Raw genomic sequence first — 72,089 nt, forward strand, 5'->3', positions numbered from 1 at the left:
TAGCAAAATTTTTTGCTTTTCCATATAGTTTCACCTAAGCTTTCCCATTTGGATAACTTCTGTTTCAAGGAGCAATCTTGAGTGCAAAATAGACACTTAAAAAAGTCCAACTGCTAAAATCAGTAACTCAAATTTAATTCAGGACATAACAATAGCAACTGGAGAGTACTTTAGCACAATGGAAAATCAGAATTCAAGGTGTTTTACTGAAGTTCTCACAATGTGGAGCCCTTATTGATTATTTAGCTCCAGAAGGAGGCCCCTTATCTAGGAGACACTTCTAGAAATGCACAAGTGTAGCTTAGAAACAGTCACTCCCTGACACCAGACCAGGAATTACTCGGGAAGTGGTGGTGGTGGTGGGGTGGCTTCCATCAGATTTACACAAAGATAGTCCTTACTAAATGAGAACTTGATAAGATTTTAAATTTTATTTTTACTCATCAGAAAACAGGAAAATCATACTCAATGCTACATAGTCGGGCCATAGGGGGAAAAATTATGAAATTCTACTTTCATATGAAAGTCACAACTTCTTTCATTAGGGATATCTGGTTGGTTCCAAAATTTCATTTGCACATACTCAGTACCCTACAACCATAAAAGGAGACTGAAGTTTTTTGCTTGAATATAACAAAGAAGTTTCTTAGTTGAATCTTTGAAACACATTTTTTTTCCTTATTATTTAGGGAGTCTTGATTCCTTTGCTGTTATTTTTGTTGCTGAAAATAATCATTTATTAGGCTATTACTATGGGTCTAATAGCAAGTTAAGCACATAATGCATATCTTTGCCCCCACAGTTTCTAATAGCCCTGTTAGGTAGTTATTTCTTTCATCAGATAAAGGAGTGAGGACAACTAACCAGTCAGTCTTGTTCTAGGCTAGCATGTGACTGTGACTGGCAGAACTGAAGTTTGAAACTAAGTCAGAGAGGCCCATGTATACTTGAAACAAAATTTGGATAATTTTTTAATGCCATGGCATTGGGCAAGTCATTGAAGAAATTTTGTCAACAAAGAAAGAAAAGAGAATATATCCCAGATATCTTCAAACTGCATCTGTGAGAATTATAACTCCCTGGGCTACAAACATCATGAAACCAATTGGCATATAATTCCATGAGAATCATGACTCTGAGTCTCAGAATCACTGCCACTAGCAGGATTTTAGGAAGAAGATGTCCTCCTTGATTAACCACAAGAATATCATGAAAAAAAATCTTCCTTCTGAAGACATTTCTCTCACTCGCTCGCTCGCTCTCGCTCTCTCACTGTCTGTAACTCTGACTTTCAAATAAATAAATAAAATATTTAAAAAACAAAAATCTTCCTTCTGCCTCCATTTCCAGAGCTGTAGGCAGCCACTCACTGCCTTTCTAGCTCTGCCTTCCAGCCACCTCAGCTGTTGCTTGGGCTTGCCAATCCCCTTCCTACCACAGGGTCTACATCCACAGTTCCCTGTGCTGTTAGATTTCCCTCCATCCTACACATCCCTAATATTCTGTCCTTCCCTCACATCCAGGTCCTTAGTTTGACTTCCCTTGAAAGCAGAGCCTGGGGCAAGGGCTTGGTGAACTTAGCTTATTTGGGAGATCACTACGCAAAGCAGTGGTGAGGGAGCAGAGAGCATGATTTCATTCTCATGTGGAATCTCAGTTGGTCTCACAGAGACAAAATAAAAGGGTGGTCACCTGAGGCTGGGATGATTAAAGGGAATGGCAAGATGTTTGTCAAAGGATACAAGGTTACAGTTCAATGGGAGAAATACAGTTCAAGGAATCTATTTTAAGGGTATGTGTGTGATCTTACAACTAAGATGTCACTTAAGACATCTGCATTACCTACAGGAAGTCCTGGGTTAAAATCTTGGCTCCCCTTCCAACTCCAGCTTCCTGCTAAGCCACACTTTGGAAGGCAGCAGGTGATGCCCCAAGTATTTGGGTCCCTAAACACTGCTCCCGCATACCCACCCAATGTGGGAGACCAAGACTGTGTTATCAGGTCCTGGCTTTGGCCTGGCCAAACCATAGCTGTTACAGGCATTTGGTTGAATTAACCAACAGATGAAAGAGTTCTCTCTCTGTCTTTCTCTTTCTTTTCCTTCCTTCCTTCTTTCCTCTTTCCATCTTTTCCTTCCCCTCCTTCCTCCTCCTTCCTTCCTTCCTTTCTTCCTCCTTTTTCTCTCTGCCTTTCAAATTAAATAAATTAAATTAATGTAAAGGATAAGAGCTCTATTTTATATAAATGATCATAGTTAATGATGAAATATTCATATTGCATTCTTGGAAACTATAAAGAGACTAAAATAATGTTTACTATGTGAGATGATACATTTGTTAACCAACAAATTTTAAGCATTCCACGATGAATATGTACTTCAAAACATGCTAAAACATACGATGTTATCTGACTTAATTTTTTAAAGTTACTGAAACTACAATAAAGGGGAAGCCAATATGAATTACCTCTGTGAGCAACTAGTTTTCTTTATGATTGGGACTCTTTGAGGAGCCTTGTAGAGTCATTCCAGAACTTTCTCCATGAAGGCTGGAAGCTTGGGTCTTTAATCCACTGACCAGGTCCTCATTTGGTTGAGGATTTCTCTCCGGAGCCTTACCTTCCTTGCCAAGCTAACTCAGCACTGGGAGAGAAAACCATTACGAGGCATGGGGACATCCCTGCCCCACACCAAAGTCAGAAGGGAGCAAGTGCACATTCAAGAACTCTTACACACAGCAGACTATTTCTCTCATCCATGAGTCATAGGTGTGATTACCTCCTCACTTCTTTATTCAGTTATCATCTGCCCTCACTAACTTGTGAGTGCTGCAAAGCTGAGATTGAAGATTCCTATTCATCAGTTCCCTTGTTATATGGAGCACATTTCCTCATGTACAATCAGAACACAGTAAGTGCTGCTAAGTGAAAAATGTAGTTGCTCTAGGCTTCCCTGTCAATCTTTCAACTGATAATAATTGTGAGAAGAACACGTCTCACTGTCTTGAGAACTCTTTTTTTTTTTTTTTTTTTTGACAGGCAGAGTGGACAGAGAGAGAGAGAGACAGAGAGAAAGGTCTTCCTTTGCCATTGGTTCACCTTCCAATGGCCGCCACGGCCGCCACGATGCAGCCAGCGCACCGCGCTGATCCGAAGCCAGGAGCCAGGTGCTTCTCCTGGTCTCCCATGGGGTGCAGGGCCCAAGCACTTGGGCCATCCTCCACTGCTTTCCCGGGCCACAGCAGAGAGCTGGATTGGAAGAGGAGCAACCGGGACAGAATCCGGCGCCCCGATGGGGACTAGAACCCAGTGTGCCAGCACCGCAGGCGGAGGATTAGCCTATTGAGCCGCAGCGCCGGCTGAACATTCTTTTGATTCCCAAAGTAGAATTATCTTGAAACAAACCTTTCTCTGTGAGTAAAGCTCAAATCTAACAGCCTCTGCCTTTTTCGTTCTCAAGTTAGTGGTTGCCAATCTACCAAGTATCTTGTGTCTGATTTGAGAGTGTCATCTCTTTACTGGTGGGATTCTGTTTACAAGTAGATGTTTGTAAACTCCTTAGTTGTCAATAATTGCTTCTACAGGAATCAGAATTGTCATTCTAAAAGTTACATCAGTTCTTTCCATAGCTTACTCTTTGAATTAAGAAGGAAACAAAAGACCCAAACAGGCCGGCGCCGTGGCTCACTAGGCTACTCCTCCGCCTAGCGGCGCTGGCACACCAGGTTCTAGTCCCGGTTGGGGCGCCGGATTCTGTCCCGGTTGCCCCTCTTCCAGGCCAGCTCTCTGCTGTGGCCAGGGAGTGCAGTGGAGGATGGCCCAGGTGCTTGGGCCCTGCACCCCATGGGAAACCAGGAAAAGCACCTGGCTCCTGGCTCCTGCCATCGGATCAGCGCGGTGCGCCGGCCGCAGCGCGCCAGCCGCGGCGGCCATTGGAGGGTGAACCAACGGCAAAGGAAGACCTTTCTCTCTGTCTCTCTCTCTCACTGTCCACTCTGCCTGTCAAAAAAAAAAAAAAAAAAAAGACCCAAACAATAATCCTGATTTGCACTGTCTTTGAATTTCCAGCACAATAATTAGGCATGGGAAACTCTTGCTATGTTCAACTCTCACAAGACATTTTGCCTCTGAAAACTAGGATAACTTGCCATCCTTCTCCTCACTGTGATTATCATCATCATCATCATCAACAAAAACAATAGTTGAAACTTTCGAGCTCTTACAAGTATGAAAGACTGTATCATTTCACTCCTACAGCAAGTTTATAAAATGGGTATCACTATTCTTTGAAAATGAGATTTAGGGGCTGGCACTAAGGTGTAGTGAGTTAAGCCACCACCTGCAACCCTGGCATCCCATATGGGCACTGGTTGGATTAGCGAATATTCCATTTCTAAACCAGCTCCTTGGTTTTATTTTACTTTTAATTTATTTTTAAGGAATACAAATTTCATAAGTACAACTTTTAGGAATATAGTTATTCTTCCCACCATATCAGCCCTCCCACTCACACTCCCAACCCTCTTCCTCCTCCCTCTCCCCTTGCTGGTACCATTCTCCACTAAGATTCATTTTCAATTAACTTTGTACACAGAAGACCAACTCTATACCCAGCTCCTTGTTAATACACCTGAGAAAGCAGCTGTAGATGGCCCAAGTGCTTGGATTCCTGTACCCACATGGGAGACCTGATGAGGTTCTGGCTTCTGGCTCTGATCTGGCCCAACTCTGGCCATTGCAACCATCTGAAGAGTGAATCAGCAGATGGAAGAGTCTCTTTCACACCCTTCTCTTATTATAACTCTACTTTTCAAATAAAATAATGCAATATTTCTTTAAAAAAGAAAGAAAATTAGATTTGGTTCAGGAGAGAATTAACTGTTCTGATGTCACTGAGTTAGCATGTGAAAGGGTTTGATTGCACTATCTTTCATCTTTGTATTCCCAGAGGCTAGTATAACCCCTAGCAGAGATCCTGTGATCCTCTGGTAGAAGAAAATGTATGCCAGGGTTTCACTACAACCTAGGCATACAGCAGAACTCAAACTGCCTATTCTCAAGGTCTGCCTATAAAAGCCTGCTTTATCTGTGCCTAGAGCCAGGCTGTGCTGTGCTCTGTCTCTGATGAGACAGAGTGGTAACTCAAGCTCTACATTATTGCAAATATGGACATAAGACATTTGACCTTAATGGAATAAAATGGAGGCGAGGAAATACAGGAGGAAAGATACACTGAAGCTCATTCATCTCCATTGTTACCGGGACCTACCTCCTCTAAAGACAGAGTTAATTTATTCATTTATTTATTTAACATTTGATTCATGTACTTTTTTATAGAAAACTTTTATTTAATAAGTATAAATTTCGAAAGTACAACTTTTAGATTATAGCGGTTCTTCCCCCCATAACCTTCCTCCCACCCACAAACCATCCCATTTCCTACTCCCTCTCTCATCCCATTCTTCATTAAGGTTCATTTTCAATTATCTTTATATACAGAAGATCAACTCTATACTAAGTAAAGATTTCAAGTTTGCACTCACACAGACACACAAAGTATAAAGTACTGTTTGAAGACTAGTTTTACCATTAATTCTCATAGTACAACACCTTAAGGATGGAGATCCTACATGGGGAGTAGGTGCATAGTGACTCCCGTTGTTGATTTAACAATTGACACTCTTATTTATGACATCAGTGATCACCGGAGGCTCTTGTCATGAGCTGCCAAAACTATGGAAGCCTCTTGAGTTCACAAACTCCAACCTTATTTAGACGAGGCCACAATCGAAGGGGAAATTCTCTCCTCCCTTCGGAGAAAAGTACCTCTTTCTTTGATGGCCCCTTATTTTCACCGGGGTCTCACTCACAGAGATCTTTCATTTAGGTCATTTTTTGCCACAGTAGGACAGAGTTTAAGATCTAGAAGAATGCATACAAAAGAGGGAGAAAATATTACTGATGCACTGGGGAACAGAATTAGGAAACAGCAGCTTAGTTGGCACATTCCTTTGGAAGAAGGTTAAAAAAAGTGAAGTCTGGGGCAATAGAACATTGGAGATTGTCTACTGTCATTTTTAATTGAATTTTTTAAACACATTCTAATTTCCTAGAAATGTTTTATAGGGTTTTTAACCTTTTCTCTTGGTCAATTCTTTTATGCAATTTGCTTTTCATATGTAGTTTTATGAAATAACTACACAAATTAACTTCTTTTTTAAGAAATTGCCTTTGATCTTGATTACATAATAGTTAGGTGGGTTGCTGGAAGAAGTTTAGAAGCACATACAAATCAGAAATGAAAAAAAATTCTGAAGTTATAGTGATTTTGTTCATCGGAAAGACCCTAGAGAGCTCCAAGTTTAAACTTAACTGAAGGCTATTATTATGAGCACTCTACAAGAATTGGTTTTTGTCCTATTCTATCTCTTTCTTCTTTCTCTCTCTTTTATTGACAGGCACATTTGTTCAAAGCTCTCCACAAAATGAAGTGGGTATTTTCAGTATAACACTCAGTCCTATCAGAGTAGATAATAACTTCTTGTTGGATGAATGGGCCAATTAGTAACAATAAAGGGTGGCAAACAAGACAATAAGAAGGGATAATTGGAAATCACTATATTTGATAGTTAATTATCCATTAAGTTTTGCAACACCAACTTCTGTGAATCACCTATTACATGTCAATCGCTGGCAGTGCTAAGGCTAGGATGACAACTAACATTAATGTAGATTTCAGTCATGTTCTAGGCACTTCATGTATATTAATTCTCTTAATCTCCATAGTATTGTGATATAAATATATTTACTTACCTCATTTTACAGATGAAGACACTGAGGCACAGAAAGGTTAGGAATTTTATCTAAGCCACAACAGCTAAGGAGTGGGAACCCAGGCACACTGGCTGCAGTGTAGGTGCACTTAACTACTTACTAGTCAGTATAGCCTCCATGAAAATGGAAAATACATGTTCTCCACTCTGAGGAAATTATATTCTATTGAGAAAGACAGAGCTAAATGCATGATTACAATAGCACATGGTAAGTACTGTGAACGTGGACAGCAGACGCTCTTACTGAAACATCAAGGAGGATGTGAGAGCCCATCTTGGAAAGTGGGTAAATGGTGAACAGGAGTTAACAGGCAGAAAGAGGAGAATGGCTGGTGTTTCGAGGATGGCAAACACATCTACACAAACAGTGAAGTACTACATCTGGAAGATTCAAGTCAGAAAAAGAATTCAGAAAAACTCCCATAAAGAGAAGGTATAGATGGTGCTGAAATGAAGCTGAGGAACTAAGTAGGTTCCAAATCATGAAGAATTTTGCAAATAAACCACGCTGAGGAGGTTGGGTGCTAAGCTGAAAGTTGCTCCCAGATGCGGAGAGATTTCTGATTCAATCAATCTTCATCGAGGCCTTGTAAGACTCGTTTAGAAAAGATCCCTTGGTAATGTGGAGAGCATGTTGTAAAAGGCTGACAGAGGGGTTGGACTGAGGTTATAAAAAGATAAAAAAGTGGGATTATAAAAAGGAGGTTTCCCGCAACAATCATGGGGTACATGGTGAGGGTTGATGTTGAAGGTTCTACTTACTTTTGGGTGATAGAGAAGTGATCATTTGATGATAAAAGTCCATGCTTCTCATGGATTCTCTCAATTACTTCTGATAAAAATTTTCTCAATAATGAAACTTATTTTGAATCACCATTTTCTTATAAATGGGTTAGGGGTTATATGTGCATGGTGATTGAATATTCAAAAGTCTAGACTTCGTTTATGTACTAAACACCTTTCATTAACTAAATGTAAACATTCTTGGAGGCCTTTCCTCTAATTAGTATGAAAAAGATTGAATGAAAATTCAAGATATAAAAGTAAAGAGATAATGGATTATAATATTCAGAATATATGATCAAATTCTCTACTTTTGGGAATGGAGCATGAACAATTCTGTTTCTGGAAAAGCGAATGGTGTCAGACCCTTCTGGTCAATTTATCCATCCTTGTACTTTTATTACTCTGAGTGTATGAGCTTCGATGACTTTATCCTTATGCCTAGAGGGCAGAAGTGAGCCCCTTTCTTGGCTGAATTTAGTATATGCAAAGCAAATGTTATGCATTTTGTTCTTCATGCTGTGTTGCTCTCAGGAAGATGGAGAAGTGTTATGACTGTTACATGAGAAAAGAATTTCTTAAAGTTTCCAAAATAGCAGTTTTTAAAATGTGGAAAAGGTTAATGTGAAAGGAAAAGAATTGTGTTCTGACAGTAAAGGCAATTTGGAAAGAAGTGTCTTGAGTAATAATCAGCTATTTTTATATCACAAATGAAATGAAGATGCCTATATGCTCAAAGAGGTGTAATTTATTCCTAAATGCCCAATCTATTACTCAAGTAAAAGTTGGGAGAGTCTGACACTGAGGCTCAGAATTCTCTCTATTTTATATTATTGCAGTGGCAACTTAGCCAATTAAGTCCTCATTGTCGTAGTGATTACATTCATTTGTTTTCCATAGTTATTCTGGAACAGTAATGCCTGATTTGTTCAATAAAGCCATACACCTAAGGAAACTTGTACAGTACTCTGAAACTATGTATGGAGATATATATATATATATATACACACATTATATATGAGCTATATATTAATTTGAAAAAGTCATAGAAAATGAAATCAAGATAAGCTTATTCTGGAGCAAAAATTTTTAAATCTGTGCATACAAAGAGACTTCACAAAGTTCATGGAAAATACACATTATAAAAAAGCTATACCTGGATTTCAAAAGTCTTTGCAAGAAAATGATCTTTTTTAAAATATACATTTCTTTATTTATTTGAAAGGCAGAGTGACAGAAAGATAAGGAAAGGCAGAGAGAGACAGAGAGAGAGGTCTTCCAAGCATTGTTTTATTCCCCAGATGGCACAACTAGCCTGGGTCACTCCAAAACTGGTCTCCCACATGGGTGGTAGAGGCCCACGTACCGCTGACTTATCAGATGCACTAACAGGGAGCTGGATTGGAAGAAGAGGCCAGAACTCAAAGTGACTCTCCAACATACGATGATGGTATCACCCAAAACAGCTTACCTCACTATGCCATAATTCTGGCCCCTAAACTTATCTTTTTAATTCCATTTTTCATGACCTATTTGAGGAACCCTCATTCACATATGTGCACATGTGCACACATGCATATACTTTGAACTAGTTGGTTAATGACAATTATGTAGGGAAAATTCTACGTTTTCCTGTGTTGAGTCACTTGCTATCTGCTCTAATGTAACATTTCTCATGACATTTACGTACTTGTTGTAAATGATGACTGACTTCAAATTTTGTGGTTTTTTTTTTTTTTTGGTAAAGCGTTTGTAATACAAATTTTAGCTCTGCTAATAATCTATTTCTATTTAAGGGAGAAATAAATGTGAGCTGCAGATCTAGGCAGGAAGTGCTTTCACTTCAGTTGTGGTCATTTTTTTCATCACAGGAAGCAAAGCAATTTTCCCACTTATCTTCCATATCTTTGAATACTTTTGTAATTTTCATAGAAGGTATATTTGAAGACTTGGTATTTTCGAGTGACTCTCTTCATATGTGTTCTCCTAAGTTGTAATTCCTTTTATATCTAGTATTTTGGAGAGTTGATATTGCCACAGACTGGGAATAAACAAGAACCAAGACCAGTTCTTACGAAAACTGAATTCAGCTGCCAGCTCATTTTTTGAGAGGGGGTTAAAGGAAATAGATTCTGATGATAACAACTGAGGAATCATGCAGAAGATGAGACATAAAAGTTAAATTTCTTCTAAAGGGCATGAGGTGAATCACTAAGCAATACAACTTGAGCTCATATTCCTTAATGAGAGCATTGGGTTATCACTATACTGATTAGTTCATTAAGCTGAGTCATAATCAGAAGGTTTTGTAAGACTTTCTTCTCAAAATCTTTAAAACAATTGCTTCTAGGACCATATCATGGACTCCTTCCCATGTAGCAGATAGAAACAGTCTGCAAATGCAAGCAACTCAATGCTTGCTTTAACCCAAAAGTGGGATTCCAGTGGAATGAAATTCAGTAAGATTGTTCACCCGGGACTTTCACCTGCAGTATGTGTGGTCAAGGGTTTAAGCCCATACTGATCACAGCTCCTAAGTAGACACCAGGACTGGTCCAAACAGAAGTTCAGCTGGGCCCAGAACCCACAGTGGATTTTAGCAGGGGAGCAAATTAAGCCATCAGTTAGCAAACTGACACATAATGACGGTGTGCACTGCTTCCATAGATGTCCAAAGATCTCAGTGGGCAGCCCACTGTGTCTCTGTGGTAGTTCTGAGATGCCTGATGAAGCCACACCTCAACCCTTTTCTCTAACAGTTCAGCACGGTCCTTTCCCAGAATAATCTCGAGATATGCTAAGGGAGGCACTGACCTCCTTTTGGAATCCCACAAAGGGCTAATTCACTATTTTTTCCTTTTGAACCGATTTCTAAGCAGGAAGCAAATGGTGTAACCAAAAGTTTGTAAATAAGGACTATCTCTGATTTTTCATTATTAAAACTCATCTACTCACTGATTTTCACTTTTGCTTATCTTCATGTTTTAGAGATAAATGCAAACTTGAGATTTTTTTTAAAGATTTTGACATAGCCTAGTTCTTAGCTCTTAATTAGGTTACCAGAACTCTATTCTATACTACATAATACCTGCTTCACATATTTTCAGTTTGCTCCTCTTGATAGAAAGTAGAAAAATGTGCTTCAGTATGACCTGCATTAAAGAATACAATAACAATCTTATTTTTATAAAAGGTCTAAATATTTTCAAAACATCTCTGTGAATACTGATTCAAATGAGCTTCACTCCTCACTTCTTGAAAATAAAACATTAAATTATATCTTTATTGTGACGATAAAATTATAATTACCACATCAAGATGTTAAGAAACGGGGGCTGGGACCAGCACTGTGGCTTGGCAGGTAGAGCCACCGCCCTCTATGCCGGCATCCCATATGGGCACCAGTTTGAGTCCCAGCTGCTCTACTTCCAATACAGCTATCTGCTTTGGCCTGGGAAAGCAGTGGAGGATGGCCCAAGTCCTTGGGCCCCTGCACCCATGTGGAAGACCCGGAAGAAGCTCCTGGCTCCTGGCTTCAGATCGGCCCAGCTCCAGTGGTTGCAGTCATTTGGGGAGTAAACCAGCAGATGGAAGACCTCTCTCTCCCTCTCTCTTTCTCTCTCTCTCTCTCTCTCTCTCTCTCTGTAACTCTGCCTTTCAAATAAATAAATAATCTTAGAAAAGAGAGAGAGAAGAGGAGAGGAGAGGAGAGGAGAGGAGAGGAGAGGAGAGGAGAGGAGAGGAGAGAAGAGAAGAGAAGAGAAGAGAAGAGAAGAGAAGAGAAGAGAAGAGAAGAGAAGAGAAGAGAAGAGAAAGAAACGAAACAGGTGGCCGACATCGTGGTGGAATGGGTAAAGCTGTCATAAGCGATGCCAACATCCCATGTGGCCTCTGGTTCAAGTCCTAGCTGCTCCACTTCTGATCCAGCTCCCTGCTAATGGCCTGGGAAAGCAGGGGAAGATGGCCCAGGTGCTTGGGCCCATACCACATAGGAGCCCTGGATGATGAAGTTTCTGACTCCTGGCTTCGGCCTTGCTCAGCCCTGGCCATTGTGGCCATTTTGGAAGTAATACAACAAATGAAAGATCAGTCTTCCTCTCTCTCTCCCCCTCCCTCCCTCCCTCTCTCTGTGTAAGTCTGACTTTAAGATAAAATAAAATAATAAAATAAAGCACAATAAAATATGTTAAGAAACAGGCAATATAGAAAAAGGTCAACTGTAGCATCAACAATTCAAAATGTGGGGAGGAATAGAGCACAAATATTGAGTTCGTGTTTATTAGTGCTTATCTCTCTCTCTCTCTTTTTTTTTTTTTTTTTTTTGTCTCCCTATCTTCGGTGCAGGGGCCCAAGGATTTGGACCATCTTCTACTGCTTTCCAGGCCATGGCACGGAGCTGGATCAGAAGCAGAGCAGCCACAACTCAAACCAGCACCCATATGGGATGCTGGCACTGCAGATGGTGCTTTACCCACTACACCACAGCACGGGCCCCAGGATTTTTTTTCCTTAAAAGATAATGAAGTTCTGGTAGTTTTATGATGATTACTTGTTTTTTCTTTGTTTTTTTTCACAGGCATATACATATACAGTAAAATTAACATATACAGTAAATTTTAAAGTAATCACAGATTATTTAAACCAAAGTAGTATAACATTCTTAACCATTAGCTTGACAAAGCTATAAAACAAAGTTTTACAAAACTATATTTGCAGCAATACTGGTACACACAGACATTTCTTTTATCTACTGTAATGCAAATTTAAAATGTTATCTCAAAAACTAAAAAAACAAAGAGAGAAAGGGAGAAGCAAGGAGGGTAGGAGAGACCGGGAGGAGGAGGAAGGAAGGGAGGAAGGGAATATCATTATGTTCTTAGAATTATATCTATAAAGCATATTGAATCTGTTAAAAACTAAATAAAATTAAAATAAAAAATTTAAGACAATTTCTTTCTTTCTTTTTTTTTTTTCTTTTTTTACAGGCAGAGTGGACAAAGAGAGAGAGACAGAGAGAAATGTTTTCCTTTACCATTGGTTCACCCTCCAATGGCCGCTGCGGCCGGCACACCACGCTGATCCGATGGCAGGAGACAGGTACTTATCCTGATTTCCCATGGGGTGTAGGGCCCAAGGACTTGGACCATCCTCTACTGCACTCCCGGGCCACAGCAGAGAGCTGGCCTGGAAGAGGGGCAACCGGGACAGAATCCGGCTCCCCGACCAGGACTAGAACCTGGTGTGCTGGCGCCGCAAGGCAGAGGATTAGCCTATTGAGCAGCGGCGCTGGCCAACAATTTCTTAAAAGCATAGAAAACTGTAACCACTTGAAAGAGGAAGTTGTTTTCATCCTGTCAAGCTGTACTAGTACCAACAGCTGCTCAATCTTTGTTCTGGAAACCATGCTGGTTATTTAGCACCAATTGAGTGTCATAGAATTTCTATTTGCTCCATTTCTAAACTGAGTTTCTTTTCTTAACTGCTTTTGTTGACATGTCAGCAATTCAAGTTTTTCCTCTGTAATATTCTAAGACATATATTCTTTCTTTGAATATTAAAATTTATACACACTCTTCCTATATTTGATCTACTACTAGCTTTGTGTTTGTGACATTCTTTAATATTTCATAATATATTTTAATAGAGTTAACTTTCGAGTTACCATTGGTTGCAGATATTATCTATTTTGCTTAATATGTTATCTATAAAGGCAGGATTTTCATAGATTGTCATGATCTAGAACACCATGACTTTAAGTCAAGCTCATGGTTTCTCATTTTTTATAATATGACTAAAATGTTTAAAAATATAATTGTTTTAGGCCAAGAAGTTTCAAATATTTACTAGTAATGCAATCTCTTCCCTAGTATAAAGGAAGATCAATAATCTAATAGACAGAATGTAAATATACCACCCAGATTTTATAATGATAATATAGTATATAAAGGATGTCTATGCCCAAAATATGGCATATCCTTATTCAAACATAATAGTAATATTTTACAAAAGTAAAACATTATTCTGTTTTTGGATTGACAGTTACTTTCCCTTTGATCCTTCCAATAGATGTATAACTTGTCTCAGGTATAATTTTGTAATCTCTATTTACCATACTAACAATTGAATTTTAGAAATTTTTCTTAAAGTTTTAAGTTCTCTTTCAGTCGCATTTATACTTACCTTCTGAATATCCTTTTTAATTTTAGAATTATAATCTTCATTGTATATTATACATGATAAAATTTATATAATTTTCTCTTTAAAAATTATTTATTTATTTATTTGAGAGTCAGAGTTACAGAGAGGGAAAGACAGAGAGAAAGGGCTACCACCTGCTGGGTTCACTCCCCAAATGGCTACAACTACCAGAAGCGGGCCAATTCGAAGCAAGAAGCCAGGAGCTTACTCCAGACATCCCACGTGGATGCAAGACCCCAAGCACTTGGGCCATTTTCCACTGCATTCCCAGGCCACCAGCAGGGAGCTGGATCAGAAGTGAAGCAGCCAGGACTTGAACAGACGCCCATATGGGACATTGGTGCTGCAGGAGGAGGCATAATCTACTACACCACAGTGGCAGCCCCAAATTTTATGTAATTTTCAGGCCTTAGTATTTATATAGTCTTTAGCTGAGTTTTATATTATTATAATTGCATATTTATCCTTTAATTTTTAATTTAATTTTGCTTATGAGTTATGAATTTAATTATATATTCTTCACATCCAAGGGTCTGCCTGTGCATGAATGATAGCTGCAATTCAACACGAGATCCTTATTTTTAAGTAAATATTAGCCAAAGCAGAGTAGATTAGAGTATAAATCTGATAGTAAAACAGTCATACAAGGAAAGTCATAATGGATCTTCCAAAGCCACATTCTTATTGCTTTACCTTAAGAGACCACAGGAGGGAGGTTAATGGTTCTTCATGGAACCGAACTGACCTCTGTAGCTTGGGCGTCTATGATTCAGTTTCTGCTGTTGCTTGTGAAATAAGGCACTCTTCAGTATTACAAGCTATGCACATGGACAGTGTTCTCTGCTTGTGTTTATTCGTGTTTAGTATACAAGAGTTTGGCTGTGGTTGATTATTACGTAATTGCTTTTGTCATCTGTACATCACCCCGAACCTGTAACTTTACAGATAACTCCGAGAGACTGTGGGGAAGTCCCATCTTTATGATACTTCCATGCACTCCTGCAGTCTATGCTCGTGACGGAAGACTTCTCCACTAAAATGCACAGAAGGCCCCAGCTCAAGCAAAGCCGTAATTGTTGCCAAATCTGTTAGCTCACACTTTCCCTGAAAAGATAAATCACTGTTTTGACTTAAAGAGCATAACATCCTAGGTTTCACAAACTAAATAAAGATTCTGCTTTTATCATGAAATATTGAATTCAACTAAGAGGTACTCTATACCTCTTATAAAATCCTAAGAATTAACCATTTCAGTAGAAAATGTTTTAATCCAGTATTAATTTTAAAAAGCTTCTAAAACTGTGCTGATGCTTTCTTTTTTTTAGATTTATTCCTCTTATTTTTTGATTATTGAGCAGAGATCCTCAGGGCCAATTTTTCTATGATACAGACATGGGGCCCTGGGAGTCTACAACACCATAGGGGTGACTCAGTGCTTAGAAAAGAACTATACACAAAAGAGACACAATAAATGTTGCCTTGAGTGCTTATTTTCCATGAGATTCAGTCATCACTGCTTTTAGTCAGGAGAGCTTATATTTCTTTACTCATATTCCAAATGAAAGAGCAAAGTCAAGGGCAAGGACATTTTACTGAATTCCAGCATTGGGACTAGAGCTTTCATTCTGATGAATGGTCACTCAGTTAACTCTGAGTTTAGGTGGGGTGTCTTCTGGTCTCTTGTTTCGGATATTTTCTTTTATATGTAGCTGTAGTGGTGACAAGGTGCAATGCATTTTCTACTTGTTTGCAAAAAGAGTTAGGCAAAAGTTTTCTGCTCAGCACACACCCCTGTGGACTAATACATGCATACATGTGCAAATGCACTCAAACAGTTGCACATGCATGCCACCTATAAGAAGCAGGGCATACAGAGTTAGAGAAAAGAAAGGGAAAAAAAAGGCTTCTGCAGTGCTTTGATTTTTGATTTCTTAAATAGAACTGTAGTCTTTGCAAAAAGAGCCCTGCCCAAGGCTCAACAGAATGATAAGCCTTCGCTTTCCTTGTCTTGCTTACCTTTTACATCTTATTGTTATGAGGCTGTAAAAGGCCAGTTTCATCTCTCGGGGATCTTGTAGTCAATCCTTAATGTAATATACTTTATTTTAAATAAATAATGTATAGCCATGAAAAGTGATGTCCATCAAAATCAGAACCATTTCACCGACAGTTCTTTTTTCTACTTGATTCTAAGTTTCATGTTTTTAAATCTCAGAATTAGATGCCAGCCCAGCACACAGCAGTGATTAAAAAGGGTGGTAGATGCTTGATGCAATATTTTTTAAATCAATGAGATTAATTAGAAGATGCAGGATTTAACCCCCAAATCTCTCATTCTTTCCACTCCACCATCCTGTCTAAGGCAAGCAAGCCCAAAGAAGACTCTTAAATGTCATCTCTTCACAGAGACTTTTCCTGATATCCCCACCTACTGCAGCTGCCTCCTCCACCTTCCCTACCACCTATTGTCCTGTATCTCAACATATTGTCTCTTTTCTTTCCTGATGTTCATCAACTTGCTCCTTCTTTATTTTCTTCCATCTTACCCATCTTCCTTCCTCCTTCCCTTCCTTTCTTCCTTTTAACTCCTCCTGCTTCTTTCCTTCCTTCTCTGTGTCTCTCACTGTCCTTTTGTGACCTATCTCATTCACTATAACCATGGAGGTACTATGCTCTGGGGGTTGGGGAGCAGAGACTAATTCTCTTTAGAGGGGGGAAACTTTTTCCTGCCAAGAGCTATTTGTATATTTATAATATTTATAATTTATTCACAAATTATTAATTTGTGAAGCATAGAAAATTATCAACCTTGGGGCTGGCATTGTGGTGTAGCAGATAAAGCTGCTGCCTGCGACCCCGGCATCCCAAATGGTCTAAGTTTGAGTCCCGGCTGCTCTATTTCCAATCCAGCTGCCTGCTAATGTGCCTTGGAAAGCAGCAGAAGCTGGCCCAAATGTTTGGGCCCCTAAATCCACATGGGAGGGCCAGAAGAGCTGACTTCAGCGTGGCCCATCCCTGGCCATTGCAGCCATTTGAGGAGTGAATCAGTGGATGGAGATTCTCTCTCTCTCTCTCTTTCTCTCTTTCCCCTCTCTCTCAGTGTGTGTGTGTGTGTGTGTGTGTGTGTGTGTGTGTGTAATTCTGCCTTCCAAAGAAATAAATAAAACTTTAAAAAATTATCAACTTAAAAATTAGCCCGTTATAGATTTATTGAATTTTGAATCCTGCCTTGGATTGTCTTGTGAGAGCGAGAACAAATGATTCTGTGGGCTGCATATCATCTGTTGGCCAGAAATCCCCAAAATCTTGTTCTAACTCATTGTAGTTTCAATTAAAACAATACCCTTAGTGGCAATTTTCAGGTTAAGGTACTGGGATATGAATGCAATATTCCTGGAAGCAAAAGACAAATCAGACCTTGGAAAATACATGGTTCTTAGCCCCAGTAAAATAATTGCATGACTTCTTCCAGTAGAGCAGACAAGAAACACCACCTTAACATCATCTCATGTTGCCTTTCCCATTTCTTAGTGTAGTTCAGTGAGGTAGCCATCCATCTGCCTCCAGGCAAAATGCATGTGAGAGCACAAGCTGGTAAGGTACAATTAACTTTCTTCTACATGACTCACTAGCTCTGTCATCTTATGCAAAAATAATGTAAGTCACCCTAACACTAATGGAACAGTAAATTATTATATCCTGTAGATATAAACATACCCCAAGCAGACCCTCATTACTCTTTGGAACACTAAATGTTACTCCTTTCTATCCAAATCAGAGTTAATACTGCCGAAGGTCAAAAATCACTATTTTAGAAGTCCTTGGAGCACACACATTTACCTACCAAAGACATAATTTAGTGTCTTGAATAGCCAATTAATGTTGGATCAGGATTTCTCTTTCTTTTGTTTTTGACATGATTTGACACATTTGAATACTGCAAAAGGATTTCTACTAGGCCACATTTCCAGCTTCCTATTTAATTATCCCTTCTACACTAATGCAGCATTTGACTCTATAACCAGTAGCTTGAATCTCTGGAGAAGATTTTAACACAATGTTTGAAGAGTCTGTTGAGTCCACCTTTGAAGTTGTCTCCTCTAATTAGTAGAAACTTATTGCTGGTTTCAGGTACAGTCACTATGGAGATTGAATGTATTACACAGCAATTTCAGCTCATGGTCAGTAGTCATGGCAACACCAGAGAATAAATCTTAAAATAAGGAATAATCTCCAAGGGCAAGAGCTTGCATCTTGCTGCCAGATGTTTGCAGTTTCATTTTTGGAAATAAATATGCTATTTGGGTTTTGAAAAGCTTTAAAAATCTATTTTAAAGGATACAATGTTTTTTTTTTTTAAATCGAAGTAAAAAAAAAATATCATGTTTTCTAAATAGCACCATATGCTAAATTTCTTTACAGCATCTTGGATTTTTAAAAATGTTCTCACTTGGGAATTACATAGAATCTAATTCATTCACACAGTTGGTAAATATTTATTGAGCACTTAGTTTGTGTCAGACACCTTGCTAGATACTAGAAATTCAGAGATAATTTTTCTCTTAATGATGTAGAATATGGATGAGATATGGTTTTTATATACAGATTTAGGAAAATTTATATTAGTTATGTTTGTGACATGAATTAACAAGAATCAGAAATATTTAATTGGGAGACAAAATGAAGAGAAATAATTTTCATTGTTTTTCTGAAATAAATGCAGAACAGGAAGCACACTGTACATAAATATATTTTTAGTTTAAAACTGGCATTGAAATAGAAATTATATTTTACTATTAACTGGCATTATTCTCACATATTGGTACCTTTGTTCTGGGGTGGAAAAACATTGCACCACGCTTGTAGAATATTATCAAGCATCATGAAGACAGAGTCATTGAAGTGTGGATGCTTTTAGAAGCACAGAGAAATCTACATGACTCTCCCCTTCTTCTCTCTGTATCTTCTCTGTTGGGGATCCCATTCCCTTCCCTAACATCAAAATGAATCTATAAAATTGTTGAACAAATGAAACAACTAGTTCTACATCCCAGCGTTTGAGTCTTCTATTTCCAATTTCCTGCTGAGCGTTTGCATTTGGAATGTTGCCAGCACCCCAAACTCAGCAAGCCTAAAACTCGATTGACTTCAATATCAAAATAGTTCTCCCCTCTCTCCTCTGTTGTCTAAGAATGGCCCTATTATTCTCTCAGTATTATTCCTTTCTTACTCATATTTGTGATCACTCAACCATGCCACTCACTCTTCCTATCCATCTTTTTTTTCTCTGCACAATCACAACTGCAGTAAATATTCCTTATCCCTGAATTCCTACATATGAATTCCTGTCAAATCAATCTTCCACAGCAGAGTATCTTGGTTGAACCAAAGGGGAGACTGGATGTATGGAACTTGTAGGCTCCTGATTCATTTCCTTGACTAGGAATATGTTTATATGATGTCTTTGTTGGTACAGAGGTTGGCTTAAAAGAGAGAAAATGGGACATGGTTGGATACTTGACACAGGAAGACAAATGCAGAGGAGGAATCTTGGGTGACTAGGTGCTATGCTCATCCTTTAGTCTGAGAGATCAAGTCTTCCCTTTTTATAAGAGAGTAAAGGAAGGAAGAGCCTGCTGAGGCTCGTGGGGCTGGGGAAATGAAAGTTCCACACAAATTTAAGGAGAGGACAGTTTTCCCATAAAGATTTCTGAGTGTTCCCTAAGGAGCATCAGCAGAGAGTAGTTTAACCTGGTAGAGTAGTCATGGAGAACTGGGCAGAGCAGGTGCTTCCCTCCATGTCTTTTGAACAGCAGCCGTACACAAAGCCTGAAGGGAAAGACAGGAATGAGTTTGCTGCAAACTCTTGTCCCTCCAGAATTAACTAGCGCCGGCTGGTATACTTGCTTTTCTGAAGAAGTGATGGTAGAGGCCATATACTAAAAAATAAATATAAACAAGAGTGTAAATATTTTGATCAAAGGCTGGTGGTGCCGGAGGAATGTACTTATAAATTATTTTTCAAATCACTTCCAATTTTATATATACAGGATTGATCATCTCTAGAACAAAGTGCAAATTCTTATACAAAGAGTCTTTAAAACATCACAGAAAGTGTATATTATGAAAAAGTTACACATATATTTCAAAAGTTTTTGCACAAAAGTAAACTTATATTTTAATTCCATTTTTGCATAATGTATATCCTGGAAGGTAGCAGGTGATGGCTCAAGTGTTTGGGTCCCTGCTACCAATGCAGGAGACTAGGGTTGGGTTTCTTGTTCCAAGCCTCAACTGAGGCATTGCAGGTATTTGTAGAATGAACCAGCTGATAAGAGAGTTCCCTCTCTCTCTCTCTCTCTCTCTTTCTCTCCTTCAAATAAAATTTAAAAATTATTTTAAATGTGTCTTCAATATGCTAGACCCTGTGTAGAAAGTGGAGATACAAAATTAATAAATCAAGGCCGGCACCGCGGCTCACTAGGCTAATCCTCAGCCTTGCGGCACCGGCACACTGGGTTCTAGTCCCGGTCCGGGCACCAGATTCTGTCCCGGTTGCCCCTCTTCCAGGCCAGCTCTCTGCTGTGGCCCGGGAAGGCAGTGGAGGAAGGCCCAAGTGCTTGGGCCCTGCACCCCATGGGAGACCAGGAGAAGTACCTGGCTCCTGCCATCGGATCAGCACGGTGCACCGGCCGCAGTGCGCCGGCCACGGCGGCCATTGGAGGGTGAACCAATGGCAAAGGAAGACCTTTCTCTCTGTCTCTCTCTCTCACTGTCCACTCTGCCTGTCAAAAAAAATTAATAAATCAAAATCTTTTCCTTCAGCGAGTGCTCAAAAAAGTACAATGTGATTTAATGCTATAACTAGTACTCAAACAATACTTTACACTTCGTGTTTCTGTGTGGGTGCAAACTGTTGAAATATTTACTTAATATATAGTAAATTGATCTTCTGTATATAAAGATAATTGAAAATGAATTTTGATGTGAATGGAATGGGAGAGGGAGCAGCAGAAGATGGGAGGGTTGTGGATGGGAGGGAAGTTATGGAGGCGGGGAGGAAAGCCACTGTAATCCATAAGCTGTACTTCGGAAATTTATATTTATTAAATAAAAGTTAAAAAAAGAAAAAAAAGTAGAGAAGAGCTTTTCATATATTTGCACACAGTTTTGTACAGTTGAGCATTTGTACACTTTTTTAAGTTTCCTTAGGATCCCCTTTGCCCATGACCTCCATCTCCCGATTAATTATGCAAATGTGTCCCATACCTCACTGTCAACTTTAGTTGTACCTTGGCTATACATGTTTTCTGGCAACTCCAGCTGAGATGAACTTCTCCAGTTGCTGTCTGAAGGCTATAGTCAACAGTTAATAATCTACCATGTTGGAATTTCTTCCCTATAATTGTCTTTAAATGTGATTTAAATAGTTTATTTGCATTCTTTAACCAACAAGCCTTTAAATTTTCTTTAGTGATAGAATTGGTTCATAATGCCTTCTTTGAATAACTACAACTCCTTTATTTGAAAAAAGTGAGTTGGCCTGGTGACAAAATCTAGAAAAAGGCTATAGGTTTTACTTAAATCTTGTCAAGTGTTGGTTTCTAGATTTTCATGGAAATTTACTTTTTAGAGGCCAGTTCTATTTATAACTTCTATAATTTTCATCAATTATTTGATAAATAAATTCCATATTCAAAATTAGTCTTTCTTAGAGCACTTTATTCTGTTTTCTCAACTACAGCCTCTTTTTCACTGTGGATTTTTATATGTGTTCACTTTCCAGTGAACTCTGAACAACCTAAAGTTAATGAATGAGTTTTATATACATTTTACTCCCTAAGAAATCTTGCCAAGTGTTTTTTATTGCAAATCAAGTGAATAGTGTTTATTGAATTGAGTGATAGATGTACTAAGCAAAAATATTTACAACCAGGAACATTATAATTGAATTCAGAGTTAAAATTTCATGATGGTGTAGCAAACTCGATGACAATTATAAATTTTTATAATCAATGGCATACTTTTCACTCATACCTGTTTCTCCTTGTGAATCATTTAGCTTAAGTTTGCTAAATATTTGAAAATTAATTCAAAAAGGAAAATTATTCTGTACTTTTTAGAAAGGTTATTTATTTTGAAAGAATTGCAGAGAGGGCTCTTCCCTCCGCTGTTTCTCTCTCCAGATGGCTATAATTCCAATCCCTGGACCAGGCTGAAGCCAGGAGTTTCATACAGGTCTCTCACATGGGTGTTAGGATCCCAGACACTTGAGCCATCTCCTGCTGCCTTTTCCAGGCTACTAGCAGGAAGCTGGATTAGAAGTGGAACAGCCAGGGACTTGAACCAGTGGTCATATGAAATGCTAGTATCACAGATGATGGCTTTATCCGCTATGCCACACCTGTCTGTCTCTTATTACATGCTTTTAAAAACTATATATATGTATATAGTTATATATAAGCACACACACATATATATACTATATATAATAGTTATAGCAATTATACATACACATAGACTCATGCCTAAAGCAATGATACTTTCATGAATATGCTATTCAACTAACATTACTTGTAAGAGTCAAAATCAACTCTATTCTTCATTTTCACTTTGCACTTAAGTTTGTGACACGTCTTTTTTTTAAAGATTTTATATATTTATTTGAGAGGTGGAGTCACAGAGAGAGGGGAGACAGAGAGAAAGTTCCTCCATCCACTGGTTTACTCCCCAGATGGCCACAATGGCTAGAGCTGGGTCAATCCGAAGCCAAGAGCCAGGAGCTTCTTCTGGGTCTCCCACGTAGTGGTAGGAGCCCACACTTGGGCCGTCTTCCATTGCTTTCTCAGGCCATAAGTAGAGAGCTGGATGCGAAGAGGAGTAGCTGAGACTAGGACTGGGGCCTATATGAGACACTAATGTTGCAGGTGGAGTCTTAGCCCCCTATGCCACAGCACTGGCTCCATGACACAGGTTTTAAGTGCTTCTCATCTCATCTGAGGGAGTCCAGGTAAACCACAGACACCAAATGTCCCCATTCCTGAGCTCAAAAGTTAACAAGAATGGAACATTAGGCAAATTCTTAAAGGAAAATGATTACACAAAATAGCAAAAGTATAATATCAAAGAAAAGGATTTGACACAAAAGACAATCTTACCTGCTACATACTTGGATATAGAGCTTAACTGTTTCTTTCATGTGAAATGTGTTTCAGTAAGGAGTCTCATCTTTACCTTCATTAGAGGTCATGCTTACATAAGCTTGATAGTTTATGAAGCACTTTCAAGTGCATCAGCTCTTTTGCTATTCATAACAGTTTTTAAATGAGAAAGTAGAGCCCTTAGGATCTCGATGCCTTGTACAGTATCGGGCAATTATTGCCAAAGCTAATTTCAAGAAATTCTGATACTTTTCAAGTCAACAAAGAATTTCCATTTCCCAATGAATGATGAAAATCAATCTTCTCACTATCACAAGTCCTGAATAAATTTTCTAATTTAACTCATTAGAGTAAAAGCATCCAATTTTAGAAAAGCAATCTCCCACTTGGTAGTGGGACCTGTACTAAAAGATTTTCATTCACTTTGATACTTGGCACTTAATGTTCTTCTATCTTAACTTATGCATAGTTTTATTAACATCCTTTTTTTTCTTAAAGGGATTAAAAGACTAATACTATCTTTAATCCAAATATATGAAGAACTAACCTTTCAAAATCAACCACATAAAATGCCTATGTCTTTCTGCATGACCTTTTATGTTTGCACAGTAAGTCAACATATAAAGCACACCAACTTCCTCGTTAATGTTGCAAAGCTCTTGGCTTTTCCAAAGAAACTCCAATTCTCAAGCAAATGCCACCAAATCTTTTTAAAGTTAGCTATTTGGAGTGGTCTGGATAGCTTGGAGCATTTTTGTGTGTGTGATCATACTTCATAGGTTTGCCACTAATTTCATTCAATGCATAACATTTATTTTTGTTTTAATTGGGTTTATACATTGTTTCAGTAACATCTTATCAAGTGAAATGTTGACTCCAGTGCATATTGCAACTGGTGGAATTAAACTCACTGTGAGAGTTAAGAGACATAGCAAGATGTCAAGTCCAGGCCAAAATAAGCTCTAGGGTGCACTGAAACATATTAAGAAGAACAGCTCAGGCAGGAAATAATTAGGTTCAATATAGCACAGTGCTGAAGGGTCAGCCCAGGAATTGGTGTCATAACTGTGCAGGCTTTTTTTATAGGCAGCAAAAGATACTGTAAGTCTGTAATAGTGATTTCATCCATTGTTGCTGACTTGTTCAGTGTTGTTATGAATGCTATATCTCTTCTTATGAACCATTAAAATGCTTGTATTTAAATATGTAGTATACACAAACATTTTAGGAGAGGGAAAACCCTGGTAGAGAAATGGGACATTTTAATCTTTGCAATTTTAGAATGCAAAAGTATATTGTATTTCATTTAAAAGGCTGAAATTACTGGCTTAGACTAATGGATAAGCTTTGATCTATCTCTCCAGTGACAATATGTTACTATTCTAATTCCTAGATGAATTGCCGTCTTAATGTCAATTATATTCATGCTACGGCTTTTGTGATATGACTTTCAGTATCTGAGTTGTGGCAAAGAGTGCTAATTATGCCCCGATATACATTTTCTCTTTTTTTCTTGCAATAGTAGACCGGCTTGAGTTTTAGCTGAGAGCATAATTGCTCAAGACTGATGCCATAAAGACTCTCCAAAAAGGGCATGAAAAAACTATGCAAGAATTTCAAAATTTTTTACACCAAAATAAACTTATCTTTTAATTCCATTTTCCATGAACTTCATGAAATACTGTCATACATTTCCCAATCTCCCTTGCATCGTGATGTGTATACACGAAAAACACTAAGCCAATGGGACGTGGGTGATGATGTATGCAACTTCTGCTTAGCCTGAATTCCTCTTTCCTGTTTCCCACTGACTAGGGAATCACCATGACTGAAGAAAAGTTGAAAGCCCTGAATAAGGGTTGGAAGATCTGCCGCACTGGCCTTGAATCAATCCTGAATGCTGATGGAAGAAGTAAATGTCTATCCTATTTAAGTTGCTGGACAGCTATTAGAGCAATCCCATTTGGACCTTAAATAACACAGGGATGGAGAGTCTGTCATCAATCTGAAGAAATAAAAGTCTATGATACTGTCCTCATTAACCTATGGCCTAACCAACAAGCTCCCAATAGCATCAGACTCTCAAGGCTAGCAGAAACTCAATGAAATGCCAGAATTTACAAACCAGATTTTGGGAGACAAGAAGTAACATTTCCTCAAACAGGCATCTTTTGCTAAAATAATAAACCCTTAATTTTGAATTCTTCTATAATGCAAAAGTGAAAAATTTTTAGAATTAAAAAAATCTAATAAATGCTTATGTCATGTGCCATTCTTTTCTGAGTTTCCAAAAAATTATGTATTAACTCATAATGAAGCTTAGATTAAGCCACTTTCACTGCTTACTGAAAGCTGCATTGTAGGCTGACCTTCTAAAAAACCAAACTCACTATAGATTTGCTTAATAGAAATACATGAGTTAACGCATTTTTCATTCCGTGATACTACTCCTTACAGTTACAGCATTTACATTAAAGTATACAGTTGCATATGTGCATATCAAAGCACAAGGTTTTAGCACAATTCTTGAAATTTAAGTATTAAAGAATGAAAAAACTCCTACATACTCTTATTCATGAATGATTAATGACTATGGGTCATTGTTCATGTCTCTTTTTCTCTTTATCATGACAGCGAGAAGGATTTTTAATTTCCCTCATTGGATAATTGAAGTGTCAACGGCCCAGGCTCTTAGACTAGATATTCTTTTTACAGTTTACAATCCTTTTGATTTTCCAGGACAGAAAATGTGTTCTCAAGGTGCATCTCAGTTCACCACTTATTTACTAAGTGTCTTTCTGAAAGTTAATTGGTTAAGCCTTGTTTTCTTATTGGTGAAATGGAGGAGGTCATACTATTCACTTCTACTTTTTCAAATGTTCTCTGGTTTGTTCCACTCCTTTGTGTTCTCCATGGAGTGTTACTTCTAAACATGAAGTTGGGTGATTTCTGCTCTGATTAACCCTCTGCAGCTTGTCATCTCACTCTGGATAAGAGTTTTTCTAACAACAGCCTCAAAAGTCCAAAGGGACCTGGAACCCCTGTCTCTCATGTCTGCCCAGCTCTGTCTTGCTTTTCTTTGAACATGCCAAGAAAATGCTTGTCTCTTTTTTTTTACTTGCTACTTCCCCACCAGGAAAGCTCTTTCACTGAAAGGTGCTCTTTCAAAGTCTTGAAGTCTCTTTTCAATATCAATGTGTTTTTAAAAGCCTTTCCATTAACTACCTCTCATAAAAAATCAATATCATGGTGGGTGTTTAGCCTAGTAGATAAGACATTGGTTAAGATATCCATTCCCACAGCTGACTGCCTGGGTTGGAGTTCCAGCTCTGAGTCCTTACTCAGCTTCCTGACAATTCACTCTCAGAGGCAGTGGTGATGGCTCAAGAAATTGGGATCCTGCCACCTGGATGACATTATCAGCTCACAACGTGAGTCCAGCCCAGTCATTGCTATCATTTGGGAAGTGAACCTGAGCTCAGAATCTCTCTGTCTTATTCCCTCTCTTATCTTTCTGCCTTTTAATTAAATAAACAAAAATTTAAAAACATCAATACCATTCCCAACCCAAATATTACAAAAACAGAGTCCACATACCTAATGCCTTTGATGTAGAGTTTATCAGGCCCCAGTCTCCCCCTCTTTGCTTGCAGTCCCTGTCTTCACTGTGGTGATTACAAATTGACTCTTTACTATACATTAACTCACAAAGTTAAAGGAGTGGTATAAGGGTAAAGTTGGCTCTGCAGGACACTGGATTGCAAGGTTCATTATTATCATCTCTATGGCTAACAGACTACCATGGACTCTATTTTGAAGAACTTTTGCAGGAACTTAAATTCCAAATCCAACAAAGTAATAACCAATATATCCATAGATCCCAGGTGGGTCTGAGCCACTTCACTATCACAGTATTTTCAGAACATGCCAGCTCTGTTGCTGACTAGTCCAAGGAAGGCTACAAATGCTGTAGACCAACCAGAGGCCTGCACATGAACTGATCACACACTGCTCAACCTGCTCTTTAGTCTGTAAGATTCACCATTCTTTTTTTTTTTTTTTTTTTTTTTTTTGACAGGTAGAGTCATAGAGAGAGAAAGAAAGGTCTTCCTTCCACTGGCTCACTCCCCAAATGGCTGCTACGTCCGGCGCTGCACCAATCCGAAGCCAGGAGCCAGGTGCTTCCTCCTTGTCCTCAATGCAGGTGCAGGGGCCCAAGCACTTGGGCCATCCTCCACTGCCTTCCCAGGCCACAGCAGAGAGCTGGACTGGAAGAGGAACAACTGGATCTAGAACCCGGTGCCCATATGGGATGCCAGAGCCACAGGCGGAGGATTAACCAAGTGAACCACGGCGCCGGCCCCATGATTCACCATTCTTAATCTCTCAGAGAATCTGGGAATTGAGCGACAACTGCCTAATTCCTTGCTTTTCACCTTTCAAAATAAACTCCTACTTTCTTCTACCACCTGTGTGTCATTGACTAACTTGCTGCAGATGGGAAAGCAGACCCAGTTTGGGAATGTTCTGTAATATTATTATCCCCCTTTTCCTTCTTTATTTTTCTCTATAGTTTTATCACCACATGACATATATTTGGATTTTTTAAATTTCTTTTCTCCCTACCTTTATTCAGCCTCTACCAAAGAAAGTAAGCTCCAATATTAGCAAGGACTCATTTTGTTTATTGTCCTATCACCAACATTTAGAACAGTGTCTGCAGCACTGTAAGTACACAATAAACATTTGTTGAATGAATGTATTATCTGTTGATTAAATTGAAGCACATAAATTACTTAAGTCATGGAACAATGTAAGGGCTCCATAATGGTAGCTGTTATTTTATTTTCCTTCTATTATACTAACAGCTGCTCTCTTTCCTGGATTCTTTCTTATTTAACTATTAGAATAACTTCACAGAGATTTTTAATTATTTTTATAACTCAATTTGTCCCAACTATGTAAATTGGCAATAAAAAAGCATGACAGGGTACAATTACATTATAGTGTGCTTTTATGATTATATTTCTCCAAATAGAAAAGAATAAATTTTCTAAAAATTTCAAGGTGACATCTTGTCCATGAGATCAAATAAATGCAATATTTTAGGTTTAATCTTAGGAAGTAAGTACTCTAATTATTCTGTATAAGTAAACAGAAATATAATACCAAATTATAGTCACTAACACTTAATTTTAAAAAAGTAGAGCATAAGATTTTCACAAATACTTAAATTAGTCTTTTCAAAATCCATGCAAATAAATACAAGTTAGTTTTGTTTGTTAACACAGGTTACAATCTACTTTGAAGCTGAAGAAATGTCCTCAGATTCAAAAGAACAAGAGAAAGATTGCCTGGGGGAAGGAAAAGAGGAGATATTCAATTAACAATTCATTGAATAAATATAATTCACTGATTTTCAACTGGGGGAATAATGCTGTCCACTCCGCCCTGGGGGATATTTGGCAATGCCTAGAAACAGTTTTGGTAAATACTGGCATCTAGTAGAGGCCAAGGGTGAAGGATATGGGATGCTACTAAACTTCCTGTTATACACAGAACAACCCCCTCACAACAAAGAATGATTCCATCCCAAATGTCAGTGATGTTGAGACTGGGGAGCCTGAGCAGGCCTCTGAGCAGACCATTTGAACGATGTTTAGTCCATTTTTACCATAGTGTCTGTTCTGATGATCCCGCGCCTGATCAGTTGACTCCAAGTCGCCCAATGACTTGCTGATAAAATGAGACTGAGACCAGTCAGCACTCATCTCACTATGATGCTGCTTCACACGGTGTGACTGGAGCTCATGTGTTTCGTTTGTAGGAAGGCAGTGACTTGTCATCTACTTCACATAGGAAGGACAGAACCTTGAGAAAGAGACTCGTGTCTGTAATAATTTGCTCTCTGGTCTTCTACTCTACCGCTGTGCACTATGAGCAAAGTGGAAGTAAATGAATACGCTTCACTTCTCTCAGCTGCAGCAAAGTCAGGAGGTCTGCTCCTCAGCTTTCTAGCTACTTACTGCTTAAATGACTTTTGGGGCTTTAATTGTGCGAAGTGTATTTCAATACTGCAATGTGTATTCTTTCCTTGATTTTGACAGGCTGTGAAAATGAGATTTAATGTCCTTGTGTAGTTTCATTTTCCGAGTAACTCCTTAGCGTAGAATTATATTTCATACTTGTTAAGGGGTGAATGAGAATCCACTTGCTGATTAGGCTCTCAAATCTGTCAAGAACACTTTGATTCCATCAGCAGTTGCTCTTCAGGTCTGTTCAATTTGTAAGAACTGAATCCTCCTCTAAATTAAAATTGGAAATAAAATTTAATGCCCAATTCTTTGTCACCTTGTTCAAAGTACATTTCAGTATTTTATTATTAGTATCCTTACCTAAAGAATCTCACCAGTAACTCACTAGCTAAATAAATAAATAAATAGGATTTCAATAAAAGATTTGTGATGTGGGTTATTAGCAGGAAAACATGGTAAAGCACCTGAATCCATTCATATTTCTTAAATAAATTCACCATTTTAGTTTACTAAGTAAAAAAATTTTTTTTCCCTTTTCCAGTGAGGTTTTAGCCAGGCCTGAGGACAACATCCAACTCTCAGTAAAATACAGATTACCAAGTGCCCTTCCTACCTGCACTCATTCGTTCCCATTTCCACTGCCATCAACTCACTAATAGAAGCCTATTTCTACTCAACTGTGGTTTTATAACATCCCATTTCCACAGCCTGGCACTCAAGCCATTCTGCTTTAAACTCTAGACCAGTCTCTAGAAATAGCTGTTATACAAGGAACACCACGCTGCTGGCAGACATTCTTGGTGCTGATTCCTGCTCTCATACATGATACATTGCAGACCCTGCCATCATTGGGGAAATGTTTTTCTGGAGTCTCATCTAACATGGCAACAGCAATATTTCACACTTAAAAATATCTTGGGAAGCCCACAGTTCTCCAGGCAAGGGAATGCTTGTCCCTCTAGTCAGTCAGCTGTCCTAGTGCTTTAGCTCATCACCTTCTTCAGTGTGATCTCCCCGACTACAGCACATCTTGTTTTTGTGGTTACTTAATCAAATTTTCCTAAACTGTACTATGCAGATAGTGACGTCTTTATGCCTTGCTCACAAGGTACAAATGAATAGGTACAGTCTTGTATATAGTCATTTTTATTCTTTCTTTCCCAGCTTTATTGAAACATAATTGACAAAGAAAAGTCACATATATTTAAAATATAAGTTACGACTTTTGGCCGACGCCGTGGCTAACTAGGCTAATCCTCCACCTGCGGTGCCAACACCCTGGGTTCTAGTCCTGGTCGAGGCACCAGATTCTGTCGCGGTTGCTCCTCTTCCAGTCCAGCTCTCTGCTGTGGCCCAGGAGGGCAGAGGAGGAAGGCCCAAGTGCTTGGGTCCCTGCACCCGCATCGGAGACCGTGAGGAAGCACCTGGCTCCTGGCTTCAGACTGGCGCAGTGCCAGCCGTGGCGGACATTAGGGGAGTGAACCAACGGAAGGAAGACCTTTCTTTCTGTCTCTCTCTTTCGCTGTCTATTACTCTACCTGTCAAAAAAGATGTTTTTTGTATATATATATATATATATTTTATGAAATGATTACTATAGTTATAATATCCCACTTTGTTCCCTTTTGTGTTTGAGTGTATGTGTGTACGTGCATGACTGAGAACATTTTAGATCTCCTGTCTTATCAAATTTCAAATGTACAGTAATGTAATATTAGCTATGGTCACCATGACGTACATTAGATTTCCAGAATTTATTCCTCCTAACTGAAACGTTGTACTCTTTGACCAACATCTCCCCAAGCCCCAGTCCCTGTAACTACCATTCTGCTCTCTGCATCTATATTCAACTTTTAAAAATTCTGCAATATTTGTCTGTCTGTGTCCAGTTATATTTCACCTAGTGTAATATTCTCCAGTTTCACCCCTGTAGTAAAAGACAGGATGCACTTCTTTTTTAAGACTCAATAGTATTCCATTGCACAAATATGTGTGTACACACTTTCAAATTTGGGAGGCATTAATATAAGCCTTCATTGTATTTCCATTTTCCATGAACTTTTTGGAGCACCCCCAACATAGATATACAAAAGGTTTCCAAGAAGTTTGTGTAAAATGGAATTAATAGATAATGCAAATTGAATTTACAGAAGCCTCCTCATATTCATATATTAATATATAGATATATATCCATACCACATTTCCTTTTTCCATTTATCCACTGAAAGATATGAATACAACTTGGTTTGTTTCCATATCTTTGTTATTGTAAAACATAATATCTAAAACTGAAGACTGAAATGAGAAGAAAACAAAGGAGAAAAGCTTATTTACATTGGTCTAGGCATTGATTATTTTAAATATAGCTTCAAAAGCACAGGCAACAGAGGCAAAAACAAAAAAATTGGTTGAATCAAAGTAGAAAGCTTCTGTGCAAAAGGTAACAATCAACAAAATGAAGAGACAGTCTGTGGCATAGGAGAAAAATATTTACAAACCATACAGCTGATGGAGGATTAATAGTCCTACTATATAAGGAACTTGAACAACTCAGTAGCAAGAAAACAAAACACAATGTTAAAAAAAATCGAAGGACATAGGTTGACATTTCTCAAAATAAGAAACACAAATGACCAACAAGTATATGAAAAAAAGCTGACCCTCTCCAACCACAGGGAAATGTGAATCAGAATGACTAAGAAATCACCTCACATCTGTTAGGATTGCTTTAATCAAAGAGATAAAATATAAAAAGTGTTGGCATGGTGGTGGGAAAGGGGAAATTTTGTACAGTGTGTGAGAATGTCAATTAGTATCACTATTTTATAAAACTATAAGGAGATTCCTTAAAAATTAAAGATTGAACTGCCATAAGATCTAACAATCCCACTTCAGGGTATAATCAAAGGATATAAAATCAGTATGTCAAAGAGATATCTACACTCTCATTCTCATTCTTTAGTATGGGAAGTTTACAATATTATAATTATCATGTATATGGTACAAATATTTGAATGGAAAAGTTTCCCAGTAATAACTTTCATAACATTGTTATCTATTTTAAAACCATTCAGTTGGATTATAGAAATGTGTTATGATTATTTAAATATTCAAAAAATCAGCATACTCAATAAAAATAGGCTAACTCCTAGATGGAACAGAATTTTTCTTTCAACTCACCTCTCACATGAATTAAACTAAATATCCCTATGTCTACAAATAGATTGCTTTGGTGATAACAGTGTGAGCAGATTTTCTTTTAAAATATCTTCTTTCCTTGAAGATATAAAATCAGGATAAAACAGAATAAAATGAAAATTAAAAAAATTATTTCCTATCATCTTATTAAAATTTTATTTTTTTAAAAAAATAAAATATACAGAGAAAATTGTTTTTCTTTTCTTCCAGAGGACATAGTCCTCCAAAAGCTTCGGAGAAACAGTCCAGCCAGGAGTTTCTGTTTGTGAAATTGTGCCTGAATAAAGATGAAATAGGCTCATAACTTGTGTTTTCTTTAAAAGAAGAAAATTTGTTGTGTTATATCAGGAATTATACAGGAGGCTTTCAAACAGTTCATGAAAATATATATTATGAAAAAACTGCATTTTGAATTTTTTTGCATCATCAAAATAAGCTTACCTTTAAATTTTAATTTTCATGAATTTTTTGAAATACCCTCATATAGTTGGAATCGAATAATTTGTGGGAAAATGGTATTTGTTTAGATATTCAATTCCTGACATTCAATAATCAGTAAATATTTAGGGGGCAGTGGCAGAAATCTTTCTGCATTAGTGCCAGCACAAATATCTAACACATTGCCTCGTAGTCCTATGACCAGCTTCCAGCCCTTTTTCTACAGAGCTAGCAGGGTTTTCTTGGAGAAAAACCTTCTCTTCCTGATTCCAGACTACTCACCTTCTCTGTGGGTCCTCTAATTAGGGAGAAAAAAAACGTAAGTCTTCATGTATCATTGTCAAGAATATTGAATCTTTTTTTAAAAAAGATATATTTATTTATTTGAAAGAGAGAGAGAAAGAGAGAGAGAGGAGGAGGAGGATGAAGAGAGAGAGAGAGACTGAGAGAGAGAGAGAGAGAGAGAGAGAGAGAGTCTTTCTTTCATCTTCTGGCTCACTTTCCAAATGGTCGCAATGGCTGAGGATGGGCCAGGCTGAAGCCAGGAGCCAGGAGCTTCATCTGGACCTCCCACACAGGTGCAGGGGCCCAATCACCTGGGTCATCTTCCGCTGTTTCCCAGGCTCATTAGCAGGGAGTTGGATCAGAAGTGGAGCAGCTGGGACTCAAATCACCACCCATATTGGATGCAGGCATCACAAACTGGCCCTAAAAACACAATCTTTAATAAAGCTTCTGTGTTCTGACTTTTGCTAAACATAAAAGATGATTTTAGGAGACAGTTTGATAAAAATACTGACATGAATAATTGAAATACATGTTGTTTTATTGTGGTGGTTACTGTTTAACAGTAAAATGTGGCAAGAAGTTTCAGGGAAAAAAATACATAAAATTTTCAGACACTTTTTCTTAGATGTTAAGCTTTTCACTGACTTCACTTGACCTCACTTCAAGCATTTCTCTCTAACATTTATTTAAATGTTATTAACAGTTGTCTTTTCAAACTATTCTTAGCTGGATGCCTTTTTAAACTTCCCTACAAATATTGTGTCGTGTCTTTTTAATCACACAGTTACTGCATTGTTTCCTGACTGGATTTGGTGAAACTAGCAGGTCTCTGCTGTTCCATCTTAGAAGAATTCATTTCTTCTTTGCTATCAGTCTTGTCTGCATGCAGAGCATAGCCAGTACTGCTTTTTACATTATTTGATTTCATGGAAATGTCTATTTCCCAGAATAAAAGTGACCATGGTAACATGGAGATGCAAAAACAATGCCCAGGAGGTGGCAGCAATTTTCAGCATTTCAGTAGATTTTCACCCTTTAAAATACATTCTGTCCATGCCCTGGCTACTATTTAACCAGCTCATCAATTTAGTATTTCTCTAATGTACCTCTTACCACCTGCAAATTTCCATTTTTCCTTCTCATTGCCACTGGAGTCGAAGAAACCCACTTAGAGTCCCCTAGCAGGGGGCATATTTGTCTGTTCAGTCCAACAGGAAGTCCCAATCCAAGTGCTCACTGTGCAGACTTGCCAAATCTCCTAATCATTTCTTTTCTCTCTTATACTTCCATGTCTAGCTCTGTGACACATGATTTTGATTCTTTGAAATCAAAGAAAAACATTCTATGAAGTGATCATTATTCTTTCTATAGTGGAAATATTTAAGCAATTCTATGAGAAACAGTGACTTGATCAGCCCTTGTCCTGACTGTTGATGTACAATGTAATACTCTATCCATTTTAGTATTTTTTTGGTTCTACTTAATATTATTGGTTGAACTCTGCAATTAACACACAATTATTCTTAAGTGTTTAAATTTTAACTGAAAAGTTATCTCTGTTAAATATAACAGTGAGAATAAGAGAGGGAGGAGATGTACAATTTGGGACATGCTCAATCGGACTTGCCCCAAATGGTAGAGTTAGAAACATGTCAGGGGATTCCAATACAATCCCATCAAGGTGGCATGTACCAATGCCATCTCACTAGTCCAAGTGATCAATTTCAGTTCACAATTGATCACACTGATAAGTCTAAGAGTCAAAGGGATCACACAAACAAGACTAGTGTCTGCTAATACTAACTGATAGAATCAAAAAGGGAGAGAACGATCCATCATGGGAAGCAGGATACACAGCAGACTCATAGAATGGCAGATGTCCTAAACAGCACTCTGGCCTCAGAATCAGCCCTTAAGGCATTCAGATATGGCTGAAGAGCCCATGAGAGTATTTTAGGCATGGAAAGCCAGACACTTTGGAAAAAAAAGAAAACAAAAACAAAAACAAAAAAAACCTAAATGAAAGATCTCTGTGAGTGAGATCCCAGTGGAAAAACTGGCCATCAAAGAAGGAGGTACCTTTCTCTGAAGGGAGGAGAGAAATTCCAAGTTGACTATGATATTGTCTAAATAAGATAGGAATTGGTGAACACAAAAGGCTTCCATAACCTTGGCAACTCATGACAAGAACCTAGGGAGATTACTGACGCCATAAACAAGAGTGTCAATTTGTTAAGTCAACAACAGGAGTCACTGTGCTTTTACTCCTCATGTAGGATCTCTGTCCTTAATGTGTTGTTCAGTGTGAAGTAATGCTATAACTAGTACTGAAACAGTATTTTACACTTTGTGTTTCTGTGTGGGTGCAATCTGTTGAAATCTTTACTTAATATATACTAAATTGATCTTCTGTATATAAAGAGAATTGAAAATGAATCTTGATGTGAACGGAAGGGGAGAGGGATTGGGAGATGGGAGGGTTGTTGAGGAAAGTTATGGGGGGGGGGGGAAGCCATCGTAATCCATAAGCTGTACTTTGGAAATTTTTATTTATTAAATAAAAGTTTAAAAAAAGCAAAAAAAAAAAAGAAATTTAAGCAATTCTAAGTTTTTTATTAGATGCTACTGTTTTTTCTCAGAAGGACTAATATTTTCTATCTTAATCAAATTCATTTTTATCTTTTGTTACACAAGTTTTAATATTATATATAAACAAAGTTAATATATAGTTTTAATATTTCTGATATATATATATGTGTGTGTGTATGTGTCCATAGATGGATAGATGTGTATGTGTGTGTGTGTGTGTGTGTGTGAAAGAGAGAGAGAGAGACAAAGACAGACAGAGGGAGAGAGAGAGAGAAAGAGAGATTGTTTGCCATAGGACATGGTAGTAGCCACCTTTATGACAAAGAAAGTTTTGAAGAATTATTTAAGTGTGGTGGCTCATTATGAAAAAGGAAATATTCCTTTTTGATCTACCAGTAGCTGAAGATTCATTTTGTCAAATATTTGTTTCTTTAAAGAAAAATGAATCAGTTATTTGACAGCATAACTTTTTTAAGAAAACTCTTATTTAATAAATATAAATTTCGAAAGTACATCTCGCTCCCTCTCCCATTCCATTCACCTCAAGATTCATTTTCAATTATCTTTATATACAGAAGATCGATTTAGTATATATTAAGTAAAGATTTCAACAGATTGCACCCACCCAGACACATAAAGTATAAAATACTGTTTGAGTACTAGTTTTACTGTTAATTCTCATAGTATGATACATTAAGGATAGAGATCCTACATGGGGAACAAGTGCACAGTGACTCCCGTTGTTGATTTAACAATTGACACTCTTATTTATGACATCAGTGAACACCCATGGCGCTTGTCATGAGCTGCCAAGGCTATGGAAGCCTCTTGCGTTCACAAACTCCGACCTTATTTAGACAAGGTCATAGTCGAAGTGGAAGTTCTCTCCTCCCTTCCGAGAAAGGTACCTCCTTCTTTGATGGCTTGTTCTTTCCACTGGGCTCTCACTCACAGAGATCTTCCATTTAGGTCATTATTGACAGCATAACTTTTTTAACCTATTAATTTCATTCTGGAGCCATTTGTCTTAGTTCAGGCTTTTGTAACAAATTATCATAGACTTGGTGATTTAAACCACAATTATGTATTGTTCAAAGTTCTGGAGACTTGAAATTCCAAAATCAAAGTGCCAGCAGATCTGGCACTGAGAAGGGCTGGCTTCCTGTTTTGCAGGTAGTTGTCTTCTCATTGTATTTTTACGTGGAATGAGTAGGGGGTGCCCAATAAAGGGCACTAATTCCATTCACAAGGGCTCCAACCTTATATCCTGCTTACTTCCCAGTCACTGTCACCTAACATCAGTTATTAGGGGTTGGGGATTCAATGTATGACTTTTTTAAGAAATAATATTTATTTTATTTTTTTATATTTTTTTGACAGGCAGAGTGGACAGTGAGAGACAGAGAGATAGGTCTTCCTTTTCCATTGGTTCACCATGGATGTATGAATTTTTAAAGAACAAAAACATTCAATCGATAACACCTTGCTTTCTAAATATTTTCTGACGTTGAAAAGTCCTCTTTTTTCCCCCAAGGAAAGAATATCTTCTATATCTATCATGTATCTATATTTCATCTATTTATCTTTATAAATCATCTATCTATTGCTAAATCTCTCATCTCTTTCTCTGTGACAGAGATGAGAGAGAGAAAAAGAGAGAGAGAGAGAGGGAGAAAGGGAGAGAGAGAGAGAGGGAGGGAGGGAGTGAGAGAGAAAGAGAGAGAGAGAAAGCAAAGCAGAACCCAGATGGTCTGGCTGAATGGAGGGATATCACACACTCTCTGCTAGACTTCCATCTATCCTAGGCAACCACCTCTAAAAGTCCCGAGATATGACCAGTCCCAGGAGTCTACAGAACATGATTTGAAAGCTACCTTTTCCCAGCAGTCTTTAAGAATACTGAAGTAAATTGTAACAATAATTAACTGTCTCTCGACAATCAGGTCAAGGATTCTTGAGGACATTGCTTCTAAAAGTGAATATTTCTCTTCTATAGCTTTCATTTTAGCTGTACTATTAATTCTCCCCAATCAGGGAGAACATATGGTGTTTGTCTTTTGGGAACTTGGTCATTTCACTAAGTATGAGGTTTTCCAGCTTGCTCCATTTTGTTGCAAAGGACTCAATTTCATGCTTTTTTTTTTTTTTTTTTTTTTTTTTTTTTTTTTTTCTGCTGTGTAGTATTCCATAGGGTAAATATCCCACAATTTCTTTATCCAGTCTTCGGATGATGGACATTTAGGTTGCTTCCATGTCTTAACTATTGTGAATCGAGCTGCAATAAACATGGAGGTGCAGATAGTTCTTTTCTTTACTGATTTCATTTCCCTTGGGTAAATTCCCAGTAATGGAATGTCTGGGTCATACGGTAGGACTATATTCAGGTTTTTGAGGTATCTCCATACTGTTTTCCACAGTGGCTTTACCAGTTTACATTACTGTGCATATCATTTTTGTTTTGTTTTGTCGGTTGTTATTTTCCTCTGTTTTTTTTTTCTCTCTCATCTCTCTACTTCACACTATATGCTGAACTCTCCATGTGACACATAATTAATTATATGTATTTTAAAGCAATTGGAAAAAGATCCCAGTTAAAAACAAGGGAGGGAATTAGAGATGGAGGACATAGTCTAAAACTGTAAAACTGTATAGTTCTGCATACAGGCATATAGACTCACCTCTCAGGGTACAGCCTAAGAACTAATCATGGGGCTCCAAACATATAAGAATTGGTGGTATAGAAGAGTGGCAAGATGGCAGAATAGGAAGGGAGCACACTGATAGTCCGGGAAGAGACAGTTTAATAAAAGTAGAGATACTACAGGTTCAAGGAAGAATAGGGGAAGAAACAGCAGAGGAAATTCTTCCAGAACTAGTGATTCACAGTGGACCTGCGTGGAGAGCGTGGGAGCCCACAGTTCGGGACACCAGCGGCAGACTCAACACACCAGCGCTGTAACGCCAGGTGAGCCGAACCTCAATAGCCCGAGACACTGGCAGGCAAGCGGAAAGAGGAGACTAGAGGGAACGAGGCTTGAAAGCCTGTGGGGAAAAGTTCACCAGGCTAACTAGAAGAGAGAGGGAAAAAAAAAAAGTGACCGATACGGACACGAGTTTTTCTCTCTCCGCTCACCTCTCAAGGGCGAGCAAGACAAAGAGCAGGCACCATTTTGGACATACGTCAAAAGCAGGGTGACCTAAGGTCTGCACCGGCCCTGAGCCTAGCAGAAAAACTTGACTCTGGTGTGTGTGTGTGTGTGTGTGTGTGAAATAACAGGAGATTAGGACCTAGTGAATGTGTGGTGCTAATGAACTGAGATTGTGAAAAAAGAGACAGTGGGGGAGAGAACTCACAGAATTCACGTGAGTACTCTCCAGAGACACTACAATTCGGTAACCTTGGCAACCCAGAGGGAGACTGCAGGAGAATTTGAGCCCACACTGAGGGCAGTACAGATTCCCTGTGTGGTCCTTGGGAAAGAGCTTCCGATCTCTGGCTCCTGTGGGTATATCATTCGCCTGCTAACTACCTCCAATTCTGTTCAGCTATGGGGAATTACTTCCCTTTTGAATCAAAAAAAAAAAAGAAAGAAAGAGAGAGAGAGAGATTTACCATGCCTAACCTGGGAGTGTCACCTTTGGCACACCAAACAGAGCTCTCAGGCCCCACCCATCTCAAGCCTCTAAGGCTCCATCAAAGCAGACAGTCCATGTAATACAGTTATAGTATAACAAGAAAAAACACCACAGCAAAGAAACCAAAGAATGTCTCCAATATGCCAAACAAACGCAGAAACTGAGGTAACAAGAATAAGGAAGACACTATGACGCCCCCAAATGATAAAGACACCCCAATTCAAGATTATGAAGATGACGAGATAGAAGAAATGCAAGAAGCGGATATCAAAACATTGACAAGAACATTTAGAAGTTCTCAAAAACAAATTCTTGATCTACAGAAATCCTTAATGGACAAGATAGAAAATCTCTCGTGAAAATGAAATATTAAGGAGGAATCAAAATGCAATGAAACAACTAGTAGAACATGGAACTGTGATACTGATGAGAAATCATAATGAAATGAAGAATTCAATAGGTCAAATGACAAACACATTAGAGAGCCTTAAAAACAGAGTCAGTGAAACAGAAGAGAGAATATAGGACTTAGAAGACAGAGAACAGGAAAATATACAGTCACCAAAGAAGAGGAAATTAGAAATCTAAAAAATATTGTTGGGAATCTACAGGATACTATTAAAAAACCCAACATTGGGATTCTAGGACTTGCTGAAGGCATGGAGAGGGAGAAAGGATTAGAAGGCCTTTTTAGAGAGATACTAGCAGAAAATTTCTCAGGTTTGGAGAAGGACAGAGACATCCTAGTACAGGAAGCTCATAGAACCCCTAGTAAACATGACGAAAAGAGAGCCTCACCACAACACGATATAATTAAACTCACCACAGTGAAACATAAAGAAAAGATTCTAAAATGTGCAAGAGAGAAACATCAGATTACTCTCAGAGGATCTTCAATTAGACTCACAGAAGATTTCTCATCAGAAACTCTACAAGCTAGAAGGAATGGTGAGACATAGCCCAGAGAGAAAGAGAGAAAGAGAGAAAAACTGCCATCCCAGAATATTATATCCTGCAAAGCTCTCATTTGTGAATGAAGGTGAAATAAAGGCCTTTCACAACAAACAGAAATTGAAATAATTTTTTGCCACCCGTCGAGCCCTGCAAAAGATGCTTAAAGATGTGTTACACACAGAAACACGGCCATCAGTATGAAAGAAGGTAAAGGAAGGAAACCTCATAGCAAAAAATCACAGGGAATTCAAAGCATATATTATAACTTATCTTTGGCAAATGGCAGGGCAAATTTACTACTTATCAATAGTCACATTGAATGTTAATGGCCTGAACTGTCCAGTTAAGACACCGATTGGCTGATTGGGTTAAGGAACAAAACCCATCTATTTGCTGCTTACAAGAAACACATCTTTCCAACAAAGATCCATACAGACTGAAAGTGAAAGGCTGGAAAAAGATATACCATGCCAACAGAAATGAAAAAAGAGCAGGCGTAGCCATCTTAATATCGGACAACATAAACTTTACCACAAAAACTGTTAGGAGAGACAAAGAGGGGCACTATATAATGATTAAGGGATCAATTCAACAGGAAGATATAACAATTGTAAATGTATATGCACCTAATTACAGGGGACCAGTTTATTTAAAAGATTTGTTAAAGGACTTAAAGGGAGACTTAGACCCCAATACAATAGTACTGGGGTGTGGGGAGCAACCCGGACTGGACTAAGTTACTGGAATTAAGACTTATTCTATGCATCTGCTCTCCCACAATATGGCGCTGGGAGAAGGGAGAAACAGCTTCTACGCAGCTGCCTCCAGTTCAACCAATAAACTGTAGGACCTGCTCCTGATTGGAGGAGAGCAGCGTACTCGGCGTGTGGGTAGCAGAGCATGGATTGGTGGAGAGGACTATATAGGAGGAGAGAGACGGCATGGTGGTGTGGGTTGGTTGGAGAGTGCGTTGGAGAGTTCGCGGGGAAGTTCGTTACTTCGTTCTTTCTCACTTCTCTCTACTCATTCTTGCTTTGGGAGTTTGCTGTTTACTTATTCTTACTTTACTATAGAAAGGACTTGTAAAAAAAGGGAACAACAAGCATCCGGTCCGGTGCGGCTCCTCCGCGTGCGGAGGAGCAGCAAATGGTGCCATGACTCGGATAGGAAATTTAGGAGGGAAGAAACAGGAAGAAGTGGGAAATTACTGGAGAGAGAGACTAGCAAACAGCCTAGGGAAAAGCCGGATGAAAAAGGTGCCGGAAGAAGCTATTGAAAGCCTAGGCATAGACTCGGATACGGACTATGGGGGGAAGCTGGGAGAAATCTCTAAGGTCGAAAGCGAAAGTGAAAGCTAGAACAAACAGACTCAGATAGGGACTGTGGGGAGAAGCCAGGAGAAATGAGGGAGGAATATTGTTGGAAGAAAACTTAGGGAAACATACCGGGTAGAGAAAAATGTTAGGGAAATTGAAGCCGCGGGGGGCAGGCCTAAGCGGAGACGTAAGCCAGTTTGGAATTCTTTAAGTCAGCCCGGGGGGCAAAAGGCGAAAATCTGGAACCAGAGGCAGAGACGTGGGCCACCAGGTTGGAATCCATCAGATTAGCCCGGGGAGCAAAGGACGGGAAGCCAGACCGAAAGGCGCAGACGCGTGAGCTAGGTTGAATTCGCCTGGTTAGCCCGGGGAACTTAGATTGAATACTAGTGGCGGAAACGTGAGCTGGGGCTGTGTGACTCGCAGAAGCCGCCGTGTGCAGAGAGAGCACGGGGCGTGAATAGATAGGGAACACGGGGCTGGCACGAGGCCGTGGTGCGGACGCGAAGGGCGTGGAGACCGCGGAGTGTGCGCGAAGCCTAGCCGCGCAGAGCCGGGAGCCCGCCGCAGGGCGGGCGCCGGCGCGGGCTGAAGTGGCTCAGAGCCGGGAAGCCGCCGAGAAGCAGCCTCGGGGCGGGCGCTGGAAAGCCGCAGGGATAAGAGAAACAGAGGTTTAGAGGTAAAATGAGAGAAATAGGAATGCTGGTAGATAGAAGTAAAATAGGAGAGATAGGAATGCCCAGAGATAGAAAAATGGAGAGAGGTGAGGCCTCCCCACAACATAGCAATGAGAGAGCTTGGATTCAGTCTGCCTGATTAGTAAGGCGGTAAGCACCAGCAGGCGGCTCGACCAGAGTATGAGCCGCAGGTCACCGAAGATAGGCACGAATCAACACCAATAAGTCTCCCCACAATATGGCAATGAGAAGGCTTGGATTCGGTTTGCCTGATTGCTAGGACTTGTAAGCACCTGCAGGCAGTTCTAGCAGAGTAGAGCATGCGCTGCAGGGCACCGAACACAGGCACGCATCAGCGCCTAAAAACCTCCTCACAACATGGCGAAGAGAGGACCCGGATTTGGTTTGCCTGATTGATAGGACTTGTAAGCACCTGTGGGCAACTCTAGCAAGCAGAGCAGAGTGTGTGCCGCGGGACACCGAAGACAGGCGCATATCAACGCCAAAAAATAAAAAGAAAGGGGGATCTGTGGGGAGCAACCCGGACTGGACTAAGTTACTGGAATTAAGACTTATTCTATGCATCTGCTCTCCCACAATATGGCGCTGGGAGAAGGGAGAAACAGCTTCTACGCAGCTGCCTCCAGTTCAACCAATAAACTGTAGGACCTGCTCCTGATTGGAGGAGAGCAGTGTACTCGGCGTGTGGGTAGCAGAGTTGGGATTGGTGGAAGGACTATAAAGGAGGAGAGAGACAGCATGCACCAGGAACATCTAAGGGGAACACCTGTGCAGCCCCTGAGAGAGCCGGCTGGCGGTGTGCCGCTCCCCCGCGGAAGTGGGGAATGTGGCAGGGGGAACCGCCCTTCCACGGAGGTGGAAGGGACAGTAGCCAACCTGGAAAAAACCAGCAGCAAACCTGGGGAGGGCCGAGCAGACGAAAGAACAGCGCAGGGTCCTGTGTCGTTCCTCCACGAAGACGGGGAGCGACACTGGGGGACTTCAATACTCCACTCTCAGAAATACACAGATCAACAGGACAGAAGATCAACAAGGAGACAGTAGATTTAAACGACACTGTAGCCCAAATGGATCTAACAGATATTTACAGAACTTTTCATCCTACACATAAAGCATTTACATTCTTCTCAGCAGGACATGGAACCTTCTCTAGGACGGACCACATACTAGGCCATAAAGCAAGTCTCAGCAAATTCAAAAGAATTAGAATCATACCATGCAGCTTCTCAGACCATAAAGGAATGAAGTTGGAAATTAGCAACTCAGGAATCCCTAGAGCATATGCAAACACATGGAGATTGAACAACATGCTCCTGAATGAACAATGGGTCATAGAAGAAATCAAAAGAGAAATCAAAAATTTTCTGGAAGTAAATGAGGATAACAGCACAACATACCAAAACTTATGGGATACAGCAAAAGCAGTGTTAAGAGGAAAGTTCATATCAATAGGTGCCTACATCAAGAAATTGGAAAGGAACCAAATAGATGAGCTTTCAATTCATCTCAAGGTTCTAGAAAATCTGCAGCAAACCAGACCCAAATCTAGTAGGAGAAGAGAAATAATTAAAATCAGAGAAGAAATCATCAGGATTGAATCCAAAAAAACATTACAAAAAAATCAGCCAAACAAGGAGCTGGTTTTTTGAAAAAATAAACAAAATTGACACCCCATTGGCCCAACTAACTAAAAAAAGAAGAGAAAAGACCCAAATCAATAAAGTTAGAGATGAATAAGGAAATGTGACAACAGACACCACAGAAATAAAAAGAATCATCAGAAATTACTACAAGGACTTGTATGCCAGCAAACAGGGAAACCTATCAGAAATGGATAGATTCCTGGACACATGCAACCTACCTAAATTGAACCAGGAAGAAGTAGAAAATCTAAACAGACCCATAACAGAGACAGAAATTGAAACAGTAATAAAGGCCCTCCCAACAAAGAAAAGCCCAGGACCAGATGGATTCACTGCTGAATTCTACCAGACATTTAAAGAACTAACTCCAATTTTTCTCAAACTATTCAGAACAATTGAAAAAGAGGGAATCCTCCCAAATTCTTTTTATGAAGCCAGCATCACCTTAATTCCTAAGCCGGAAAAAGATGCAGCATTGAAAGAGAATTACAGACCAATATCCCTGGTGAAGATAGATTCAAAAATACTCAATAAAATTCTGGCCAATAGATTGTAACAACACATCAGAAAGATCATCCACCCAGACCAAGTGGGATTGATCCCTGGTATGCAGGGATGGTTCAACGTTTGCAAAACAATCAACGTGATACACCACATTAACAGACTGCAGAAGAAAAACCATATGATTATCTCAATAGACACAGAGAAAGCATTTGATAAAATACAAAACCCTTTTATGATGAAAACTCTAAGCAAACTGGGTATGGAAGGAACATTCCTCAATACAATCAAAGCAATTTATGCAAAACCCACAGCCAACATCCTATTGAATGGGAAAAAGTTGGAAGCATTTCCACTGAGATCTGGTACCAGACAGGGATGCTCACTCTCACCACTGCTATTCAATATAGTTCTGGAAGATTTAGCCAGAGCTAAACTATCCCTCTTTTCAGATGATATGATTATTTGTTTAGGGGATTCAAAGAACTCTACTAAGAGACTATTGGAACTCATAGAAGAGTTTGGCAAAGTAGCCGGATATAAAATCAATGCGCAAAAATCAACAGCCTTTGTATACACAGGCAATACCACAGCTGAGAAAGAACTTCTAAGATCAATCCCATTCACAATAGCTACAAAACAATCAAATACCTTGGAATAAATGTAACCAAGGACGTTAAAGATCTCTACAATGAAAATTACAAAACCTTAAAGAAAGAAATAGAAGAGGATACCAAGAAATGGAAAAATCTTCCATGCTCATGGATTGGAAGAATCAATATCATCAAAATGTCCATTCTCCCAAAAGCAATTTACAGATTCAATGCAATACCAATCAAAATACCAAAGACATTCTTCTCAGATCTGGAAAAAATGATGCTGAAATTCATATGGAGACACAGTAGACCTCGAATAGCTAAAGCAATTTTGTACAATAAAAACAAAGCTGGAGGCATTATAATACCAGATTTCAGGACATACTACAGGGCAGTTGTTATCAAAAAAAAGCATGGTACTGGTACAGAAACAGATGGATAGACCAATGAAACAGAATAGAAACACCAGAAATCAATCCAAATATCTACAGCCAACTTATATTTGATCAAGGATCCAAAACCAGTCCCTGGAGTAAGGACAGTCTATTCAATAAATGGTGCTGGGAAAATTGGATTTCCACGTGCAGATTCATGAAGCAAGACCCCTACCTTACACCTTACACAAAAATCCACTCAACATGGATTAAAGACTTAATTCTATGACCTGACACCATCAAATTACTAGAGAGCATGGATAAACCCTGTAAGATATAGGTACCGGCAAAGACATCCTAGAAAAGACTCTGTAGATGCAAGCAGTCAAAGCCAAAATTAACTATTGGGATTGCATCAAATTGAGAAGTTTCTGTACTGCAAAAGAAACAGTCAGGAGAGTGAAGAGGCAACCGACAGAATGGGAAAAAATAATTGTAAACTATGCAACAGATAAAGGGTTGATAACCAGAATCTACAAAGAAATCAAGAAACTCCACAACATCAAAACAAATAACCCACTTAAAAGATGGGTCAAGGATCTCAATAGACATTTTTCAAAAGAGGAAATCCAAATGGCCAACAGGCACATGAAAAAATGTTCAAGATCACTAGCAATCAGGGAAATGCACATCAAAATCACAATGAGGTTTCACCTCACCCCGGTTAGAATGGCTCACATTCAGAAATCTACCAACAATAGATGCTGACGAGGATTTAGGGAAAAGGGGACACTAACCCACTGTTAGTGGCAATGCAAACATTTAAGCCACTATGGAAGTTAGTCTGGAGATTCCTCAGAAACCTGAATATAGCCCTACCATACAAACCAGCTATCTCACTCCTTGGAATTTACCCAAAGGAAATTAAATTGGCAAACAAAAAAGCTGTCTGCACCTTAATGTTCATTGCAGCTCAATTCACAATAGCTAAGACCTGGAACCAACCCAAATGACCATCAACAGTAGACTGGATAAAGAAATTATGGGACATGTACTCTATAGAATACTATGCAGCAGTCAAAAACAATGAAAACCGGTCATTTGGAAAAAGATGGAGGAATCTGGAAAACATCATGCTGAGTGACCTAAGCCAGTCCCAAAGGGACAAATATCATATGTTCTCCCTGATTGGTGACAACTAACTGAGCACCAAAGGGGAAACTTGTTGAAGTGAAATGGACACTATGAGAAACAGTGGCTTGATCAGCTCTTGTCCTGACTGTTGATGTACAATGTAATACTTTATCCATTTTAGTATTTTTCTTTGTTTTGTTCTAGTACTATTGGTTGAATGCTGTAATTAACACACAATTATTCTTAAGTGTTTAAATTTTAACTGAAAAGTGATCCCTGTTAAATATAAGAGTGGGAATAAGAGAAGGAGGAGATGTACCGTTTGGGACATGCTCAATCGGACTTGCCCCAAATGGTAGAGTTAGAATCGTGCCAGGGGATTCCAATACAATCCGATCAAGATTGCATGTACCAATGCCATCTCACTAGTCCAAGTGATCAATTTCAGTTCACAATTGATCACTCTGATAGGTCTAAGAGTCAAAGGGATCACACAAACAAGACTAGTGTCTGCTAATACTAACTGATAGAATCAAAAAGGGAGAGAACGATCCATCATGGGAAGTGGGATACACAGCAGACTCATAGAATGGCTGATGTCTTAAATAGCACTCTGTCCTCAGAATTAGCCCTTAAGGCATTCGGATTGGCTGAAGAGCCCATGAGAGTATTTCAGGCATGGAAAGCCAAGTCACTCTGGGAAAAAAAAAAAAGAAGAAGAAGACCTAAATGAAAGATCTCTGTGAGTGAGATCCCAGCGGAAAGAATGGGCCATCAAAGAAGGAGGTACCTTTCTCTGAAGGGAGGAGAGAACTTCCACTTTGACTATGACATTGTCAGAATAAGATCGAAGTTGGCGAACTCAAAAGGCTTCCATAGCCTTGGCAACTCATGACTAGAGCCTAAGGAGATTACTGATGTAATCAAGAGTGTCAAATTGTTAAGTCAACAACAGGAGTCACTGTGTACTTACTTCTCATGTGGGATCTGTCCTTAATGTGTTGTTCAATGTGAAGTAATGCTATAACTAGTACTGAAACAGTATTTTACACTTTGTGTTTCTGTGTGGGTACAAACTGATGAAATCTTTACTTAGTATATACTAAATTGATCTTCTGTATATAAAGAGAATTGAAAATGAATCTTGAGGTGAATGGAATGGGAGAGGGAGCGAGAGATGGGTGGGGTGCGAGTTGGAGGGAAATTATGGGGAGGGGAAAGCAATTGTAATCCATAAGCTGTACTTTGGAAATTTACATTTACTAAATAAAATTTAAAAAATAAAGGTTAAAAAAAAAAGAATCGGTGGTATAAACACCATCTTCACTGTTACAATGATCATATTAAATGTTGATGGCAACAGATAGGCTGGTCTAAGTTTAAAAGGAAGGAAGGACCAACATGGGAAGCAGTCCACACAGCAGACTCCTAGAATAACTTTTGCAGAAAATAACACTCTGACCTCAGAATCAACCCATAAGGCTTCCTGGTTGGGCTGAAAGGCCTGCAAGAGCATCTCAGGCATGGAAAGGCAAGACTCTGTGGAGAAAAAATCCTACATAGAAAATCTCTGTGAGACCTCAGAGGAAAGGAATGGTCATCAAAGAAGGAGACATTCTTCTCTGAAGGGAGAGGAGACCATCCTCTTTGCTTATGGCTGTGTCCATATACCGATAGAGTCTAGGATCACAAAAGGCTTCCATAGGCTTGGCAGCCCATGACAAGAGCCTTGGGTGATCACTGATGTCATAAAAAAGGTGTTGATTATTAAAGGAACAGAAGTCATTGTGTACCTGCTCCCCAGGTAGGACCTCTCTCCCTATTGAATTGCAATATGAGAATTGACTGCAAATTCTCTCCCCAAACTGTACTCTCTATGTTGTGTGTGGGTGTGGGGGCAAATTGTTGAAATCTATGATTAGCAGAGTTGGTCCTCTGTATATAAAGTCATACTAAAAATGATCCATAATGAAGAAGGAGATGGGAGAGGGAATGGGAGGTGGGATGGGAGCAGGGTAGGGGGGAAGGGGGAAGAACCATTGTATTCCTAAAGTTTTATCTATGTAAAAATGCATCCATTAAATTAAAAAAAGGTAAATTGTATAAACACCAGACAAATGTAGAGGAAAAGACGAATGGAACAATTTTATGGTTTCACGATACAGTAATGTCAAGCTAACCTCCTAATTTCCTATGAAACTAATATTGTGCTTCCTCTCATGTTTTTGATGGCTGGGGCAGCACACTCTGTAAGGAGCAGGCAGCAATGCATGTCATTTCGTGCTGAGACACAGAGTGTGATAGTGCTTGCTCTATGTCAAACAGCACTTTCATTGCCCCTATTTCCACTGTTCTCAACCCTTGGCTGCACATTAGGTACCTGGTGACGCAGTAAAAACTACACAGACCCCAGCTCTAAATGGTTTAATCAACTCTGGGGCTTGGGCCTGGCTGGCACTGTTTTTAGAACCCAACCACAGGTGATGTTTATGTGGAACCAAAGTACAGAACTACTGCAAATTCTCTAATTGGCTTTTTGTTTTCACAATAACATATATCTAGTTGACCTTTTGACTCCTAAAAGTTGAGTTGTTTTCCTCTAATGGAGCATTAGCACATAGTCTCACAGCTTGTCAGACATTATGCCACACCTAAGGTGAATTAACAGTTATAAAGGAAAAACATGTATATCAAAAATAGAAATCATTTGCCCAAGCCACCCACTTTAAACTTCTTTAAACTATAGGGTTTCATTGCCTCAAAAAATGTGGATTTAGTGCTGGCTCAGAGTAGAGAAAGTATTCCAGGTAGTTAAGCATGTTCTGTAAAATAATTTATTTAAGGGGCGAAATTGAATTTTGAAACTTTAGAATTAAATTATGTTTGTTCACTGTGTTTTCTTAAAGTTCATTTTAAAAGTAATTACTGAAATTTAAAGGTTTTATTTTTTAACAGAACTTCCTCTTCTTGAAAGACATAAAATCGTAACAGAATATTAGAACTGAGAAGTGCAATGAGAGCATCGATCTCTGTTAACACTCTGGAAAAATGTCCCTAGTTTGAATATTGGAAAGTGTTCATTATAAAATACAGACCATACTCACATATGGATTTCATTCAAAGGCAAGGAATACAATGAAATAAAAGAAAGAAAGTGCAGACAAGCCTTGGGGATCATATTGGGACCCCTTGAGCAAGTCTCCAGGGTTTTTAGGCATACATGGATATGATCACCCTGTCTCAAGACTGAACTACCATGAGCTGTGCAAGGAATCTAGGCTTCAGGAGAAATTAATGCAAGGGTTCCCAGTGGTGATTTTGTGTTACGGTGGTCATATAAGCAGCCCAGGTTACGCCAACTGTAAGCCACTGATATACAATCTGACTCTTGGCATCACCAGGGGAGCTTAGGATTTTTTAAAAAAGATTTATGTATTTATTTGAAAGAGTTACACAGAGAAAGAAGGAAAGGCAGAGAGCGGGAGAGAGGAAGAGAGAGAGAGAGAGTGAGAGAGAGAGAACGAGGTCTTCCATCTGCTGGTTCATTTCCCAATTGGCTGCAATTGCCGGAGCTGTGTTGATCCAAAGCCAGGAACCAGGAGACTCTTCTAGGTCTGCCACATGGGTACAGGGGCCCAAGGACTTGAGCCATCCTCTACTGCTTTCCCAAGCCACAGCAGAGAGCTGGATTGGAAGTGGAGCAACCAGGACTTGAACTGCGCACATATGGGATGCCAGCACTGCAGGAGGCAGCTTTACCAGCTCTGCCACAGCGCCGACCCCAAGTTTAGGATTTAAACAGCACTTTCAACACACTACTCTTATCTTGACCAGAAGTTGAAATTCATATAACCAGAAGTCTCCTGACATACTAGTAGAGAGAGCTTTTCCTGTCCAATTATAAATCAATTGCATTCTTTATGGGGTAGTAACTCATCATTAAAAAAAAAAAAAGTGAAATCCAATTTAACACATTTGCACATGTACTGGGTAGCCTTGTTCCTCAAATAGTAGTAATGAGAGGTCTGCCCTGGGTTGAGCCAGATTCTCCATCCTGGGAACTTAGACCTGGGCCTGACAGGCAGCCTATTGTTCTGCGTGTGTGACTGCAATGATAATAAGTAAACTGGGAGCTGTGGGGTGGTAGAAGAGAAGTAAGAAATTGGAGATGGTGTATAAGATTTACACTGAAAAGAGCACAAACAAATTAAAGAAAGCAACAACAGATATCGAAGGCATGAGTGGAAGGGGGGCAAGAAAAGGATTGGCCAAGGTTGGATTTGGGAGGAGCTGAGATACGGATTTTCCAACGCTTTGTGCTGTGTTAAGTGCTTCTATCACTAGGCTATTATTTGTGTGTGCATTACGTGTGTGTATGAGGGGGTGTATAAAATGATACTGCTTGTCATTTCCTTGATGTCTTCTCTAATTGCTATTTTTAACCCACCTAAATAAAAGCACATTTTGTTTCATTATTTTATTCTAGTTTATCCTAGCAAATCGAATAGAATTTTGAGCTAGCTTTGTCAGTGTGAAAAGCTATCAAATATTAACATGTTTGGGCAATTTCCTTATAATTCTAGGAACAATATAGTCAGATCTATCTGTCAAGGTTAATTGTAGTTTAAAAATGTGTTTATAATTTTCCTGGAAGAGGTGCTTGTAAATTTGACTAACTGTTCTAAAAACAGTGTTGTAATTTCTAATTGTATTAATAATTATGTATTATTTACATGGAGCCTTTTACCTGAGGCTATTAAAACACATTAACTCTACCAACTCATTTGTAATCTGAACATGCAGTTACCGGAAAGAAAGAATTACAATAAGAATAACCCAACACAAAATGTAATAATGACTGAGCTTCATATTTATCAAGTCACTGAGCCATATACAAGGATCTGTATATGTGGATATTTTTATTTTTCTATGTGAACATTTAGGAACAAAAACATCACATTTTTTATAGCAAAAATGTGTTGAAAAAGCTTTGCTTAAAAAGTTGAAGTTTGCTAAATAGGAATCGGAAATGAGCACTGGAAGTGTTTAGGTATACACATTTTTCTTACACTATTGCCTCATTCTAAGTCAGTCCTCATAAAATCATTCTATTTATTCAGCAAAAAAAGTGTTTTGGATGCTGATAACTTGTTAATTTATTCACATAGGATGCTACTCTGAAGGATTTAACTCCTGTCTCCACATTGCTCATGGCCTAGGTGAGGAAATAGATAAACAAAGCCACAAGAAAAATATCTTATAGTAATTATTATGTGAACACTGGAGAGCGATACCTAACTCAACCTGAAAGTACTATACAAGATGATCTGAGAGAGGTGTCTCAGCTGGACTCTTGAGGAATGAATAGGAATTAAGTGAGGTCAGTGAGGGAAGGATGCTCAGAGGAAAAAACAAGCTGGAGACAAAGGTTGCTGTGCTTCAGCACTGAAGGTCCCAGTAGTTAAACAGAACTAGGAGCTGGAGACCTGCACCTGCCCCTTTGCATTCCTATCCTCCTATGTCCCTATATTCATATTCTCCTCTGTTGAAAGGTGGGAGAGACAAGTACTTGTCAATAAACCAATAAGGAAATAGATGGTAAACATAAAGAAGAGAGAGGGGAACAACACGTAGGAGAAATATCTATTGAGAGACAGGGGAGGCTCAGAAGTAATCAGGTGTGGAAGTTGGCATTGCCTTGGATAGCAGGGTGGCAGCCACTCCACCAAGATGGGAAAGCAGACAAGGAAGGACGTGGATTGAAAATGTCCTTAATAGACACATTTGGCAACATGAACTAGAAGTTCCTACCCACTCCTATTCTTCTATTGTTTCCTGAAAACATAAAACTCACTGAATAAACTAGCTGATTAAGTGCTTGTCTAAAAGTATGTAAGACAAAGTTCGTATCTTCCCTGAATCTTACAGAGAAAGAAGCTACATAGTCTAGTAACTGTTATAAGAGAATGAAACTGAGCCTCAATCCATATGCCTTTGATGTGGTCTTCATCAGGCTCCAGTCTCTGTCTGAGCTTACAGTTCCTCTACTTTCATTTTGATAATTACAAGTCAACTCCTACTAAATATTAGCTCACTAAATTAAGGGAGTGATACAAGGTCAGGCTGGTCTCATAAGATCTCAGATTACAAGACTGAGAATTCAGATATCACCTCTAGAGTTAACGCCCTATTGCTAGACTCCGTTATAGAGGCTTCACAGTAAACCAAAGCACTGATCAAACAAAATGATAACCAATCTACCCATAGACTCCAGGCAGACCAGAGCACACTTGCGATCATAGCATTCTCAGAGGAACAGGTCAGGTTCGCTACCACTGACCAACCAGAGGAAGGCCATGACCACTGTGGAACAGAGACCTGCACACAAGCCAATCACGCACTGCTTATCTCCAGCTCTAAACTGTAAGATTCACCAACTGCCCTCAATTCCCTGGAAAGTCCAGGTGTTGAACAACATCTCCTTCTTCTTGCTCTGAGTATTGCAAAATAAATACTTACTTTCTTTGGTTATGCCAGTGTCAGTATTTAGGTGAGCAGACCCAGATTTGGAAGTTCTATGAGAGAGTGATAAGTGTATTAAGAGAATTAAACATAAAGTGTTTGGAAGGTCAGAAATGGGGATATATTTCATGGAAGAATGTTATCACTTATTGGCTTACATTTGATAGATGATAATGTTAATCATACATCAGTTAAAATTAGGACCTGAGCTAAAAATTAGAGGAGTGGATAAATGAATGAATACAAATTAATCACCACAGTGAAAAATAAAGTCGGGTGACCATTATTTTAACTCCAACACAAAGGATGTCATTGCATCTCAAATACTTATAATAGTTAAATTGCCTACTGTAATCTCTTTCTCTCCCTTCTCCCTATCTCCCTATCTCCTTTTACTCATCTTCTGTCCCTCCATTCCTCCTGCTCTCCTCCTGTCCATCTTTTCATCCTCCTCCTCCTTCTATTTGCTTCTCTTCTCATCTCTTTGGAGATCTTTCAAAGTCTTCTGCAATTCCCCAGGTTGATCTCAGCTGAGAAGGACTGAAGGTCTCATTAAAAGAAGCTGAGGAGCAAGAGTTGTGGCATAGTGGATAAAAATCACCACCCATGACCCTGGAATCCCATATGTGTGAAGGGTCAAGTCCCAGCTGCTTCATTTCTGATCCAGCTCCCTGTTAATCATCTGGGAAAAGAAGAGGAAGATGTCCAAGTGTTTGGGTCCCCCCTACCCAAGTGGATGACTCGGATGAAGCTTCTGGCTTCTGGCTTCGGCCTGGCTCAGCCCTGGCTGTTGCAGCCATCTGGGAGTGAATCGGTGGATGGAAGATCTCTCTCTCTCTGTCTCTCTACCCACTCTTTCTGTCTCTCCTTCTCTCTATAACCTTGACTTTCAAATAAGCAAATAAATCTTAAAAATAAAAAAAGAAGCTGAACAGGAACTGACAAAAAGGAAAGGATGACAGCGCTGACAAGAGGAGAGAATGGTGTTGAGACTGAGTCAGGAAGGAGGAAGAGAATGAAAAAAATCAAAGCCTGACTCTACAGGAGACTAGGGAGACTGATACATAAGATTGCTATGGCACATGAGAACCAAGACATAATCTCTTTATTAACTGAAAAGAAGAAAGCACATTATAGCAGTCTATTTGTTTTCTCTTCTCCAAATGATGATGGAAAAATTAGAAGAGGGTCAGAGAAGAATCAGTCAACAAACATTTATTGAGTGCCAAAAGTGTTCCAGGCATTATGATACATGCTGTAGATCAGCCACAAGCCATGTGCAACTGAAAGGATAAAACCAGGATCATATCCATTTAGGTGCACCAAGCTTACAGCTTTGTTCTAACTCAGTGGTTCTTACCAGACATAATCCCCATCCCCATCTCAGCCCCCAGGCAACATTTGGAAATGTCTGGAGACATTTTTGACTTTCACAACAGAGAGAAAGGAATGCTACAGGCCTTACTGGCAATGTGTCAGTGATGCTGCTAACCACCCAATAATGCACAGCACAGCCCTACAACAAGTAATTACCTAGGTCAAAATGTTGTCAACAGTGCCAAGGTTCAAAAATTCTGCCTGATTTTCTCTTGTGCCTAGAATGTTCTTACTTTAGTCACCTATCACCTTTAAGTTTGTATTCAAATATCATCTTTTGTTTCTTCTAAAATGTTTTATTGTTTAACTTTTGTAAGCAGAGAAACATTGACAGACAGAGAGAGGTCTTCCATCTGCTGGTTCACTCCCCCAAATGCCCACAACAGCAGGGGGAAAGAGTGGTGGGCAAAGCTGGGAGCCAAGAACTCAATCCAGGTCTACCATATGGGTGGCTGAACCCAGGTAACTGAGCCATCACCACTGCCTCTCAGGGTCTGCATTAGTAAGGAACTGAAGTCAGGGGCTGGATCCAAGCAAGCATTCTGATTTGAGATATGCAGTCATCTCAACAGATGTCTTAACAACTAGGCCAAGTGCCTGCCCCTAAATATCTTCTTAACAAGATCTAGCTTGGCTGCCTTCTGTTTCTTTTTATTATTATTATTTTATTTATTTGAAAGACAGAGTTACAGAGAGAGGTAGAGTCAGAGAGGTCTTCTATCTGCTGGTTCACTCCCCAGATGGCTGCAATGGCTGGAGCTATGCTGATCTGAAGCCAGGAGCCTCTTCCGGGTCTCCCATGTAGATGCAGGGGCCCAAGGATTTGGTTCATCCTCCACTGCTTTCCCAGGCCACAGCAAAGAGCTGGATCAGAAGAGGAGCAGCCGGGACTCGAACCGACGCCCATATGGGTTGCCAGCTCCTCAAGCCAGGGCTTTAACCCGCTGCACCACAGCGCTGGCCCCATGCCTTCTGTTTCAAATCATAACCTCCTTTCTAAACACTTCCAGTCCCTTCCCTGATTTGATTTTATTACAGCACTCCTCACCTTTTGTTCTATATCACTTAAGTATAATTTTATTCAGTAGTGTCTCTTCTCTAGAACATAAATACTGTGAGGGTAGGAAGAGTTTGTTGGATTGGTTATTACTAATTTTTCATTGCTGCAAGTATACTCAGTTCTCAATAAATCTTCAGTATTTCAGGGAAGAAAGGAATGGGTTCTGAATTAAGAATACACCTTGGAGATGAGGCATGCAGTTAAATAAAATAGCAGTGGCAATTCAGCACAGAGTTTGAAGAAGAGATTTTACAGAGCAGGTGACAGCTTAGGAAAAGAGATCTCAGTTACAAGTTGGGGTAGGCAAAGCCACATAAAGCTCGAAGACTTTAACTTCTCAGGTGGAAGTAGGGTTGCATCTCACAATATTGATCTGCTCTTATCTGATGTGTGTGAACCCTTTTTCTCTTTCTCTCTGGTACCAAGAAGGCATTTTCCCTTTCTTCAGCTTTTACTGGAATACTAACAAAGATTGAAAAAAATGGCTGACCTAAGTTGAAGACAAAGATTCTTTTCTAGAAGACAAGTTTTTAAAACAACTTCCAAGATATTGGATAAAATCAGATTAAAGGGAAGAGAAGAAAGAAGGGAAAATGAAATGAACAGAAAGGAGATGAAAAGATACAGCCACCCTGAGCAGAAGGGAGGCATCTCAGAAGATGGAGAAGATAATGGAGTTTTTTCAAAAACTAAAAATAGATCTACCGTGTCTACCACGTGATCCAGCTAACCCTGTGCTGTGTATGTGTGTGTATCAAGAGGGAATGAAATAAGCATATCAAAAAGATTACTGTACTTCTATGTGTACAACAACAGTATTCACAATTGGTCAAGATGGGGAATAAACCAAGGTGTCCATTCTCAGATAAATAGATAAAGAAAATCTGGGGCAGGCATTTTGGGGTAGCAGGTTAAGCTCTCACTTCTGACGCCTGCATCCCATTTCACAGAGCTAGTTCAAGCCCTGATTATTTCAGTTCTGATCCAGCTTCCTGCTAATGCATCCTGGGAGGCAACCAGTTATGCTTGCAGCCCTGCCACCTACATAGGAGATTGGATGGAGTTCCTGGTTTCTGGTTTCAACCTGGTCCATCCATGGCTTCTGTGGGCCTTTGGAAAGTAAACCTGTAGATGGATGATCACTCTCACTTTCACTCTCACTCTGACTTTCAAGTACATGAAAATAATTTTACTCTCAAGGAGATAAAAAATATAAACTGTGGTATGTGTGTGTGTGTGTAATGTTATTCAGACATGAAAAAGAATGAAATTCTGTCATTTGCAGCAAAATGGATAGATCTGGAGGACATTGTGTTAAGTAAAACAAGACAGATACAGAAGTACAAATATTACAGTTCTCTATCATATGGGGAAGTTAAAAAAAAGAAAAAGGTTGACCTGGAGTTAGGACAGTAATTACTAGAGGTTGGGAAAGGGGGAGGGAATCGAGGGAGGTTGGACAGTGGATACCAACACAGATAGAGGGAATAAGTTCGTAAGTTGTAGTGAAGCATAGTGTGATAACTATACTTCAAAGTAACCTAGCATGTACTATTTTTTATTTATTTATTTGAGAGGTAGAGTTACAGAGGGAGAGAGAGAGAGAGAGAGAGAGAGAGAGAGAGAGATAGAGAAAGGTCTTCCTTCTGTTGGTTCACTCCCCAGATGGCTGTAATGGTCGGAGCTGCGTCGATCCGAAGCCAGGAGCCAGGAGCTTCTTCTGGGTCTCCCACATGGGTGCAGGGGCCCAAGGACTTGGGCCATCTTCCACCACTTTCCCAGGCCATGGCAGAGAGCTGGATGGGAAGTGGAGCAGCCAGGACTAGAACCGGCACCCATATTGGATGCTGGAACCATAGGTGGAAGATTAACCTATTGTGGCACAGCGCCCGCCTCCTAGCATATACTTTTTGAAGAACTAGAAGAGAGGAGTTGGAAGGCTTCAAGTATAAAGAAATGGAGTAACCTGAATTGCTAATTACTGTGATTGGATCACTCTATACCTCATACATATGTTGAAATAGCATACTGTACACTAAATATGTAAAAGTATTAAATGTCAAGCAAAATAAATTTATACCTTTGGATTGTACAAAGTAAGTTAAATAGTTTTTGCAAAAGAAAGCTAAACAAGGAAAAGGATGTCTTAGAACATGTATGCATGTATCCACGCCACACCCCGGACCCTCTGGAACTGTCTCTTGGAAACAACTGCTGATTAACTGTCTTGATCATTTGCCAGCCCCATTGAGAAGAAGGTAGGGCCTTTGCAACGAAGAGTGGCCAGCACAGCCTTCATGTTCTCCTCAGATATTTTTTAATTAATATATTTATTAATTTATTTCAGAGGTAGAGTTACAAACAGAGAGTGTGAGAGACAGAGCAAAAGGACTACCATCTACTGGTTCACTCCCCAGATTGCCTCAAAGACCAGTGCTTAGCCTATCTGAGGCCAGAAGCAGGAACTTTTTCCAGGTCTCCCATGCAGGTACAGGGGCCTAAGCACTTGGTCCATCTTCCACTGCTTTCCCAGGCCATAGCAGGGAGCTGGATCCCAAGAGGGGCAGCCATGATACCAACTGGTACCCATTTGGGATGCTGGTGCTGCAGGTGGAGGCTTAGCCTGCCAGCCTCTCTCCTCAGACTGAACTTTAGAAGGGCTTCTTTGTGGCTCTAGGTCTTGATCTCTCTTTTCTTAGAACATTTACTTTAGAAAACTTTGTTTTGCAAATACCTTCTCCTTTCCTTTGAGATGTAAATATTTTTAAAAGCCTCTTAATAGTTTTCCCAAAGAGACTTGGGAAACATCTCTTTGAAAAGGAATCATCAAGAAAGATAGGGCCCTTATCTCCTGGTCTCCTTATATCCTGGGAAAAGAGGAGCCTACCTTAAGCAGACAGCTTACTTCAAGTTGTAAAACTTTCTCTTGTCATTAAGATATGAAGTTTTGCCATGGGACTCCAAATCTCATTAAGTTGGCAGGTACCAATACCATCTTACTAGTTAAAGTCATCAGTTTAAGTTCATAATTGATCATAAATATAGGATTAAGTGTCAAAGTGATCACATAAATAAGACCAAGTGTCTGCTAATAATAATTGATAGAATTAAAAAGGAGAGAATGATCCAACATGGGAAGCAGGCCACACAGAAGACTCATAGAATGACAAATGCCATAAACAACACTTTGGCCTCAGAATCACCCTTAAGGCATTTGGATCTGGCTAAAAAGTCTATGATAGCATTTCAGGAATGGAAAGCCAAGACACTGTGGCAAAAAATGACCTAAATGAAAGATCTCTGTGAGTGAGATCCCAGCAGAAAGAAGGGGCCATCAAAGAAGGATGTACTTTTCTCTGAAGGTAGGAGAGAACTTCCACTTCAGTTATGGCCTTGTCTAAATAAGATCGGAGTTGGTGAACTCAAGAGGCTTCCATAGCCTTGGCAGCTCATGACAAGAGCCTCCGGTGATCACTGACATCATAAATAAGAGTGTCAATTGTTAAGTCAACAACAGGAGTCACTGTGCACTTATTCCCCATGTAGGACCTCTGTCCTTAATGTGTTGTACTATGAGAATTAATGGTAAAACTAGTCTTCAAACAGTACTTTATACTTTGTGTGTCTGTGTGGATGCAAACTGTTGAAATCTTTACTTAGTATAGAGTTGATCTTCTGTATGTAAAGATAAGTAAAAATGAATCTTAATGAAGAATGGGATGGGAGAGGGAGTAGGAGGTGGGATGGTTTGTGAGTGGGAGGGTGGTTATGGGGAGAACTGCTATAATCCAAAAGTTGTACTTATGAAACTTATATTTATTAATTAAAAGCTTTCTATTAAAAAATAAAAAATAAAAAAGATATGAAGTTAGTCATACAGTGAGGAAGACAAACATTAATCAAATCCATACCAATTAGTGTATAATTATTACAAGAGAATGCAACAATGGTGTGAATTACAGAGCTTCAAATGCACATATTCAAGGAATCTGACCTAAATGGTTGGAGCTGGGATATAGTGGGCAATTGTCATAAAAAGTTTCAGATCACAGTTGGTCATGGTGAAGGGACTGGGAGTCAAAGGGAGCACATAGACAAGTCTAGTACCTGCTAACGCTAACTGATGGAGTAAATAAAGGGGAGAGTGATCCAACATGGGAAGTGAGATACTCAGCAGACTCATAGAATGGCAGATGTCCTAAATAGCACTCTGGCCTCAGAATCAGCCCTAAAGGCATTCGGAGCTGGCTGAAAAGCTCATGAGAGTATTTCAGGCATGGAAAGCCAAGACACTCTGGCAAAAGATCTCTGTGAGTGAGATCCCAGTGGAAAGAACAGGTCATCAAAGAAGGAGGTACCTTTCTCTGAAGGGAGGAGAGAACCTCCACTTTGACTATGACCTTGTCTAAACAAGATAAGAGTCAGAGAACTCAGAGGGCTTCCATAGCCTTGGAAACTCATGACTGGAGCATAGGGAGATTACTGATGCCATAGACAGGAGTGTCAATTGGTAAAGTCAACAACAGGAGTCACTGTGCACTTACTCCTCATGTAGGATCTCTGTCCTTAATGTGCTGTACATTGAGATTTAATGCTATAACGAGTACTCAAACAATATATTTCACTTTGTGTTTCTATGGGGGTGCAAACTGTTGAAATCCTTACTTAATGCATACTAAACTGATCCTCTGTAAAAATAAAAAAATAAAAAAATAAAAAAATAAAAAACAAAAGAAATTATCAATTCCCAACTTGACTCTCACTGGGATTAAACATGACAATAGGTCTGCTCTGATTTCATCATCATTTAAAAAAATCATCTATTATTTTTCACTTTATGTTTCTGTGTGGGAGCAAACTGTTGAAATCCATACTTAATGTATACTAAACTGATCTTCTGTATATTAAGATAATCGAAAATGAATCTTGATGTGAATGGAAGGGGAGAGGGAGTGGGAAAGGGGAGGGTTGTGGGTGGGAGGGACGGTATGGGGGGAAGCCATTGTAATCCATAAGTCGTACTTTGGAAATTTATATGCATTAAATAAAAGTTTAAAAAAAAAAAAAAGTTTGAGCTGGGGTATTATTGTGGCACAGCAGTTTTATCCTCTGTCTGCAGCCCTGGCATCTCATATGGGTGCCGGTTCTAGTCCAGGCTGCTCCTCTTCACTTCCAATCCAGCTCTCTGCTGTGGCCTGGGAAAGCAATAGAACATGGCCCAAGCACTTGGGTCCCTACACCCGCATGGGAGACCCATGCAGCCATTTGGCGAATGAACCAGTGAATTTGAAAACCTTTCTCTCTGTCTCTCCCTCTCTCTGTAACTCCACCTCTCAAATAAATAAATAAATAAAATCTTAAGAAAAAAACTTTGAGCTGAGATCTGAAAGCTGTGGAAGACTAAGAGTAAACTAGCTGAAGGAGTGTGGGGGCAGTGGTTGGAGAAGTACTACTGAATGTCCCAGAAAGAGGCACAAGCATAGGCCAAGACTTCACAGCCAGCCAATGCAGGAACATCATGTGAGAGCAGAGCATGGAGGAAGAGGAAACTGGATAGGCTCTGGCCATATCAGAAGGGGGCAATCATGAGGGCAATAGGCAGATGTTGAAAGGCAGGAGATTTTGCACTATCAGGTAATAGCTGACTGTGACTTAGAAGGAAAGCAGACAGATGCTAAATGCGGAAGAGATGCTACAACAGGTTTTTGCTGTAGCATTGTAACAGAGACTGAGTAAGAAGTAGGCCTTATAGGTGAAGAGGTATTTCAACCTGAACACACAATGCAGAGTTGGGCCATCTGCTGAGCACTCTGGGAAAGACGCTTGTTCCAAACAAGTCTTTATATTGAGTTTATATTGAGTCTTTATATTGAGTTTATATTTGCCTGGCCTTTTATTTGGCTGTTTCCATTTTTTGTTACTGTTATTTAGTATAGATCCAAATATCAATATTCTTAGTAGAGAAAAATCTTTGATAACAGTAAACAAAATCAATTTAAAAAAAGCACTCAGGCTCTAATAGATACATGAACAAAGAATATAAAAAAAAGAGTTATCTGAAAAACAAATACAGGGGCTGATGTTGTGGTGCAGTGGGTTAAGCTGCTACTTCCTGGCATCCCATATTGAAGAGCCAGTTCAAGTCCTAGCTGCTCTGTTTCCTATCCAGCTCCCTGATAATGCACCTGGGAAGGCAGCAGAAGATGGTCCAACTTCTTGGGCCCCTGCCACCCATATGGGAGCCCCAGATGGAATTCTGAGCTTCTGGCTTGGGCTTGGCCCATCCCTGGCTATTATGGAAGACTTTCTTTCTCTCTCTCCCTTTGTCAAATAAACAAATAATTCTTTAAAAATATAAAAAGTGAATACTATGTCTAATAAATATTTGAATGTGCTCAATCTAAGTAACAATGAAATAAATTCATATTATTCATAGTAAAGTAACAAAGACATAATTTTCACTTAGAATTAAAACAAGATAAAACTACTGCTGGTTAAGAAGAATGAAATAAGCCTTCTTGGGAACTACTTGTTACCACAAAAATTAAGACATTGTTGGGGAGTAGCAATAAGTATTGGCTTTAAAATATTCATGGATTTATGTCTGATAATTCTGCTTTTGGGAAAATATCCCAGGAACAATGACCTGTTGGGATGCTTCTGGAAGCCAAAGATCCAACAGATTACAGTTTTGGCAGCCTGGACCCTTGGTCATTCATACAGGGCCTGCAATGGGTCCCACAAACCAAAAATTGCCCTGCTATTGTGGTCATGTTGTGATTTCTCTTTCACAACCCAATAAAACTTTTCTCAGAGTCCCCAGTGAGGAGGCAGATTTGAGTCCTACCTCCTGCCTCCTTGTTTGCCAGCAAAACACACACACACACACACAAAACTCTCTACTCTTCTCATAAGACCTGTGTACCGTGCTGGCAGTAGATCCACCTTCTTCAGTAGCAGGAGCAACAGAGCCGTCTCCATTCCTGTAGACTGTAAGAAAACAGGGCTGGCGCCGCGGCTCACTTGGCTAATCCTCTGCCTGCGGCACCGGCACCCAGGGTTCTAGTCCTGGTTGGGGCGCCAGATTCTGTCCCAGTTGCTCCTCTTCCAGTCTAGCTCTCTGCTGTGGCCCAGGAGGGCAGTGGAGGATGGCCCAAGTCCTTGGGCCCTGCACCCCATGGGAGACCAGGAGGAAGCACCTGGCTCCTGGCTCTGGACTGGCACAGTGCGTCGGCCATAGTGGCCATCTGGGGGGTGAACCAACGGAAGGAAGACCTTTCTCTCTGTCTCTCTCTCTCTCACTGTCTAACTCTGCCTGCCCCCCCAAAAAACAAAAACAGAAACAAAAAAAACACAAACAGACATCTGTTCTTTTTTTTCTTTAAGAAAAATGCCTGCCTCTATGCAAAGACTGGGATCAAGTATGTTCTTGAGTTCCACTCAGCTCAATTATGATTATACTACAAAATATGTCTCAAAATCACTTGAATATATTGTGATGTTTATCTGATTATTTGTTGTTTTGGCGTTTGCCATCTTCTCATTATTCTACAGAACAAGCGTCAAACTTTATCAGAATCACTTGGCTGGCAGGGCCTGTCAACACAAATTGCATTCTACCCTTACAGTTTGTGGTTCATTCAGTCTGAGGCCAGCTGTGAATTTTCATTTCTAAAAAGTGTTGAGATTTAGAGAATAAATCCCAAAAACATATCATTTTTTGGCCTGCTGAGCAATTTGATATAACTGAAACTAAAAGGCCTTAAAAGTAAGATCAGAATCAAGGTCCCTCTAATCTCTTTTGCTCCTCTCCCTGGAAGCCAAGGCTCTTTGGAATTCCCTTTATTTGCATTAAGACCAAACTGCAAAAGTGAATACAACTGCCTTCCATCCCTGTCCTGGAACCCCTTCACCTGTCCCAGAAAAGAAGACTGAAGAAAATAACTACTACACTTGGACTTCTGTTACAAAATAATGTCTACCCCTTGGGCTCCCTCACACTCCAAAGAGACTGTCTCCAGGACCATGCGTCCCCCTAACAATTATTTACAAGTCCTCAAAATTGTCAGTATTATCCATTCTCTCCCAGTCCTATTAAAAAAGGGAATATATAAGTTTATGAATACTTCTAGGCAGTGATTTCTCCCATACTATGGTTTCCCCTTTTGCACATTAACAAATATGGGTGCCCATTTTGCTGTTTAATCTTTGTCAGTTTATTGCATTGAACCCTCGGGGAATGGAGGGGAAGTTTCTCCCCTGCACAAGTTCCCAGAGGATTCACAGCTGAAAGCCACTGCACTCCATTGATCATTTCATTTCCTTTGTGAGATGACTTAAAACAGAAAGTAGTCTGTTTTTATCTATAATATTCATTCCTGTAATTCATTTTTTGGACGTACAGGGAGGGAAGTCCTTCTCATTCTTTCCAATAGACATTTTTGATAACAGATACTGATGGCATAAGTGCCCCTCCCAACAGAAACAGGGTCATTGCACAGGTACATGAAATTTAGCATTGGTACCTCTAATTCCTGTTACCATGACTGCAATATGTCCAGGAAGTAGTGATACATCTCACACAAGCACTGGGAATATGTGTTCCTTTCTCAAAGACACATATTAATGAATGAGCAAGGGACTTTGGAAATAAAACTCTTAGCAATATAAGAGTGATATCTGTAAAATGTAAAAGTTACTATTGAAGAAAAGTTGACATTATGTATTATAGTCTGAAATCATTCAGTCTAGAATCTGAGCTGTTTACTCTCAGCCTGGTTTCATATGAATGCTGTAAAAGAATATTAGGTCCCTGACCTATGATCCTCCAGGAATAAAGATGAAAACATTTTGGATGAATACATCTAGCATTCAATTTAGTTACCTATGTTCTATTTAACTTACATAGATAGGAATTTTATTGCATTTCCTTAGTGTTACATATCAAATTTCCATTATGTCCCTTTCAATTTTGTTAGGCAAGTTATGTGAAGAAACTTTGAAAAAGAGCAATACAATGGTAGCTATTTTTCCCATTATGTAAATGAAAGAATTGAATAGTCAGTTAACTGAAGATTTGTAGGTACACTCAAGAAGATGGTGCAAATTAATCGTTTCCAGAATGGCAAGATATAGTAGGAAAGCTTGGTCTCTGGAAACGGACAGACTTGGGTTTAAATACATCTTTCCTACATGTGAGGCTCTGTGAAAGGTGCTTGCTTACTCTCTTTGAACCTGGTTTACTGTGCTCAATATAAAAATTATGTTAACAATAGCACTGAGAGGATTAACCAAAATGAACTTTGTATAAAGTTCATAATGAATTGCATGATTTTGTGAATATTCTGGGAACTACTGAATTTTTTATAAAAGGAAATTTATGACCCGGGGCTATATCTCAATAAAAAATGCATCACAAATTGTCACTCAACTAAACACTTTCCTCCTCTTTTTCTTTTTGCTAGGACCACGGAATTTTTAGAAATTACTATAATATGAAAGATAAAAACAAAATAAGCAGAGCTATATAATTACTGAGGATAGATAAGCTTATGCACAAACGAGACAACCTCAAACCTTTGATGGTATAATATAATGAATGATTTTTCACTTCTGGTACATGATCACCATAGATTTCCAAGTGAACTCTGCACATCATAATTACTAAGTGAGCTACACTGGTAGGATAGCTAGTTCTATACCTGGCCAATCATCATGCCAGACACAGAGAGGGAAAAATTCTGGAGGGTCTGGAATGGGAAATTAAATTCTCTGACTTGAAAGTGACACATGTATCTCCTGCTTAATCCTATTGGCCTGAAAATGACCACATGGCCCCATTCAACAAAAAAGGCCCTAAAAGCATCACATTACCATGTACTTAGCAGAAATCTGTGAATATTAATAAATAACACCTACACAGAGGAAAGATTTAATTCATGAGGCAGCAGCACAATTTTACAAAAAGCTATGATAAATATATTTAAATATGTCTAAAAATATTGTGTCAATTAGCAATAATGGAAATGAATCATTAAGAAATAGAATTTCCCTTGAAAATTAAATACACACAGTGTTTGGCATAGCAGTTAGGATGGCAGTTGGGATGCCCATATCCATACTCAAGAGCTTGGTTTAAATCTTGGCTCTGCTCCCAATTAAAGCTTCGTTCTCATGGGCACTCCTGGTAGGCAGCAGATAATTGCTCTAGTACTTGAGTTCCTGACATCCATGTGAGAGATCCAGATTGAGTTTTCAGCTCCTGGCTTCAGCCTGGCCCAGCCCTGCATGTTGAAGGCATTTGGAAATTGACCAGCAGATTGAAAATCTCTTTACCTGTCCCTCTCTGTGTTTCTCTGCATTTCAAATAAGTAAAAATAAATACATAATATTTATGAAACATATTAAGGACCTAAATCTAAGACCTGATACTTTTGGCCAGTGCTGTGGCGTAGTATTTTAAGCCTCTGCCTGCAGTCCCAGCATTCTATATGTGCACTGGTTCATGTCCTGGCTGTTCCACTTCTGATCCAGCTCCCTGCTAATGGCCAGAGAAAGCAGTGGAAGATGGCCCAAGTGGGAAACCTGGAGAAAGCTCCTGGCTCCTAGCTTTGGCTTTGTTCAGCCATGGCCATTGCTGCCATTTGGGAAGTGAACCAACAGACCAACAGATGGACGGCAGATGGAAGATTTCTCTCTCTCTCTCTCTCCCTCCTTCCCTCCCTCTCTCTCTCTTTGTCTCTCTCTCTCTCTTTCTTTCTCTCCTCCTCTGTAGCACTTTTAGATAAATAAAAATAAAATAAAATAAAATAAAATAAAATAACCTGATACTTTGAAACTACTAGAAGAAAATATAGGGGAGACACTTCAAGACATCAGAATGGGTAAAGATTTGTTAGATCAGAACATGAAAGCTAAGAAAAAAAGTAAAAATAGACAAATAAGATTTCATCAAAGTAAAGAGTTCCTGTGCATCAAAAGAAATGATGAATGGATTGAAGAAACAACTGTCAGAATGAGAAAAACATTTGCAATTATACATCTGTCAAAGGGTTAATAACCAGAATATATAAGAACTCAAACAACTCAATAGCAAAATATGAAAATGAACAAAGCAAAAATAAACAAATGATCCAACTGAAACATGGGCAATTATTTAAACAGATATTTTTCAAAGAATCTATACCAATGACCAACAGGTACATGAAAAAATGTTCAGCATCACTAGTCATGAAGGAAATTCAAATCAAAACCATGAGATACCATCTCACCAAAGTCAGAATGGCTTTATCAAAAAGACAAAAGATAAATGCTTTTGAGAGTGTAGAGAAAAGGGAAACTTTGATTCATGTGAATGTAAATTAGTACAACAATTTATAATGAATACTCAAAAATTGAAAATAGAACTACTATATAATTCAGTATTGCCAGGAACTGACATATAACCATAGAAAATTATGTCAGTATGTCAAATAGACAAGTGCACTTCCAAGTTTATTACAGCCCTATTCACAATGGCCAAGAAATGAAAACAAATATAAGTTTCTATCCACTGATGAATAAAGAAAAGATGATAAATATGTACAATAGAATACCACTCAGCCATATATAAAAAGATAAAATGCTGTAATTTGCAACAACATAAATGGAATCACATCATTATGTCAAATGAAAAAAGACAAGCATGGAAGACAAGTATCACATGGTCTCTCTCATTTATGGAGTCTACAGAAAAGTGAACTCATAGCAACTAAAAGTGTAATAGTGGTTACCAGAGGTTGGGGAGGGAAGAGGGAAGAGAGGCACATGGAAAGGCTGATTAATAGGTACTAGGTTGTAGTTAGATAGGAGTAAGAAGATTTGGGGTTCTATTTCACAGTAGGGTAACTGTAGATAATGTTAATGTTCTATGTATTTCTCTATTTAAAAAGCTAGAAGAGAAGATTTTGAATGTGTTCACCATAAATAAATGTCCACTGTTAGAGGACATAGATATATTTACCTTGACTGAACACTACACAATGTCTATTTATATCAAAACATTACATGCTACTCCACAAAAATGTATAATTTTATGCGTCTGTTGAAAAAATGTAAACTGCAAAAGAATTAAAGGACATGGGAAAGAGGAGAGTATAGTTAGAAACATGAAACTCTTTTAGAAGTTTTCATTTTATTCAATTGAAAAGCAGAGTTACAGTGAGAGAGGGAGGGAGAGACAGAGGGGAGAGAGAAAGAGAGAGAGAGAGAGAGAGAGAGAGAGAGAGAGAGAGAATGAGAGAATCTTCCGTTACCTGGTTCACTTCCCAAATGGCTGCAAGGGCCAGACCAAAGCCAGGAGCCAGCAACTTCTCTGACTCTCCCAAGTTGAGGCAAGGGGCCAAGTACTTGAGTTACCAGCTGCTTTCCCAGGAGCATTAGTGGGGAGCTAGATCAGAAAAGGAGCAGCCAGGACTCAAATTGGTGCCTTTATGGGAAGCTGGCACTGTAGGAGGCAGCTTTACCTGCTGTGCCACAATACCAGCTCTGAAAATGAAAAAAAATATGAAAAAGATTTTAATTTCAAATTTGATTGTTAGGATTACCTGAAATAGGTAATGAAGAAAAAATATAGGTGAAAAAGTTTTCAAATAAGGAATTCAATTAAATGTCTCATGGCACGTATTTCCAGGTTGCAAAAGCCCACCAAGTTCATGTAGAATAAACAGTGACCACCATCAAGGTAACTATGTCTATACAGGATCATCTTCACCTTTTAAGTTTCAGTCTCGGCCATGGACAGAAAAATCTAGAGTCTATATATTCCTTACTTTCTTACCTCAGGATTTTAGCTAAATTTTACCAAGAAGAAGCATTCACAAGAGATTTAGAAGGAAGAAGAAAAGGAAAAACTATTATTTATGGGCAACAACTATATAAAGGTTTATAGGTATTGGCAAAGGTAGAGTTTTCCCCACAGTCGTGCATTCCCCTTGAGAACTGGCCAGTATTACAGAGATAAGATCAATGGCTGTTAACCCTGGGAGGGACCTGTACTTACTCATTTTCGTTTTCCAGTTTTCTAAGTTGTATAAACTTATCACTCACACCATTAAATCTCTTTCTACTTGGAATACCTAGAAAATCAATATCTCTAGATTCTATATTTCTGAACAAACGTGATGATTACAATACATTAACATGAGATTTTCAACATAAAAAATAAACAACCTGGCAAACAAAAACATGCTTAACACCAAGGCCAAGGGTTGCATAAGAAATCGAATGATAGTGCACTGCATGGTTCAGTTATGAACAAATCAGTAATTCACGCAACATATATGTAACTAGTATCTATTATGTGCAAGCATTGTTTTAGGCACTGGGACTAGGTTAGTGGATAGAACTAAAAGCATCATCACCCTCGTGTAATTTACTAGAAAGTATAGAGGTCTTTAGGGAGATTACAATTGGCATTTTTAAGAATAGTGTGGAGGCTGGCATGGCTGAAGAAGAGTAATGAGAGCGACAGAAAATTTTATGAAATTTGAGAGTTTGTGTGGTGATAGTCAATGCTCTATCTGGGGACTCAAATGGCCATTAATTAACTCAACATTCATTCAAATTTATATTAATAATTTTCTAGATGAAATAAATCCATGTAGCTGAAAAAATTCTAATGCTTTCCTACATTGGCTAATGTGACTTAACTGTGACCCATTTTATTCCACGATCCATTCATTCTTATTTCTTCATTTTACCTGGTAGCTTTCTCATTTAAAAAATTTGAAGATGTCATTGATAAACCCAAATTTTGTTCCCTTGACTCCAAAGAATTACAGTATCAGAGCAAACATACTTAAAAGATGATATCAATGATATTCTCACTCTACCCAGGTATCCAGCCCCACATTCAGAATGCCATAGGCCACTTCTATAGTATTTAGTACTTGGTATCAGCTGACCTGGGTATATGAACAGATACGTGACTCCCTATGCATGAAGAACAAAAAGCTACTACTGAACAGAATCCAAAGTGGAAGTAGCCTATAATCTACTTTGTACTTCTTCTCTAATCCATGATCAAACAACGAAGCAAGAGAGTTTCTTGGACTAGATCATAATTTTTTCCCATCTCCATGATGTGTCTATTTGAAGCATCTGGGAATATACTATTCATGTCTCCTTGATTACTTCTAAAAAGCATTTGCTTATAAAGTACTGTCAACCAAATTCAATTAAATTTTCATTTAATAAGAAATTGATTAAATGAGTGGTCTATAGGCAAACAAATTTTCAACATGATAAACTACTACAGCAATTCTCTCAATGACAGACACCTTTCTGTATCCAAGTACTGGTGAATTGACCTGAAACTGATGCTGAGTTTAAACATGTCACTTGCCTTGGCCAATGGCTCCTAGCAAATGTGATACAAGCAGTTGCTTGAAAAGTACTTTTTTAAGGATCTTGTCCTTTTGTTACCCTGAAACTACAAATGTATAAATTCTAGGCTAACTTATTAGATGCTGAGGCCAAAACTTATTAGATGCTGCTCTGCCAAAAGAGCAAAGGTAAAACATCCCAGCACAGGATCCCTAAACCACTGGTTCCAGTCTCTCTGATTGCAGCTGCAATAAGTGAACACTATTGGAATCTCGCATAGTCAGTGGAACCACCAGTCTAGGCCCAGTCCAATGCACTATCCCATAAAATCACATGCAACTAAGATGAGCTTCATTTAAAGTCACCAAGTATTGGCATGGTTTGTACACAACAGTAGATAACTGATACAAGTCTGCTCATATGATTTCAATGACAAGAATCCTGATCTTATTTAGACAAGGCCATAGTCAAAGTGGAAATTCTCTCCTCCCTTCAGAGAAAGGTACCTCCTTCTTTGATGGCCCATTCTTTCCGCTGGGATCTCACTCACAGAGATCTTTCATTTAGGTCATTTTTCTTGCCACAGTGTCTTAGCTTTCCATGCCTGAGAAACTCTCATGGGCTTTTTAGCCAGATCCGAATGCCTTAAGGGCTGATTCTGAGGCCAGAGTGCTGTTTAGAACATCTGCCATTCTATGAGTCTGCTGTGTATCCCACTTCCCATGTTGGATCGTTCTCTCCTTTTTAATTCTATCAGTTAGTATTAGCAGACACTAGTCTTGTTTATGTGATCTCTAACTCTTAATCCTATCATTCTGATCAATTATGAACTAAAACTGATCACTTGGACTAGTGAGATGACATTGGTACATGCCACCTTGATGGGACTGAATTGGAATCCCCTGGCACGTTTCTACCTCTACCATTAGGTGTAAGTCCGTGTGAGCAAGTGCCAAACTGTGGTGTACTTTTTTTGTAACTACTACGTATCTGAGAACACATATGAATCCAGGACCTGAGGAGACATCTGGGAATTTACATTTTCATAAAGTGCTAATGATGATTGTTTCTGTATTTGTAATTTTTTTCAGCTTCCTTGAGGTAAAATTGACAAATGGAAAGTGTATATATTCAAAGTATATAATGTGATGTTTTGCATACATATGCACTGTGATGTGACTACTAAAATCAAGCTAATTAATATATCTATCACCTCACATATTTACTTTTTTAAAATTTGTGAACCATTTGTTTTTAGACCAGTGATCTCTCAAGTGGGGTACACTTGAGAGAGTGGAAAAGAAAATTAAGGAATTCCCTCTTTTTTAAAGATTTATTTATTTATTTAAAAGTCAGAGTTACACAGAGAGAGAAGGAGAGGCAGAGACAGAGACAGAGGGGGAGAGAGAGAGAGAGAGAGAGAGAGAGAGAGAGATCTTCCTTCCACTGGTTCACTCCCCAAATGGCTGCAAAGGCCAGAGCTGCGCCGATCTGAAGCCAGTAGCCAGGAGATTCTTCCAGGTCTCCCACATGGGTGCAGGGGCCCAAGTACTTGGACCATCAGGTCATAGTGGGGAGCTGGATTGGAAGTGAAGCAGCCGGGACTCGAACTGTCACCCATATGGGATGATGGCACTGTGGGCGGGGCTTTACCCACTACACCACAATGTCAGTCCTCAAGAAATTCTCTTATTTTTTCCTTTTATAATTTCCATTTTGTAGTTGTTACATAATACACATGATAAATATTAGTGTAGTAATGCATTTTATTATTACATGGATAAGCATGACTTTGTAGCATACCTACAGGAATATAAGGCAAGCTGTCATAGAGGTGCTGCCAACTGAAGTATATCATTAAAGACACAAAGGATTGAGGAAGCTTAAGATGAGAGAGGAGGTGAAGGTCAGGTCTGATAGGATGGTGTTCTAGCAGGAATGATGTTGTGATAAAAAGCTTAAATGAGAGAAAAATCATGATACATGCCTTGAGTTACAAACAGTATGCTATTCTATTAGGACAAAGGGGCACACAAGATGTGGCAGGAAATGAAGATAGAAACAGATATGTTGTAAATTGAAACATATATGGTTTGAGCAATTTCCATAGACATAGAACAGTGAGAGGAGCCATAGGAGATACCAAGGCAAGCTGACTTCTAATGCTTAAGGGATTTTGAAGAGATCTTTGCCTTTGTTGTCACAGAACTTGAGCTCAATTCCCGATTTCACAATGAAATAGTTGATGTTCCTCAGGAACCACTTAATGTCTTTTAGTGCACTGCACTTGTTTGGAAAACTATGTTTAACATCATTGCCTGCAGAGCTTAATGAATTCTCTTAAGTATTGACTGTCACAATGCTTAGGTTAGCTGTCAGCACCAACTCCTAAA

The sequence above is a fragment of the Oryctolagus cuniculus genome, chromosome 6 (assembly GCF_964237555.1).
Source record: "Oryctolagus cuniculus chromosome 6, mOryCun1.1, whole genome shotgun sequence".
NCBI classification, from domain to species: Eukaryota; Metazoa; Chordata; class Mammalia; order Lagomorpha; family Leporidae; genus Oryctolagus; species Oryctolagus cuniculus.